We start from the raw sequence: 72,089 nt of genomic DNA on the forward strand, positions 1-72,089 counted from the left end.
ACAAAAGATTCAAAATAGCCAAAGCAATCTTGAGAAAGAAGAACAAAGCTGGAGGTATCATGCTCCCTGATTTCAAACCATATTCCAAGGCTGTAGTAATTAAAACAGTAATGACATTGTCATAAAAACAAACACATAAATCGATGAAACAAAATCGAGAGATAAGAAGTAAACCCATGCATATATGGGCAATTAATTTATGACAAACGAGCCAAGAATACACTATAGAGAAGGACAGTCTCTTCAATAAATAGTGTTGGAAAAACTGAACAGCCACATATAAAATAATATGACAACTATTTTACACCATACACAAAAATTAACTGAAAATGGATTAAAGACTTGAATGTAAGACCTGAAACCATAAAACTCCTAGAAGAAAACATAGACATAAGTCTCCTTGACACAGGTCTTGGAGATGATTATTTTAATCAGACATGAAAAGCAAAAGCAAGAAAAAAAAATAAACAAGTGAAGGGCACCTGGGTGGCTCAATCGGTTAATCTTCTGACTCTTGGTTTCGGCTCAGGTCATCATTTCATAGTTTGTGAGTTCAAGCCCTGCATCTGGCTCTGTGTTGACAGTGCAGAGAGTGCTTAGGATTCTCTCTCTCTCTCACTCTCTCTCTCTCTAAAAATAAATAAACTTAAAAAAATAATAATGGGGCACATGGGTGGTTCAGTCAGTTAAGCGTCCAACTTCAGCTCAGGATCTCACGGTTTATGGGTCCCAGCCCTGCGTCGGTTCTGTGCTGACAGCTCAGAGCCTGGAACCTGCTTCAGATTCTGCATCTCCCTCTCTTTCTGCCCCTCCTCCACTCGCACTCTGTCTCTCTCAAAAATAAACAAACATTTAAAAAATAATAATAATAAAGGCGCCTGGGTGGCTTAGTCGGTTAAGCGTCCGACTTTCACTTAGGTCATGATCTTGCGGTTCGTGGGTTCGAGCCCCGCATCGGGCTCTGTGCTGACTGCCAGCTCAGAGCCTGGAGGCTATTTTGGAGTCTGTGTCTCCCTCTCTCTCTGACCCTCCCCTGCTCACGCTGTCTCTCTCTCTCCCCTAGAAATAAATAAAAATATTTAAAAATAATAATAATAATAATAATAATAAATAAGTAGGACTATAACAAACTAAAGAACTTCTGCACAGCAAAAGAAGCATCAAGAAAATGAAAAACCAACTTACTGAGTGGGAGAACAATTCATATAACCAATAGAGAGCTAATAATCAAAATTTACAAAGGATTCCTAGAACTCAATAGAAAAAAAAAAACAAAAAAAAACAAAAAAACCACAAGCAATCCAATTTTTAAAAATGGGCAGAAGATATTTTTTCCAAAGAAGACATACAGATAGCCAACAGGTACATGAAAAGGTGTTCAGTATCATTAATCATCAAGGAAATGCAATTTAAAACCATAATTAGATATCACCTCATACTTATCAGAATGGCTATTATCAAAAAGACAAGAAATAATAAACACTGGCAAGGATGTGAAGAAAAGGGAACTCTTGTGCACTGCTGGTGGGAATGTAAATTAGTATAGCCACTATGGAAAACAGTATGGAGGTTCCTTAAAAAATTTGCAACAACATGGATGGACCTTGAGGGCATTATGCTAACTGAAATAAATCAGACAATGACAGTATGATCTCACTTATATGTGGAATCTTAAAAAAACAAAAAAACAAAACCAAAAACACCAAGCTCATAGATGCAGGGAAAAGGTTGGTGGTTGCCAGAAGCAAGGGGAATGTATGAACCAGGTCAAAAGGTACAAACTTCCAGTTTTAAAATAAGGCATGGGGATGATATGTATAGTATGGTGACTATAGTTAATAATACTGTGTTGTACAATTGGAAGTTGTTGAGAGAGTAAATTTACTTACCATCACACACAAAAAATTTGTAACTACGTATGATGATGGATATTAACTAGACTTACTATAGTGATCATTCTGCAGAACATACATATAGTCAAATCATTGTGCTTTGCTTCTGAAACTGACAGTATGTGTCAATTATACTTCAATAAAAATAAATTTTAAAAAATAGAGCAAAGCTAGCACCAAGGGTGTGATTGGTCCAGGCAACAGGTAAATAAAAGAGCAAAAAGGCTGGGCCAACAGAGCAACTGTCTGAAGTGCAAATACAAGCAAAGCAAATGCTTCCACGTGTTTATGCCAGGTGGTATCTTGTTTGCCATTACTCACTACCGTCTTCCTTCTAACAGGATGACATGCTCCTGTTATGTGACTTGACATTCCTCCTGCAGGAAGAGTGTACCTCCTCACCTCACTGGCTTTGGGCTTGGCCACTTAACATGTTTTGGTCATTGGAATGTAAGTACAAATAACATATGCCACAGCTGAGCAGAAGCTTTATGAAGAAGCTTCTTCCAAGGCTTTAGATCTTTCCCTTTGTCACAAGAATGGGAATGTCCCATATAGGTACTTCCCTTTAACCTGGGTCCCAGAATGTGAGGACACTTAGAAGGAAGCCACAGCTGACCACAGGCTACATGTCCTGTGACTGAGAAATACATATTTCGTTGTTGCAAGCCCATAAGATTCTGTTACAATGGCAAATTAGCTAATACAGAAAGCCAGACCTAGAAGTAGGCTGCTACTCTAGTCCTATCTTCAGCACCAGAGAGTGGGTGGCATGGAAACTAAACTGTTATTTGCAGCCAGAAAAAGGTGACCCATGTTACATAGGGGTCAAATACTTGGGAAAATTGTCACCTACAATTACTTGAACATCAGGTAATAAACATAATGAACTTATGACTTTGGGTAAACAGAAACAAATGGTTCTGCAAATAAAATACACTGAAAGTGAGAGGTCTGCCCCCCCCAATTTTATAAATAGTGCCCCTTTCTGCACTCCTTCCTCTGCCTTCTTAGTGCCTGTCATCAGCTCTTGTGCCCTTATGCAACACCCCACCCCTTACAGTGGTGCCCCAGTCACACCTGCCTCTACTACCATATTATTCTGTGCTTAAAATGAGTCTCCACTTTGTGGAGAACGAGGAATTCAAACTGAAGAACTGCCCAAAACTGTGATTTCAAACTCACAAGCTGATGGTAATGATCATTGAGTGAGAAAATATAGAGAAGGAAATTTAATTCTAAATTTTCCCCATGTTAATATTTTAGTAGAATATGACAATGAAGGAAAATAAGCAAATAACTCTCAAAATCATGCTGTATTATACACAACATCATGTGGGACACAAGGGCTCAATTTAAAAAATTACTCTTCTTGAAAACTAAATGGTATGTTGTTTTCCACAAGAATCACTGACTAGAGGTTTTCATCTGGCAAGCACTTTACTCGCTAGTATAAAAAATTTAAGAACAAAGCAACTAACAATATTCCCTGCTTTCTGAAGAGTTCCGTCTATTCCATCTGAAATACAAATAATTGCCAAGTTACTTTTTTCTTAAAGTTACTTAAAACAAAGTTATAGCTATAAATATAATACAGTTATAATAAAAAGCAAACACATAACCAAACATAGCTTAAGGGAAACTGAAGCTAATGTCTGCTACATTTACATTTAAATAATAGAGAAATAAGTATGTGGAAATTATCTCCATCATCAATAGCAGTTGCCAGGCTTATAAAATATTTTGTGCACACAGAGACGACTGAAGCACAATTGATTTCAGTTCTCTTCCCTCTCCTCCTCATGCTGGCTTTATCTGTATCCCTAGTGAGCAGACAAAAGTCAGTTCTGACTCTGAAGGCCGTTTGATCAGTAGATTACCCGCAATCAAAAATTTCAACTTTTATTTTTAAATGTTAAACTTACTACAGTCTGATCAAAAAAGATCAAATATGACTTCTCTAAACATGCAATATCTGAAACTGGAAAATGTTGGCTTATAACTAATATTTTTAAGGTACAAGAGCACTTCACAAAGATGCTGCCTGTTTCAAATATTGAATAAGATCTTCTCTCTCACTCTTCTTTTTAAGACCAACAAAGACCATTTTAGTTCCAGGAATATATTTCTTTGGGTTCTCCAAATATTCCATCAGAGTTTCCTCTCCCCAGATAATACCTACAAAGGCAAAAGTAAGTTTTAAGTTTGTGCAGTTACATTTGTAAGGCTTACTTTCCGATGTGACCCACATATCTGAACAGAAGATTATTCTTGGATTCAATAGGAAGACTATTACAATTGAGAATACAGTTTCTGATCTATAAGAAAATTCCAAAGTTAGTCTTTGGTGCTCTACTCTTCAGGTTCCCTATAGAAATCTAATACTTACATGCTGTTTAGCATGGCCCAAGGCACACAAATAAACTTTCAACCCCAGATATGTTGGACTAAGCAGTACCCTATCCTCCTAGAATCAGAGTTCCTTCTAGAAGAGATCTTAGAATTTAACCCAACCCTTTGTTTTGCCAATGAGTAAATTACCCAAAGACAGGAGAATAACTTGTCCTAAGATACAGACTCTTTAGAGTCAAGAATCTGACTGCTAACTCATATTTTCCTGTTTTTTCTTTCAATCATACCAATTTGCCTCTGTCTGGATATCTATCAAAAATCTATGATTTCAGGGGCGCCTGGGTTGCTTAGTCGATTGGGCATCTGGCTTAGGCTCAGATCATGATCTCATGGTCTGTGGGTTCAAGCCCTACATTGGGCGCTGTGCCGACAGCTCAGAGCTTGGAGATTGCTTCCGATTCTGTGTCTCCCTCTCTCTCTGCTCCTCCCCCACACACTCTCTCTCAAAGTAAAATAAAAACATAAATTTTTTTTTTAAAACCTATGATTTCAGGAATCCAGTTTTATCATGAGAAAGGCTGTCTCTTCTTTTTTTCCTTTCTAAAACTAGTCTAAAACAATATGAACAAAGAGGAACAGAAATACTAACTCCACTTTTGATAAAATTTATTAAACTTGATATAATTAGAAGACTACCAAAAATATAAAACCTGGATGGAGTAGGAGGACACCTGTCACTAATGTTCTCAAAAGAAGAGTTCTCCAAAGTAGGTGGCAAATCCTAAGGGGTAAGTCATAGTCCTCTGACTATGAAGCTGGCTGTGAAAATCTCCCTAAATTCAATCTGACACCATGAAGGCTCAGGGAAGCTAGGATTAAAGAAGAAAACAGACATACCCTGGGAAACTCTCTCCTTCTGTTCTGAAAGATAATCTTACTGGGTAAAATATTCTTGGTTGTAGTTTTTTTCTGCCCAGCATTTTGAATACATCATGCCAGTCCTTTCTGGCCTAAAAAGTTTCTGCTGAAAAAAATCAGCTGATGGCCTTATGGGGTTTCCCTTATATGTAACTGTTTTCTTTTCTTTTGCTGCTTTTAAAATTCTCTCTTTATCAAAACTTCCCATTTTAATTATTTTTTGTTAAGGACTCTCTGTGCTTCTTGAATCTGGATGCCTGTTTCCTTTCACAGGTTAGGAAAGTTTTCAGCTATTATTTCTTCAAATAGTTTTCTGCCCCTTTCTCGCTCCTCCTTCTGCAGTCTCTATATTGTGAATGTGATTATGCTTGATGATGTTGCAAATGTCTTTTAACCCATTCTCATCTTTTATTATTCTTTTACCTTTTTGCTGTTTAGCTTAGTGGCTTTCCTTACCCTGTCTTCCACATGGCTGATAGTTCCTTTGCCTCCTCTAATCTGCTCTTGATTCCCTCTGGTGTATTTTTTTATTTCAATTGTTGAATTCTTCAGCTCTGATTATTTTATATTTTAAATATTTTTGTGGAAGATGAAGCTCCTGGAGTTAACCCCCACTGATTTTCAAAGCCAGATATTATGGGGATGTGTCTTCCAGTTCAAGTCCCCTGTGCCAGGGGTGCATGGTGTGGAGTCTGGTCCTCTCACTTCTCTGTGTTTGTGATATCCTTCCCATTGTGTGCTGGGGGGTTAGTTCTCAATTGTGTTTCCACTCCTCTCATCCTTTTGATGTGGCCTTCTCTCTATGATTAGCTGTGTAAGGTCTGTTCTGCCAATCTTCACATTGTTTTCAGAGTTATCTGCATAGATGTAGCTGTTATCTCTGTTTATCCTTGGGATGAGGTGAGCTCAGGATCCTCCCACTCTGCCAGCTTCCTAAAAACTTCCTAAAACTCCTAAAACTTAAAATCTTTTTAAGATTCCACATATAATTGATATTACACAGTATTTTTTCCTCAAACTTATTTCAATCAGCATAATGCTGTCAAGGTTCATCTAAGCTTTTGCAAATGGCAGGATTTTTTTCTTTCTCATGGCTGAATATTCTAATGTACATATTTTCCACAATCTTCTTTTTCCATTCATCTGTTGATAAACACCTAGGTTGTTTCCATAGCTTGGCTATTGTGAATAATGCTGCAATGAACATGGGGTGCAGATATCTCTGCCAGATCCTGCTTTCATTTCCTTGGATACATACCAAGAGATGAGATTGCCAGATCTCATATATGTCTTCTTTGGGAAAATGTGTATTCAGTTCCTCCACCCATTTTTTATTTGGGTTGCTTGTTTTTTCACTATTGATTTGCATCAGTTCTTTATAGATTTTGAATATCAATCCTTTATCAGACATACAATTTACAAATACTTTCTTCCATTACATAGGCTGTTCATTTTGTTGACTGTTTCTTTCACCTTGTAGAAGCTTTTTAGTTTGATGTAGTCCCACTTAATGACTGTTCTTCTTGTTGTTTGTACTTTTGGTGTCGTATCCAGAAGATCATTACAAAGACCAATGTCAAGAAGATTTTTCCCTATGTTCCCTTCTAGGAGTTTTACAATTTTAAGACTTATATTAAGTTTTTTATCCATTTGAAGTTAATTTTTATTAGTGGTGTAATATAGGAAACCAATTTCATTCTGCTACTTATTATTCTTACGTAAACAGTAGAACAAATAGCAATACTATATCTGCAAATAAGTCACAATTATTAGTTAACTGATCTGATTTGGGGAAATTTTATTTCTAATTCCTAAATAATGTTAAAGCCAAACCTTCTACATAGCTTTTCATCCTTGACAACAATCTATAGTAAGAGATATATTTGTAATAGGTTTTAATTTTATTTCTAATCAATGCTAACAAGTAATAAAACCCTCAAAATATTGGCAGCTAAAGAAATAAATATTAGGTTATTTATAACTAGTTTACAAGTTAGGACTCAAATGTTGAGTGCTCTTATAATGTGGGTGATAATAAAATAATAAAATGAAGTCACTATAGAAAAATGTGACTTTAAAAATGAAAGAACCACATAATTCAAATAATAAACCCAAGTTTCAGACTGATTTATCCAATAGTCTATCAATGAGAAATTCTATTGCAATAAATGCAATTCAACTCTGACACTAATTACCTGGAATTAAAACTGACTCTAGAGTCCACAGAAATTCTGCCCTCACTTCAGACACCAGCTGCAAGTTTGGGGTCCCAGGCTACCCCAAATTCTAACCAACTGGCTATCAACTAGAGGGTTCTCAGGATCCTCTCAAGTTTGATTAACTTGCTAGAACAATTTTCCAGAACTCAGAAAAACACTATACGTTTAATTACAGTTTTAATATAAAGAATACAAATCAGGACCAGCAAGATAAAGAGATCCATATGATGAAGTCTGGGAATGTCTCAAACACAGGACTTCTGGGTCCTGTCCCAGGGGAATCAAGACTCATCATTCTTCTAGTATTGTTGTGCTCACCAACCAAGAAGCTCAACCAGAGCTTCCAATTAAAGTATCCAGAGCTTTTATTGGGATTTTATTACATAGGAATACTTATTGAGGGGTCCTTGGGTGGCTCAGTCAGTTGAGTGTCTAACTCTTGATTTCATGATCTCATGGTTTGTGGGATCAACCTCCAGATCAAGCTCCACTCTGACAGTGCAGGGCCTAATTGGGATATTTCCTCTCTCTCTCCCTCTCCCTCTCCCTCTCCCTCTCTTTCTCCGTCTCCCGTGCTCACTCTCCTTCCCTCTCTGTCTCTCTCTTAAAATAAATAAACATTAAAAAACAAAAAAAGAGTACCTATTGAATGATTAGCCATGTGACAGAACTCAATCTGCAGCAGCTATCCCCTACCCCTGGAGGTTGGACTGATATCACCTAGCCCAAAGCTCCAACTCTCTAATTGAATAGCTGGTCTTTCAAGCTTGGCCACCCCCATCCAGTAACTATCTAAGAGACTACCATAAGTCATCTCATTAGCATAAACTCAGGTGGTGGTCCTAGGGCCCAAACTTGAATAAAAGAAACACTCCTATCACTTCGGAAATTGTAAGGTTTTATAGATTCCCATCTAGGTACCTGGGACAAAGACCAGACAAATTCTTTACTATAGAATACCTATTAACCAGCATTTTTGCACATACAAACACAATAATATTGTGTTAATAACAATTACATTGATGTTTAAAAAGATACTAACGCGCCCTTGACCAAAGATTAACTTTTATTCCATTTTGTTTTAATATAAGTGTTTTATCAATTATCTAGGTATTTATTTTATATGTCTATATGGTCCTTTCTTATGGATATTCCCTGAGTAAAGATATTTTGAGGTCCTAACCCCTACTACCTCAGAATATGGATTTGTTTGGGAATAGGATCACTGCAGTTGTGATTAGTTAAGCTGAAATGAGGTCATACTGCAGTAGGATGGGCTCCCAATCTAATATGATTGGTACCCTTATAAGACAGCCATGTGAAGACACACATGTGTAGACACACAGGGATCATGAAATGACAGATACTGGAGTTATGCAGCTGTAGGTCCAAAACACCAAATAACTGACAAATTCCAGAAACTAGGAAGAAGCAAGGAAGTATTATTCTACAGGTTTCAGAGAGAGTATGGCCCTGCCAACACCTTGATTTTGTACTTCTAGCCTCCAGACCCGTGAGACCATAAATTTCTGCTATTTTAAGCCACTCAATTTATGTACTTTGTTACAGCACCCCTAAGAAACTAATACAGTCCTCAAATGTTTACCATACACCCCCCCATCCCACTTGACCCTGGTTTGCTTGGAAACCCAAGAGAAGTCTGGAGACCAAAGGTTTTGCTAGCTTTTCATCCTACTAAACTATATTGCTCTCAGCATTTCAGAAAGACAAAAAAAAAATTTTATTTTCACCAAAAATAGCTGTGAAAACCCTGCATGTGCTAATTTTGTTTTAACCAAACCATTTTTGACTATCCATAGGTCCTTTTTCCCAATATTCTAGATAACAAAAACTTCACTGTATCTCACATATCTGTAATGTAAGAACTGACAACTGGCTTTTTTGACTATGATATAAATGCCTGACATTAAACTTTTGTTTGCCATGGCATCCACTGCAAAGACATCCAGTTTGAATATACACATTGCCAGCTACAAGAACTACATAAAGAGCCAGGGTTCCCCACCCATGAAGTTAACCCCCTTTTTAAAAAAGCTCTGGTAGACTTAGATAACTGCTTTTGAGGACTGCTTATTTTTCCCTTCCCATGCTTTAATTCCCACCCTTAATGTTTTAAATTCACCAATAAAGAATGAACCTGCAAAAGCCTAGGTACCCCACCCTTAACTCCAATAAAAGCAGAACACCAGACCTGCTCACTAGATGCTCTGGCTCTGTCTCTCTTGCTCTCTCTCCTCTCAACCTCACTGTGTGGTCCCAGGCATGCCATGTAACCTCCAGGACTTGTGAGTACTAACTCTTCTCTTTTCAAAGTTCCCGGATGGTTGTTGCTGAGGTGTGTCTTGCCATCATAATAAGAACTACAAGGCCTGGTCCAGCCACATCACCAACTCTGGTTGGGGAGATGTCTACAGGGGCTCACTGCAAGTAGCATGGGCCCAGGTGAGTGTCACCAGGCATTCCTAGTCAATAACATCACTATGGATAGGCCAAGACCAACCTCAAACACTACCTTACTAGAAATATTAACACAGGCTAAAATAAACAGAATCCCTCTTTTGACAAAATGCAAGCTATTACATGTGAACTCAAAAAAAAAAAAAAAAATAGTGCACATGGGGTGCCTGGGTGGGTCAGTCGGCTAAGCATCCAACTTCAGCTCAGGTCATGATCTCACAGCTTGTGAGTTCGAGCCCCGCATCAGGCTCTTTGCTGACAGCTCAGAGCCTGGAGCCTGCTTCAGATTCTGGGTCCTCTTTCCCTGCCCCTCTCCCACTCATGTTCTGTCTCTCTCTCAAAAATAAATAAACGTTAAAAAATAAAAATAAAAAAAAAATAGTGCACAAAATGCCAACTCCTCTTTTTAAACCCTTCTCTTATAATATAGCCACAAAGCTCAATCAAATAAGCACTATACAAGTACTATAAAACCCATTAAGAAATTTTAAAATACCAAATTCAAATCATGTATGAAGAGTTGCAATAATCTGCATTTTAAACTTCTCCAAACACCAAAGCCAGACAAAGACACCACAAGAAACTAGAAACCAGTAACTCTTATCACTATAAATGCAAAAATCCTCAACAAAATACTAGCAAACTAAATCTAACTCACAGTAAAAGAATTCTATACTATGACCAGATGGGATATATTCCAGAAATGCAAGGATGATTCAATATAAGAAAATAAATTACCTTAACATAACAGATTAATAGAGCAAAAGGAAAAAGAATACATGATTATTTCAATACATGTAGAAAAAATTTTTGACAAATTCTAATATTCTTTTATGACATAAAACACTCCATAAACTAAGAATAAAATGTAACTTGCTTAACATGAAAACAGGGATTTCTGGAATCCCCCAGCTAATATCATATCCAAGGTGAAAAACTGAAAACATTCTCTCTAAGGTCAGGAACATTTTCATCAGTTCTACTAGAAGTCCTAGCCAGAGCAATTAGGGAAAAATAAGAAATAATAGCCATCCAAATTGGAAAGGAAGAAGTAAAACCACTTCTATTCACAAATGATAAGATTCTGTACATTAAAAAAATCCCAAAGGAGCCACAAAAAATCTACTAGACTAACAAATTCAGTAAAGCAGGTGCAAGGTCAACACACAAAGATCAGTTGTGTTCTATATACAAGCAATGAACAATTCAAAAAGGAAATTAAGAAAACAATTTTATTTATAATAGTTTCTAAAATAATAAAATACTTAGGAAAAATGTAACCCAGGAAGTTAAAGACTCGTACACTGAAAATTACAAAACATTGCTGAAAGAAATTAAAGGAGATCTAAATAAATGGAAAGTCATTCCATGTTCATAGATTGGAACATCAGTGTGGCTAAAGTGGCAATACTCTCCAAAACAATCTACTGATACAATGCAATCCCTATCAAAATTCCAAAGGTGTTTTTGCAGAAATGAGGAAGGTGATCCTCAAATTTGCAGAATTACAAGGGGCCCTGAATAGTTAAAATAATATTGAAAAAGAAAAACACAGCTGGAGGGCTCACACTTCCTAATTTCCAAACTTACTATGAAACTACAGTAATAAAAATAAAATTGAATATGCAGAAGTAAACCCCAATATATATGGCCAATCTGTTTTTCACTAAAGGTATCAAGACCATTCAACTGGGGAAATAACTATCTTTTCAAGAGTGGAGTTGGGGGGGCGCCTGGGTGGCTTAGTCAGTTAAGCGTCCAACTTTCGCTTAGGTCATGATCTCGCGGTTTGTGGGTTCGAGCCCTGTGTCGGGCTCTGTGCTGACTGCCAGCTCGGAGCCTAGAGCCTGTTTCAGAGTCTGTGACTCCCTCTCTCTATGACCCTCCCCTGCTCACTCTGTCTCTCTCTCTCTCCTAGAAATAAATAAAACATTAAAAAAATTAAAAAAAAAAAGAAGTGGAGTTAGGATAACTAGATAACCACATGAAAAGAGAATGAAGTTGAACTATCTCCTCACTATCAAAAATCAAATGATTATGGGCCAACAACCTAAATTTAAGAGCCAAAACTATAAAGGTATTTGAAGAATACATAGGGGTAAATCTTTAGGACCTTAGATTTGGTGACAGATTCTTAGATTTGGTACCAAGAAAAAAATCAACAAAAAAATAGATAAATGAACTTTATACAAATTAAAAACTTCTGTGCCTCAAAGGAAATTATCAAGCAAATGAAGACAAACTACAGAATAAGAGAAAATATTTGAAAATCACATATTTGATGAAGGTTTTAGTGTCCAGAATACATAAAGAACTCTTAACAAAAAAGACAAAGAAATTCAAATAAAAAATAGGCAGAGGACATGAATAGACATTTTCCCAAACATACAAATGGTCAATAAGTTGTTAAATAAAAAAACTTTAGCTGAATGAATTAAAGGATCAAATTGGGTTTATTCAATGATTCATGACAGGCAGCATGTACAAAGGAGTTCCAAAGGGCAATAAAAAGGGAAAAGGAAGTCATAACAACAACAAGGAAGAATTATTTCAGGCAAGGTCACCTCCTTTTGGGGAACAAATGGGTCTCACTAGATGGATTACCTTACCAGTGCTCACCGGGAAATTCCAGACTAACTGGTTAAGATTACATTCCTGGGAAAGGTTGAAACTACAATTAGGTTAGGTATTAAACTACAGTTTGGTGTCCTGTGCCTAGCACACGTGACTCCATTTTGGGTCTTTGGTTTTCTTTTTTTTTTTAACAAAGCACATTAAAACATGTTCAACATCATCGCTCATTAACAAAATGCAAAGAAAAATTTTGAGATACCACTTCACACCCACTAGGATGGCAATATTAAAAAGAAAAGAAAAGAACAAGGATTGGAGAGGATGTAGAGAAACAGGAATCCTACGTTACTGATGGGAATGTAAAATGGCAAAGCTACTGTGGAAAACAATTTGATTTTTCCTCAAAAAGTTAAATATGCATGTAACAAATGACCCAGGAGATATATATATCTCCAAAGGAACTGAAAACAGGGACTCAAACAAATGCTTATTCACAAATATTCATAGCAGCACTATTCACAACAGGCAAAAAGTGGGAACAATCCAAATATTCATCAACTGATATATGGATAAACAAATCGAGATATGTACATTCAACGGAATATGATTAGCCATAAAAAGAAATGAAGTACTGATACATGCTATGACTTCAATGAACCTTGAAAACATTATGCCAAGTGAAAGAAGCCAGACACAAAAGGTCGTATTTTATGATTCTTTTTTAAGAATATGAAGAATAGTAAACATCTATCACACAGTTAAAAAAAAAAAAAAAAGACTATGCAGAATAGGCAAATCCATACAAACAGGAGGCAGATTAGAGGTTCAAGGGACTAAGGGTGGGCAGAAATGGGGAATAATTATTTGATGGGTACAGTAGTTCTTGTGGGATAATGAAAAAGTTTTGAAACTACAAAGAGATGTTGATAATACAATATTGTGAATACCCTAAATGTTACTGTCTTGTACACTTTAAAATGGCTAATGTTGGGGCTCCTGGTGGCTCAGTGGGTTAAATGTCCTATTTCAGCCCAGGTTATGATCTCAAGGTTTGTAAGTCTGAGCCCTGCATCTGGCTCACTGCTGTCAGCACAGAGCCCACCTTGGATCCTCTGTCTCTCTCCCTCTCTGCCCCTCCGCACTCATGCTCTCTCTCCCTCTCTCTCAAAAATAAGCAAACATAAGTAAATTAGTTAGTTAATTAATTAAATGGCTAATGTTGGGCACCTGGCTAATGTTGGGTACCTGGGTGGCTCAGCTGGTCGAGCATTTGACTCCTGATGTTGGCTAAGGTCGTGATCCCAGCGTCATGGGCTCTAGCCTGGTGTCAGGCTCTGTGCTGAGCGTGGAGCCTGCTTAAGATTCTCTGTCTCGCCCTCTGCCTCTCTCCCTGGCTTGTGCACGCTCTATCTAAAGTAAAAATAAATTTATTAATTAAAATGGCTAATGTTATGTTAGTGTAGTGTACGTGTATGTGTATGTTACAGTAGTGTTGTAGTGATCTAAAATTTGGGCCAGTAAGAAATGCAAGGCCTCCAAGAACAGTTCAAAATAGACCTACAGTCTATTTAGAGTTATACCCTATTGTTGAGGTGAATGCTAATGATATGTATGTATGTATACATATATCTGGAAGTAATAAATTTCTTTGCAAAGATATTTTAGTCTTTTCCAACCGTTTTTAATTTAAACTCAAAAATGCTTTCTCATTTTAACTGCCATCCACCCACTTTCCACCGACAAAGAAATCAACGAATATACTTTTTCAAACTATTTTATAATATCCCCCCACTCTGCCAAGAATCACTACTACAAACAGAAAACTACCATTATTCCATTAAAATATGATTTGATCTTTTTAATTTAGTTTATGATTTTCAACATGGATGTACTGCATAAAACGAAATATCTTGTATAGGTAAAAACCTGGGCCACAGAGAATTGTTAATTCCTATAATCAAAAAGAAACCAGTTAAGTAAACATAGATCTAATGATATAAACCAATATTTCAGTAATATAAACATGAGGATTTCATTTTTAATGCTGCAAACTACAGAATTATTCTAATATCAAATCATGTGCTTTTTTCTTTGCTATAAAGTTTCTAGTTCTCTCCCACAATTGCCTAGTTTTTACCTTTGTTTTTGTTAGCATCGGAAAAAGAAAATCCTGGTGCTTGTCCTGTTTTTCCATCCAAAAAAGGCCTCAGAGGTTTGGACCAGTCTTGTGTTTTCCACCTTTTTCCACTATGTGGCACTGAGCACATTTGTGAATAAAGATCTTCTTGCCTGTTTCAGCATCTCCCATTCTGTTCTGCAATGAAACATTAAACCACACACCAAAATATATGTATCAGATTTGTAAAAATGGAAAAAAAAAATCCCACCACTTTGAAATGAATACTAATGACATTAAAAAGGTAATTTAAAGTATGCATTCTTTAAAGTCTGAGTGCTCAAAAACACAAATATATTATAGCACCCAATTTTATAAAGACATCATCTCATGTATCAGGTTTATTTTAAATTTCTAGCTATAGCTACTTCAGAAATTATCCTATGGTATAAGCTTGGGTTTTACTTCAGCCTTCAAACAAGTATAGTGATTTATTTAGGTCAATTATATTCCATTTTTTCTTTTCACTTTCCAAAAGTTCATGTGCAAAAAAATGATGCAAAGTATATATTTCTAATTTGGTATCCCCTTGTTTAAAAATAAGGACAGAACAAAATGGAAAGTTGCTTAAATGTAATGTTATTAGCACTTATATACCTGTAATAATAGATAAACCTGTAAAATTAAAAATCATACAGAAAAGAATGAGGCCACAGCAGGCTATATGTAACACATAACTTCTCATTTACTTTACTCTCAGCTATAAACATATCTACCATGTTAGACCGAAAATTATCTCAAAGCAATCAAGTAATATTGAGTTCAGTCAGCATTTGTATGTGTTTAACACTAATACAGTGGAAAATATACAGTGTTAAGTAGGGAAGATTTTATTTTATTATACAGTGATAGATACATACAATAAAATTTTGTAGGAAGGTATACTGGTTAAAAGTATCCAAAATTTTGTTGCATAACTAAATAAATGCGTCTTTCAAGTAAAATTATGTGAAAATTAAAATAATTTCAATTTATTGAAAAAAATATAGTGTGAAATGCTAATGAATGCAGCACCCAGGTTTTGTTTACCTGCTCTTAGTGTTCTTTGAAGAATGGGTGCAGGGGAGGTTGGGGATGGAGTTCAAAATGAGTGCTACTATTATAGAAATCATGAAAAAAATCTAACTCTCTGACAGTACAGTTTTAATCACATGTTCACCTTTATAACTCTACTGAGAAATAGAAAATGTCTGTGTCATTATGATGCTGAAAAATACAGTATTGTTTATGTAAAGTTAGCTATTAATCAGAGGGAGGCTTGTACTTCCCATACAGCAGAGTTGGTCTCTCCCTAATTTTTTTAAATCTATGTGGAAACCCAAAGTAGTGTCAATAATACACCATAAGGGAAGACAGAAATTTTCTTTGGGTCAACTAACAAGTAAGCTATTAATCAACATTTTTGGTCTGATAAAAAGCAGAGTAAGAAAACCCACTTATCCAGGAGAAGCTTACTTTTAAATTCTAAACTTCACTCAAAACACTGCATTCAATTTTTACTTATATGTGTTCTATCAAGTCTTTGTAGGTACAGAATTCAGGGAGCCTTTGAACAGGGTCCATAGAGAAGAAAACTTTAGTCACAAATACAAACCTTACAGCCTTTTAACAAAATGCATTCACAATAATCATAAAGATCATAACATTTAAATACAAAATGTCATCTAAGCACTAGCAAAGAATCATTTCCATTGTTTAAATTTTTTTAATGTTTATTTTATCTTTTAGAGAGAGAGAGACAGAGAGACAGAGAGACAGAGTGTAAGTGAGGGAGGGTCAGAGAGAGAGACACAGAATCCAAAGCAGGATCCAGGCTCTGAGCTGTAAGCACAGAGCCTGACGCCGAGCTCGGTCTCGAACCTCCAAACCATTAGATCATGACCTGAGCTGAGGGCCACTGCTTAACCGACTGAGCCACCCAGGTGCCCCTCCAATTTTTATATAAAATAGAAAAATCAGATTGATTCTTATACTTATTAAATGTTATTGATAATTCATGAATTCAGACATTTTTCTTAAAAAGGAAAAAAACATTCTTTCCTCAAATAGATTTCACATGCAAGTCACTTATAAGAAAAATTCCGTTGTCACCGTTCAAACTGCCAATATTTACCACAGTTAAGACATTCACTGCTGCCATCTTTAATCACTGGTGTGCGAGTACCTTCAAAGTGCCTTAAAACCAATAGATTCCACAACAGTAGTAGGGGAGGGGCGGGAAGACTAGAAAGGATATTAAGGGAATCTATTTTGCCTATAATCATTTGGCACTCTAGTTAAGAAATATAATGCCCTACACCTGAAACTTTTATAATGTTACATGCTAATTTTACTGAAATTGGCAGAGATGTGACACCCGGTATGAAAATGATTACTCTTCCAGGAATAAAGTAATTATAATGATAAATAGGAATAGAGTAACAAACTCTTATATATATTTCTGGGGGCCAGACATAGCTAAATGCTTTATATATTATTAATACTTTTATTCCTCACACCAGCCATGTGAGATAGATACTGTTAAATCTATTTCCACAGGTGAGGAAAATGAGGCAGACAGAAGTTAAGTGGCTTATTTGAAGTCACAAGTTGGTGAGAAGGAGAGATGGTGGAAGGTAAGAGGAAGAGCAATTTTAAATCTCTTTTAACAATTTCCTCTGGGGCAACTGGGTGGCTCAGTCGGTTAAGCATCTGACTTCGGCTCAGGTCATGATCTCCCGGTTTGTGGGTTTGAGCCTCCCCGTCAGGCTCTGTGCTGACAGCCAGCTCAGAGCCTGGAGCCTGTTTCGGATTCTGTGTCTCCCTCTCTCTGACCCTCCCCTGTTCACCCTGTCGCTGTCTCTCTCTCTCTTTTCTCTCTCAGAAATAAACAAAACATTGAAAAAAATTTTTTTTGAAAACAATTCCCTTTAAAGAATGATCTAAGCAACACTGTGTTGTACAAAATGTGTGACACATTGCAGATGCTTAAAGAGTAAGTAAAATACTTTAAAATCTGGTATTTGCCATTTCCAATTTTGCCCGTAAAAAGAGGGATGTGATAAGAACAATCAAGTCACCCATAAAGCTTTCAAGATTTACAAAACCCACATAAGTGAAGAAATAAAGTGGGAGGTGGAACTCATTAGAATATTTTGAGGATAAATACTACGCAGACTAAAAGATAAACTGGGATTCTCCTGCTGTAGCAGGAAAAGTACCGCAGTAAAATGTATCAAAATGAAATGATCCTGGGTAAATCACTACGTGTCTATGAATCCTTCCTCCCACCCCTACTCCCAGATGTCTCCGGCCTTTCCCACTTTGAACCTGCCATGCCTGAATCCCTAAACTGAAGTAAGAATGCAGCTTTACAAACTGCCAGTCTGGGCTCTTCCATGCCACCACGCTCATTTGGAGGCTGACTTCTGCCAAACGTGGGTGGAAGGCTCTGCTCAGAATCTGTTCCGCACAGAAATCATAGAAGCTGCAGAGAGGCCCCTCACTAGAAATAGTCTTACGTTGTTGCACTTAGAGGCCCTAGACGCCACCAAGCTAGGACTAAGAAGATCCTCTTACTAGCAGGTCGGTGGGATACTCTTCTTTGGGTGAACCCTGGCCCAAACCGCATCGGCCCATAACTAGGGAGCGTTCAGATCACTAGGCTGAGTGCTGGGCCCACTCCTCCTCAGCCAGTCCCATACCTACCACAGGGTCGGTGACTCCTCCTACCGTCTCCCTGGCGAACGCTTGGCAGTCACTCAGCACGTTGCTGAGCCAGAACCCGCGCTGCACGTTTGAAACTGACTGTCCCCCAGTAGCGCCTCAAACACCAGAGCAGAAGGCCCGGCGGGCATGTGCTTCCGGTGGACGCCAGCCAATCGCAGGCTAGGCTCCGTCCCACTGCTGATTGGCTCTGATATTCCGCAAGGCAGCAACTCTCGCGGGAGCCTCAACACTGGTACCTACTGTGCCGTCACTGGCTGAATCTAAATGAGACAGTGAAGTCCTCTGAGCACAGCAACGCCAAGCCCATCTTTTGTTTAACTTTTGCTTAATCGAAGAGCTAAATTATCTACGTATATTGACAGTATGTCCCCGTTCTTGCTTGAAATAGGAACTCAATGTTTTATGAATGGTCCATTAGCATTTGATTGCAGGAATCATATCGCATCAACAAAAGAATAAAACAAGTGCTTACTATGGGCAAGGCACTGTGCCAAGCACTTTGGGCGAAAACTGAACTGCAGCTCCAATTTTCTGAGTTACAATTCAGCTGGGACAAGACAAATACATTAAAAGTTAAATCATTATAGGGGCACCTGGGTGGCTCAGTTGGTTAAGACTCCAGTTTCTGCTCAGGTCATGATCTCCTGGTTGGTGTATTTGAGCCCTTCATTGAGCTCTGCGCTTACAGCTCAGAGCCTGGAGCCTGCTTCTGCTTGGGATTTTGAGTCTTCCCCCACCCCCCACCCCCACCCGCTCTCTCTCTTTCTCTCTCTCTCAAAAATAAACATTAAAAATATTTTTAAGTTAAATAAATGAGCTACATTCTAAAAATAAAATAATATAAGAACTGATAACAAGGTTGCAAGTGGTTTGCTAATTGCCAAAAAAGCAGAACAAAGTATGAATAGAAATAAGAGAATGAGAACCGAAGGAGCCAGGAAGGGAAATACAGAAGGAAGGACTGAAAAAGCTACACGATGATGAAGGTGTTGAAAACAGAAAGGTGTGAAAGTCAACATTGTATTTAGGAAAACGTGAGAAGGGAAAGTAGCTTACCTGTGGTTACACAATTACTTCAGTGAGACATGAGTGGTAAGGAGACAGAGAAATAGGAATATTAAAATAATTTTTAAATCCTTCAACAATCAAAGTACTTGTAATAATGAAAATTTTGTGTATTAGATAAGTGGGAGGTTCACCCACAGTCTTATTCTTCAGAGCCCTGTCCAATACACCTTTTTTTTTTTTTGCCATGATTAAAATGTTCTGCATGGGCACTGTCCACTAGCCACAAGTAGCTTTGAGTACTTCCAAGTGTGGTTAATGCAACTGAGTAACTACATTTTTTTATTATTTTATTTATAGTTAATTTTAATTAACTTAATGGATTTTTATTTTAATTTAAATAGCCACAATTACCACATGGTTGAATGAAACTATTCTAAGTGGTACCTATGAATTTGTTCTATGATCAACATATTTAAAAGATGTATGTCATCGAGTTGAATGAAAATGACCAAGTCTACTGGGTGTTACATATCATTCTCAAACTCAAGCAAGGACACGCAAACTAAAAACAGAAGAAGGAGAATATGGTTTCTTGAGTGCCTACCACATGCCTTGCTAGGTGCATGAATACACTATCAGTAGCTGGTAGACTTATAGCTGGGAAAAATGGAGACTCTGGACCTTTATTACCAATAAATATCAGTGGTAAAACCTATTTAAAAATTTCAAATAAGGCAAAACATTTTTTACTTAAATGTAATGTATGGAGACACATATCAATAATCAGTAAATATTGTAATTATATCACAGTTTGAAAAAGTTTGGAAAACAATGACAAGAATTTACTATTTTCTCCTTGCATTTCAAAAGTAAGTTACAATATCATCTCTTGGGGTTTTTTTTTTAAATATATTTATAAGAATTTGGGAAGAAAAACACTAGGGAAAATGGATTTCATATGAAATAAACCTAAGTGTTTATTATTCTAATAATTGTGCATTAAAGGCTACATGTTTTAAAGCCTTGAAAATTTTGAATTTTTTTATGTTTATTTATTTTTCGAGAAGAGAGCGACAAAGTGTGAGCGGGGCAGGGGCAAAGAGAGCAGGAGACACAGAATCTGAAGCAGTCTCCTGATGGAGGACTCGAACCCACAAATCATGAGATCACAACCTGAGCTGAAGTCAGATGCTTAACTGCGCCACCCAGGCACCCCTAAAGACTTGAAAAATTTAATCCGCAAATGCACAGCACATCTTTTCTCTAATATTATACCAATTAATAATCGTTCTTTCAAACCTCAGAACTTCGGCTGTTTTATCTACATGTGATTCATGTTTAAATATGATTTTATATGATTTGAAATATGGCAAAACTGTCATTGTTAAGTGATAAAAATATTCTACAGTTGATTGTGGTGATGGTTGCACAATGCTGTGACCATACTAAAACCCATTTAATTGAACATTTTAAGTGGGTGAATTGCATGATGCATGAATATCTCAAGGAAGCTGTTTAAAATAAAATGTAAGTCATAAAGAAAGTAAATTTCAGGGCACCTGGCTGGCTTGGTCAGAAGCCTATATGACTCTTGATTTAGGGGTTATGGGATCGAGCTCCATTCTGGGTATAGAGATTACTTTAAAAAAAACAACCTAAATTTAAAAAAATAAGGTAAATTTCTTATTTTCCTTGCATATGTGGTTATTTTACGTGATTGAGTAATAAAGAAATTTTGCTTTCTTAGCATTTGCCAATATTTCTGTTCCTGGTTTTGTTTTATGCAATTGTTTATCTCTTCTTTAAGGAAAAAGTAACTGCTTTAATTATCAGTCTCAAAATTTTCAGGATACTAATCAGTAATTTTGTATTACAAAGAATAAAAATTGCGCAGTCAATGCAGTTAAGAAAATTATACACTTTTCCACTAGATGGCAGTGGTGTGCAAATAGTGTTGCTAGAATCTGCAGATTCTCTCATCAATTAGTAACATTACTACAATTGTTTTCATTCACTTTGGTCTGGGTAAGATAAAGAGAAGTGGAAAGTTAAAACAAGATATTTCCTTTACTTACTAAACTTCTGGGTAAACAAAGTCCTCATTTTAAAGATACAAGATTTAATACAAGGAGAAATTGTCATAATCTTGTCTAAAGCAGAGTAAGAACCCACAACCCCTGACTCTTAATTGCTATCATACAAGTATACAATATCGAGTGGGGAAGTGGAAACCCTAGTCAAAGGGAACAAAAAATTTAATCTCTATTGTGCCATTGTACACATATTATTTCATTTTATCCCTAACTATAAAATCCTTACTATACAAGCCCAAACTGTAAACTTCATAAACGAAGAATAATCATTTTATTTAATACTATATCACTTGAGTATAGCACAGTATCCAACACATAGTAGACAATGAAAAATATTTGGTGCTTAGGGGCGCCTGGGTGGCTTAGTCGGTTAAGCGTCCGACTTTCGCTTAGGTCATGATCTCGCGGTTCGTGGGTTCGAGCCCCGCGTCGGGCTCTGTGCTGACTGCCAGCTCAGAGCCTGGAGCCTGTTTCAGTCTGTGACTCCCTCTCTCTCTGACCCTCCCCTGCTCACGCTGTTTCTCTCTCTCTCCTAGAAATAAAAAAATATTAAAAAAAAAAATATTTGGTGCTTAAATAAAAGGATAAATTAATTGAGTTGAACAACAACACCATGTAATAGGTAATATTATTTCTACTTGCAATTGAGGAAACTGAAGTTGGAAATATGAAGTAACTTTATATTCACAATTCAGTGGCAAAACCATTTAAAACAAGCTGACATTATTTTGCATTCTTGAACATTCAAAGAGCTCTGCTCCTGGACCATCTTCTGGTTCATTCTTTTTACTTCATTCCAAGTAAGAATGAAGAAATCCTGTTCTTGTTTCTAGATTTCTTCTAGTTTTCCGCTGACGTCTTGTCAAGTCCCTTTAACAAGAAGTCTTAGAAATCAGTAGCATTCCCACTTTGTTTGCCATCCAGATTTCTCTTCGTCCTATAGTTGAGCAGTGCGCCTTTTCAGCCCTCAAATCCCCAAGGCTTATGGGAGCCGAGCACATTAGCAGATTGGTTCTGGTTTGGGCTCTCTTATTTGTATTTCTACAGTCTTTGGTAGTCCAAGGGCTTCCATGTTTTCATCTCGATTTTCTCAACAAATGAGGCTGGGATTGGATGATCTCAAAGGTTCTTTTTAGCTCTAAGACTATATATAGGTTTCTCACGTTATCCTATAGTGGTCGTCTCTTGAGTTTATGACCTAAATAGCCAGTTTTAGAGGAAGAATGCTTGGCCTCTAGCGTTGGGAGGCCTGTGCACCAGACGGGCCTGTTCTGGCCACAGAGAATGAGGATTGCACACCTGACGCTTGAGCCTCGTTTCTCGGAACCGGACTCCTAGAGTGACTGGGTGGGCCTCCCCCACCCCGAGACGCTAGGGGGCGCTGGAGGCCGTTCCCCGGAAGCTGGCACGCTGCGCGGCCGGACAGCGCCGGGCGCCAGACCCCGGCGTCTTCCGGAAGCGGGGCACCCGACCTGCAACGGCTGGGTGTGCGACCACTGTGGTGGCGGGCGCGGCGGAAGAGAGGAGAACTGAAGCGGACCCGGGCCTGGCTCCCGCGCCAGGTGGAGCACCATGGACGAGGCAGGCAGCTGTGCGAGCGGCGGAGGCTTCCGCCCGGGCGTGGATAGCCTGGACGAGCCCCCCAACAGCCGCATCTTCCTGGTGATCAGCAAGTACACGCCCGAGTCGGTACTTAGGGAGCGCTTCTCGCCCTTCGGCGAGATCCAGGACATCTGGGTGGTGCGGGATAAGCACACCAAGGAGTCCAAGGGCATCGCCTTCGTCAAGTTTGCCCGCAGCTCGCAGGCCTGCAGGGCTATGGAGGAGATGCACGGCCAGTGCCTCAGCCCCAACGACACCAAGCCCATCAAGGTGCAGGTGCCCGGGTTGGGATGCCCGCGGGAGTGGGAGGGAATGGGCCTTCCTGCCCCCAGAGCTGTGTCAGGTGGGGTCGAGGTAGTACATCCGCTCCCTGGAGCGGAGTGGGCGGCACCTGGCATTCCGGGAGCGGGAGGAGGGGCGGATGGTGTGCGGCACGGGGTTTCTCGAGCCGCTCGGCCCGCCAGGCAGCACCCGGGTGCGGGCGGAACATCAGCCCAGACTTGGGCTGCAGAGCTGCGGTGACCGGGCCTCCCCGCACTCCCGCCGTCTCTAATCCAGAGCTCTGGCTTCCAAGGCCCACCTCTCAGAAACCTGTTTACCATGTATGAAAACAGATTTGTTTCCTTTTCCTCAGGTTGGTACGGAGTTTAGCAACTTGGTAACCGTGCGTTAAACTGGCGTCTTTGGTATGGGGCGTTTTCCCAGTGCCAGACCAAAGTATGCATCTTTCTAATATTTGAGTGAAGGTGACTAAAGCTGCTGCTGTTGTATATTTGTCACATCGTTGTGATTTTAAAAATCATTTTAGGGGCGCCTGGGTGGCTTAGTCGGTTAAGCGACCGACTTTCGCTTAGGTCATGATCTCGCGGTTCGTGGGTTCGGGCCCCGCGTCGGGCTCTGTGCTGGCTGCCGTCTCAGAGCCTGGAGCCTGTTTCAGTCTGTGACTCCCTCTCTCTCTCTCTCTGACCCTCCCCTGTTCACGCTGTCTCTCTCTCTCTCTCTCCTAGAAATAAATAAAACATTTAAAAAAAATCATTTTAACCAAGCCCTCTTTGCCAAAGTATTGATGGCATACGCTTTGTAACTGCCACTTTTCTTTGAAAGCAACCCAAAATAAACTGCCTTAAGAAGAGCCAGATCATTGTGATGGCAGTGTAGTGGTACGATTATTAAATGTTTCTTTGCATGCTCATAGTTCACCCTGGAGGTCTTTATATTGAGTTCCCAAACTTGTGTAAAATTAACAAAACTGACAGGTGGCAGGAAGGATGATTTTGGTTATTTATTTTAATCTACGTTTTTAGCACAATGCTCTGCAGAGGGTAGACCCCTCCCCCCAATATATCCTGGTGGTCATTAGTAGACAAAATGTCCTTCCTTACTGGCTGTGGACTCAGTTCAGGACCCAGTCCTGAGGCTCTGACAGTCGCTTAAACTGTACCCTCCCCTGCCCTGTAGAAGTAGTTGCTATTATATGTAATTATGTTGGAGCCTTCCATAAATTTTTTTTTTCCATGTACTATAGAGAACTGATGAGAATACTATTAATAGTGACTTTAATGAATGGAAGACAGAGAGAGAGTCAGCCTCTGGAGGTCTTCCCTATGCCTCCATCCACAAAAGAGAAGGAGCATAGGAATATACCAGCAATACAGTCGACCATAAACATTCCCTTTACTTCCACCTCCCCAGCCCTCTGAAATGGAGCAAAACAGATAAATGAATTGTAAGGCCACAGCACATACTAGATCAACTATTGGCAAACTTTTTCTGTGAAAGGACGGATAGTAAATATTTTAGGCTTTGTGACCACATGCAGTCTCTGTCACATATTCTTTGTTTTTAATAGCCCTTTAAAATTGTAAAAACAATTCTTAGATCATGGGCTATTGAAAAACAATAATCTGTGGTTTGTTGACTCCCCAGATTGATTTAATTTTTATCTCCTTCCAATTAAATTAACAGAGAGTTTTTATACTTTCTGTAGATAACCACAGAGATCTGTGGGTAACCCAAAAAGATGCCCCAAATCTGAAACCTACAGAATCCTCTTTCCTTGATTAAATTCCTACCAGAGAAGTAAAAGTCCCAACACCAAAATATTTCCTCGTTTTTAGCCACAGAGAAGTTATTCCCCAAGATAATTAAAGTTTAAGTTCTCTGTTTTTCACTTTTTGGTCCACTCCATTCCCGACTGAGAGTCGTTGCACTACAGGGCCTAGCTAGACTAAGTTCATTCTTTAGCTTGGTCTGTCGCCCCCCTGGAATGTAGTTTTTTGTTTGTTGTTAACATGTGGTTGTTGTTTTCTGTATTTCCAGTTAAATTAACACAGCTTCCACTTTTCTCATGTAGTTTGCTTTTGCAAAGTTCCAAAGAATCTTTAAGACAAGTAATTATAGGCCTAGGCCTGCACCAGAATAGATGGCTGAGTAAGAGTTATTTTGTGACCAACTGGATTATCTGGAGGAAAGGGGTAAACCTAAAAAGTAGAAAAGTCTTGGTTTTTAGCTTTGCAAGAATGTCTCTTTAGAGCCTGTAGTCTGAACATAAAATCTTGGAAGAAATCATCCATTAAGTGGTTAATTATTTTACATGTGTTCTGCTCAGACACTGCTTGCCTTAACGGAAATTTGAAACACTCCAGTCTTCTAAAATTTAGGAATTTGTGATTTGATGAAACCTTCAGTCTCAAATCTTACTTGAGATTCTCCCCTCCCCGCCCCCCGTGTCTTCCCATATTCTTAAAGGTTTCTGATTTTATTTTTCTATTAATCATTCATTACTGATACATCCACTAGACTTCCTAGTGGGTCATTTCTGTATTAATATTCTGTTACTAATACCTCATATACTGCTTGACACATAGTGTAAATTTATTGAAGGAGTAACAGTAGACTATATCTAGGAATATGTCTCTAGCTATATTTTGTAAACAAGGCCCTATACCTCTGTGAGAGCTGTTTTCCAAGCAGAGTACTTTATGCTTTAGTGCTTCTAAAATCTTCTGGCTTTTAGGTTTTCTATCCTTTTGGTTGCTGCCTCCTGCTCTAAAATTCCATAAGCTCATGTTTTCTCATATTCAATTCATATACAGCTCCCCCTTTAAAGTAGAAGAAAAAAGAAGCCCTAAGGGCTTGTGGTGATCTATATTAATTTTATTAACATGTCTTCAAGTTATAAAAAACAAAACTAGTCATTAAAGTTTTTATCCTTCTAGCTCTATAAACAAATCCACAATCCTAGTTAGAGATTTTAAAATTCCTCTAGGATAATATAAAACCAAAACAGTTTTATAAAATAATAATCTAATGTCATAATCCAAGTACTAATAATAATCCAAGTAGTCCAATGTCACAGGTGATGTTATGTTTCAGTAAAACTAAATTGCTAATAGTAGAAGATGGAGCCTGTGCATTTTCTTACTCACATAAATCATTTGTATGGTCACTGAGGCAATCCAGAATATGGTTATATTACCTTTTCTTAAAGGTAAATATTAGAAAGAAAACAATTAAAAATAAGACATCTTAGATTTAAGCTCAACTATGCCAGTAATTACATTAAATACTAGTAGACTAGACATGCCAGTTAAAAGGCAGAGATTATCAGGAATTGTAAAAAAAAAAAAAAAAGAAAAAAAGAAAAAAAGACCAAGATAAATACTATGTACAAGGGATACAAAGCAATTGAAAGTAAAAGGATAGAAGGTTAAAAAAAAAAGTAAAAGGTGTGATGTTGTACAAAATGGTCATCAACACAAGGAATATTAACAGATAGGATAATTTCATAGGAATAAAAATATCCATCAAAAGTACCTAACAATCTCAAATGTTTATGCAGCCAGTAATACAGCTTCAAAATACATGAAGCATGATTGGTGGAACCAGAAGGAGAAAGATAAATTCACAATCAGATATTTAAACTCCTCTGGTAGTATATGATAGAACAATAAACAAAATCAGCAAAGATACATAATATTTCAATAACACTGTTAATCAGCTATGTAACTGAGATCTATTGAAAATTGTACACAGCAGCTGCAGAGTACTTATTCTTTTTTATTGCACTGGCTCGCCCTTGGTAAACAAAAATGCAAAAGTAAAAATACCCTTGGAAAAAACAGTGCAGACATTGGTACTATCTCATATACGAAGTCACTGTGGTAAAAATTGATTTAAAAAAACTTCTTGAGGGTGGAAATGGTGGGGGAAAGGGAGAGAGGCAAACCATGAGAGACTCTTAATGCTGACAAAAACTGAGGACTGATGGATGTGGGGGGGAGGGGGGGATGGGCATGGAGGAGGACACTTGTGGGGATGAGCACTGAGTGTTATGTGGAAACTAATTTGACAATAAACTATTTGTAAAAAAAAAAAAAAACAAACTTCTTGACAAGACCCTATTACATTGTGTTTAACCTAGCATGAATCTCATACTAATAATGAAGTAATTATTTCAGGAATAGGAAAACAGTTAACTGATATTTTTTACATTATTTTTTGGATTCTGTTTGTTGCTTAGGTTTTCATTGCTCAGTCCAGATCATCTGGAAGTCACCGAGATGTTGAAGATGAAGAACTTACAAGAATATTTGTCATGATACCAAAGTCCTACACAGAAGAAGATTTGCGGGAAAAATTTAAGGTACTTTTTTAATCAGCTGGCATCTATGATAACTTAACCTTCCTAGATTACTTGTATGGTTACTAAATCTTAAGTATTACGTTGGTGATGGAGAATTAAATAACTGTTTCTAAGTCATTTGTGTAATCTAGTTTTAAAATAGTAAACCTATAATAAACTAACTTTTTAAAAAACATGAAAACTGGAAAATATTAATGATGTTTCCCCTGATATAATGAGCACACAGATTCAGGAAAATGAACTATAAAGCCCAGAATTTTAAGTTAGGTCACATAACGTAGTAGGTGGTGAACAAAGATTTAAACCCAGGCTGTCTGAATCCAGAGTCTGCTCTTCGTCTTTACAATTTCAAAGCACCCTCTTACTACTCTGCTGCTGTTGTGTAGGGGTAAATCAAGCAAGCCTGAGTGTGTGAACTCTATTATCTATCTATATATAAAGCCTATGGCATGTTAATCTTGTACTTATTCACAGAAAGGCTCATCTTTTACAGAATTTTTGTCCTAAAGTTACGCCTTTGAAGGAGTTATATTTAAAGAAAAAAATATACAGCTCTGAACAATATAGCAAGAGCTATAGTAATGACTAGATAGTAAGTGAAATTTGAAGATAATTTAAAAAAGCTTTTTTTAATGTTTTATTTATTTCTGAGAAAGAGAGAGAGGCAGCATGAGCAGGGGAGGGTCAGAGAGAGAGGGAGACACAGAATCTGAAGTAGGCTCCAGGCTCTGAGCTAGCTGTCAGCACAGAGCCCAATGCGGGGCCGGAACCCACAAACCGTGAGGTCACGACCTGAGCTGAAGTCGGACGCTTAACTGACTGAGCCACCCAGGCGCCCCCCCCCTTTTTTTTTTTTTAACTTTTTAAATGTTTTATTTATTTCTGAGAGAGAGAGAGAGAGAGACAGCATGAGTAGGGGAGGGTCAGAGAGAGAGAGGGAGTGAAGATAATTTTAAATCTCTTTTTAGCCATTGACTTTTATATGTGATGATATACTTTCACTAAAAATTACTAAAAAGCAATTCTCAAATTGTTATGAGTTGTAATTTTTTATCAATTTTCTACTGATTTTCCCAGTACTATGAATTAGGTGAGCAACAAGTAAGAAAGAAAAGAAATTAGTAAAAAGTAAATTTTTATCTTTTTCTGAGCAAATAAACATGACATTTTTATACAAATGAATAATGATTAAGTTGCTAATTGGGTGCATGAGAATTTTATGAAAATATAATAAACACTAACAGAGCACCTGAGCAGCTCAGTTGCTTAAGCATCCTGCTCTTGATTTAGGCTCAGGTCATAATCTCGTGGTTGGTGGTATCCAAGCCCTGTCTGGAACTCTGTGCTAATGGTGCAGAGCCTGCTTGGGATTGAAATAGTCTCTGCCCCTCCCCTGCTCACATATTTTCTCTCTCTCCCAAAAATAAATAAATATTTTTAAAAAATAAACACTAAGAATTTATATCCCATATTTCTCCCAACATTAAAAGTAAACTTTTACCCATATTTTTTACATAGAGAATTGATTGAGTAAACCTGTGTATTTTAGTGATATACTTTTGAGATGCTTCTCTTCATAAGAACACACAATCAGTTATGTTAGAAGGCAGACAACTATAACTAATGTTTAGTTGTCCCAGACTCTGTATAAGTACTTTAGGTCTGTTAGTTCATTGAACTCTTAAAATAACCCTCTGAGGTAGATACAGCTATTAGCCCCATTTAAGAGATAAGGGATGGGCTCAGAGAGGATAACTAAACTGCCCAGTTAATAAGGGACTAAGCCAGAGTTTGAATATGGAAGGTTCAATTCTAGCTTATAATCACCACTGAGAAAGACTTTGGAACTTTCCAAACCATGTATACATTCTGACTCTCCCTCCATAACTTAGGTAAGTTATTTGATTTCTCTGAGACCCAGTTTCCTTTTCTGTGAAATAGATTATATATTATATACACACAAACATAAACACACACACACATATACATACCCTTAAAGGATTATTGTAACAATAAGGTAATATATGTAAAGCAAATGCTCAGAAAATGAAAATCATCATAATTTTGATTATGTTATGATTTGTTTGTATTATTATTATGGTTCTTTTTCTAATGCCTCATTAGTTGTAACAGTTTGATTCCATTATTAAAAATGGCTATAAATTCTAATTCTGATTTCTAGTTTTGCTAAATAAAGGGTGCAAATAAACAAATTTTAAGTTCTGAAATAATCTGTTAAGTTATTGGTTTTGACTCCTCTAAGATCATTTCTTTTAACTCTCATAGGTATATGGAGATATCGAATATTGCAGCATTATTAAGAATAAAGTAACTGGAGAAAGTAAAGGCTTGGGGTATGTTCGATACTTAAAACCATCACAAGCTGCCCAAGCAATAGAAAACTGTGATCGAAGTAAGGATGTGTTCATTTAACATGTTGAAGACTTTCTTAAAACAATTATTCTAAATAACTGAATCTAATACTGCTTTTGCTAATAACCATGTCTGCTTATTTAATCCTAGCAATGGGGGTTTAAATGTGTATACCTGAGATGAAAATTATTTGGGGGCTATGATTAAGCTTTCATTGAGGCACTGTCTTGAAGAAGGATATGGGCAACTACATTAATTTAATAAGTGAAAATACTGTTACCATATTTTGGTTATTGTTTCTATAGGTTGGGGGTTTATTTTAATATTTAAAAATTTTAAATATTAAATAAATGACTTACCCTTTCAGGCTTTTTTTAAAAAATTGTTTTTCTTTATATTGAAAAAACTCAAGTTTTCTATAATATTTGTTCATATTTAACCTAAACGCTAATTAAAATTAAGTTTGCTAGTAAACACATAGGTTAAGGATAGGATTTAGTGTAATATATGCCCATATAGGTAAATAAATATATACTAGGTTAATTTCAAGCTAGAAAGAAATTAACTGGCTCTTTTGCTGTTGCTGGTGTACGTAATGAAGAATAAGAATTTTAAAGAAGCCAAGAAAAAGAGGCTTTATTGTCATACTTCTAGTTATATTGACCTTTAGAAATGATCAGTACTTTGTAGGCTTGAGGATATTATAAGGATGTATATGTACTGAAGAATTACTGCTAATCAATAGAATTCTTAGATAAACCTAAGGTACATACCAAAATTTTCTCTCAGATCCTTCTAAATTTCTCAGTCAGCGGGCATTAACTGAGTACCTATGATATACCTGGCAATATGTTAAGAGATACAAAGGGAATACATAAAGCTTTTAAGGAGTTTAATTATATTGGGTAGCCAACATCTAATAGGCAAAAAATGGTTAAAGAATATTAGGAGAATTTTTTTTAATGTTTTTTGAAAGCAAGGAATATGTTTTATGTTCCTTTTTCTATCATTCCTAGTACATAGTACAGTTGTAGGCCCACAGTAAAGATTTATTGAGATTTCTGTAAAAGATACTGCCATTTATAATAGACTCAATAAAAATTTGCTAAATGAGGAAATGTTTAAACTGTGTGCTGTGGTCCATCGGTGGTGAAAAACAAGTGCACTGAGAGCACGAGAATACATCTAGAGGTAAGATTTACATCTGGTGTAAATGAGGCAGGACAGAAGGTGAGAACAGTGTTTGCAGAGGTCTAGAGCTAGAAACAAACATATCTTTGCTTAATGCTGTGAAGGCAACAGTCTGAATAAAGCGTAATATTGTTGAGAAATTGGGAGACAAGGTTAACTAAGTGCATTGGCACCATACACGAGAGATCATGAAGAGTTTGAACTTGGTCCAGGTTAGGATTCCCTCATAGATTGTTTTAAAAGGAGAAAAATAACTATTTTTGGACAGTTGATCTAAGTACAGTATCAAGGATGGATTTCCAGAGAAAGAATTCAAAGTGGCTAGTTTTATCTTTTTTGGAGCCAGTGAATAATATGATTGAAGCTACAAACCTTCTCCCTTGAAATATGCCCATGTGCACATATTTAAACATTTTGTTTAAAGTTTCAGAGGGCTCATGGAACCTTCCCACCTTTTGAAGCTCATCCTTGAACCCATACTTAAAACCAGAGGCAGAGAGACCAGTCAAAGAGTTGTTGTAATTAATTGAGGAAATCTAACTTAGAAATAAAAGGAAATTGGAGTAAAATATAACATCTTCTAAGTATATTTCAAAGGAAGAATCTTGCTGACAGGTTGGATGTGAAAAGCCCTGTAGGAATTTGATGTTGACCGAGGGAGAGTCAACAATGATGTTACTTTGTAGCAGGGGGAGATCGAGAAGGATGGAATAGACTTGCTGATCTCGCATGTCTGCGTTGATCCATAATTTGGGATGCTTGCTCTTTTTATTTAATCTTTGTCATCTTCGAAAAAGAGAAGAAGTAGGTCTGGTGCAGATGGCCTTCATATTGATTTTGTTTTATGCAATTGGAGTCACAAAGCTAAGTAAAGCACTAGCAATAATGTATATTTGCAGGCCTGTTAAATTTGCTATCAAGTTTGAAAGTCATGGATTCTTTTTTCAGGTTTTAGGGCAATCTTGGCTGAACCTAAAAATAAAGCATCTGAATCTTCCGAACAAGACTATTATAGTAACATGAGGCAGGAGACATTGGGGCATGAACCTAGAGTAAATATGTTTCCATTTGGTGAGTAAGCTATTCTTTATTTTAATAGTATAAGTAGTATATACAGCCTGATTTGGATTGTATAAAATATTCTTTTATCAGTAGTCTGTAAATCTCAGTGAGTTAAAATTAATGTAGTAGGGTTTTTTTGAGAAGTTTGTCATGACTCCTTATGTCCTTAAGGTATAACATTTGTTTAACTGATTTCCAGTTGTAGTTTTCTGTGCTTATGTATTTGGATACTAAACTATGTCACTGCCACTTTTTTGAGTGAGCTTCTGCCTCTGTGTAGCCGACCAAAAAGTATGAAAGACATCTACTTCTATCCCCTGAGAATGAGTCCTAAGATTTTTATCTCTAAGATACTGCTGCGTTAAAATTAGGGCTAGAGAAAGGAGAGGAATGACAAAAGTAGAAGCCAGATGAAGGGGAAAATAAGTGACAAAAAATAAGGCCCGTAAATGCTATTTGGCATAACTCTCTATTAGGTGAAACGCTTGCCATAATTTGTAGTTTTGCACACTAAACGTATTCCTGTGAAGTTAGACTACACATTTCTACTTAAATTTCTGTGTCAAAGGTACGGGAGTGGGAAGAGTTGTCTGTTTCCTCACCATCGGCCCCTTCTGATAGTGCTAATGACCAAGAGCATACTACAAAACGCAGGTCCTTGGTGCAATGCAGTGGACTTAATGACAGTTCAGCTTCCTGTCTAGTACCTAAATGTTAAATGAATTCTCGATTGTATAGAAATTTAAAGATATACTTTTTTTATATTGTTGGAGAACAACAACCTGAATTTTCAAGTTTTGACAAGAATGACAACAGAGGCCAAGAAGCTATCTCCAAACGCCTGTCAGTTGTATCAAGAGTTCCTTTCACTGAAGAGCAGCTTTTCAGTATTTTTGATATAGTACCAGGATTGGAATACTGTGAAGTTCAACGAGATCCTTATTCTAATTATGGTAAAATAATGTCTATTATTTTTTAATATACTGTATTTTGATAAAATGTCTTTTCTCCAGTGGTCCTTTTTATGTCAGATACTCTTTGTTTGAGGACTTTATGTTTCCTTTTCCCACTTTAAATTTTCAAATGCAGTGATACCTTAATAAATAACCCCCTGGGAATATAGCTCCTTTAAGCAAAGGCATTTATTTATTTATTTATTTATTTATTTATATTTTAATTCTCATAAAATAGAGCATTCTCTGTTCCCATTTATATAGCCACAATACCTGAGGATGGAGACTCTAGTGCTGACTAATGCTGGGCAAAGTTATAAAACCCTTAAAGTTTCCTCCTCATCCCTAAGTCTCTCTCTCTCTCTTTTTTTTTTTTTAACCTTATACCTATAAAATAAAAAAAAAAACTCCTTCCCTTCATTTTAAGTATTTAATCGCTCTATTTCTCTCTCTGTTTTTTCCTAGTCTTAATTGAAGGAAGGCTCTATCTACTATCAGCCATTTGAACTTCTTACCTAGTTAATTGGTTAAACCTAATATCTGGTGTTGACTTAACCATCTTTGTAATTTTTAAGGTTTTTTTTTCTTTTTTAAGACATGGAGTCATTGTGGCACAATGGAAAATGGTTGGCATTCCATTAAGAGGAGTATTAATAACCATCTGTACCAGGGTTAGATAAGAATTAGAAATAAATGCTATATGTAGAATACCTAATGCAAGTCCTGGCACATGTATGCACTCAGTAAGTCTGGGCTTGTCAGTTTCTTTTAAAGAATTTGAGGTAAGGAGATACAGAGAAGTCATACTTGCATCTGTACCAGTCCGATAGATACACTTGATTTAGTGCTTTTAGAGTGCCATGGTGTGAGGGTAAGTAGGAATGTGAGTCAGGTCCTGTGGGCTGACGGGCTTGGAGTGGAGTAGTACCCACACTTCACACATCCTCACTAGTACTCTACCCGGCACTGGTCTGTTAGCAAGACTGCATCTGAACCTACTTTGGACCATCTCCAACCTTAACCAGCCTTAGACTATCATTCTTTATTCTGACTATTTTGTGTGCACACAATTTGTATTTTCTGGCAGATTCATTGATATGTGTAATTTTATTTGTTCTCTATGTCTTTCCCTTTTATCTGTTATGTTGAAATGTATTTGTTCCTTTACCTTCTGTATTGTTTCTCTGGTTGAATGTGTCTGATAAATAAATATATGTGTTATTGGAACACTTTTTTTGCTGATAGAGGAATCATCATATAAAGTTCTGTCTGAGTTGGTTTTATATGTTCATTTGCTTTCTGAGTTTTAATTTCATTAAAATGTTAGGATGTTTGGGTTTAGACAGGAACATTAAATGTCCCCACAGTGGGTATTATAAATAAATTATGAAAATTTTTGTTTGTGTTAAAAGCTTCTGGGCTTTCTGTATAAGGACTCTGGTATAAAATTATACCCCACTTCGGCATCATCCTCCTGAATTGAAATATGTTTTCTTAGCTGAAAGCTCTCCAAAGGAATGTGAAATCTATGACTTCTGATCTAAGATCCTCTGTTCCCTACCTTTTGTTTTGCATACATATCACTTTTCCTTTCTCTACCACTGTAGCTAGCCAGATGATTGTAGATGCTTATCAGACTGTATGTTCCCGTCATTTCATTTCCTGCTCAGTATGACAGGGAAAATTTTAGAATTTCAAAGAAATAAAATTTAAGAAAAACTGGTTGGTTTTAGATGTGTCTGTCATATAAGAAGCACCAATATCCTAAAATTAAATTCATTGGACAGAACTTATGCTAGTCATTTCATTTTCCTTAAAATATCATGTTTATATTTTTAACAAAATCCAGTTTGGACTTTATAGGAACACAGCTGTTGCACATACATATAAAAAGAACTTTGTTTTCTGACCCATTTGATTCTGTATTTACTGGTTGTGTGATAGTAGGATATTTCTGAATTGTTTCATTTTTGTGGCAACACAGGCTTTAGGTACCCTCCCTGTTTACTTTTTAATTCCTGATTCTCTACTTTGTTTTAGGTCATGGAGTGGTTCAGTATTTTAATGTAGCATCAGCTATTTATGCAAAATACAAGTTACATGGATTTCAGTACCCTCCTGGGAATCGGATAGGTGTTTCCTTCATTGATGATGGGAGTAACGCAACAGAGTAAGTACCATTCCAGGAGGGTCTGAAGCAGGGCTTTGGGCGGACATAATATGACTTAAAGAATAAAAATAGAAAGCAGTTGACCTCTTGGGTGAGGAAGTCACACAAAACAAGTTATGGGTAAGAGACTGAATATTTCTAGTTCTCTGTAAATTATCAGTTCTTATCTCCAGTCTTCTTAGAAAAATGGCAACGCAGATGGTAGCGGCACAGCTTGCATCCATGGTGTGGAATAACCCAAGTCAGCAGCAATTTCTGGTAAGTAGGTAAGAATTTAACGTCCGTAGTACATCAATAGGGTATGTAATAAATGTGGCCTTTGTTTATTACCTATGTAAGAAAATTTTCAGAGCTGTAGTAAAAGATCACATAGGAGCCATGATATGTATATCGCTTTAGCTCTTGGCTTTAAAATCCTTAAAGTGCAGTTTTTCTTTTTCTTGTTTTGTACCTAACTCTTCAACAGCAATTTGGAGGAAATTCTGGATCACAGTTGCCTCAAATCCAAACAGATGTTGTACTTCCATCATGCAAAAAAAAAGCCCCTCCTGAAACTCCTGTGAAAGAAAGACTTTTTATCGTGTTTAATCCTCATCCTTTACCTCTAGATGTATTAGAGGATATATTCTGGTAAGATTTCAATTCCACAGAGTTACGTTTTATAATATAATTTATTTAAACCAGTAATTTAAGCCCTCTCACAGTCTTGAAGCTTCCTATATCCAATACTTAATGAGGTAGAAATCATTTGCTCTGGAGTTTAAAAATTCCTTATTTATATCACCTTTTACAATATATGATGATTTCCTTCTTTTCTGTTTACACATCCTAAGTCTCCACACAGAATTTCTGATTTTCTTTTAAAGACATAAAATATAACAGTATTGTTTTGAAAAGTTGCATGCATAAAATGGACAAATCATTTGTCTCTTGGTAGGAAATACATCTGTATAGACCTGTGCTCTAAAATTCTTTTTACATATCTTTCCCTTTGTAGTAGTATTTCACCTGAACAGTTTACTAAGCATTTTCTATTTTGTCAGCACTCTGTTGGATCCTTAAGTATATTGAGTAGGGGTGCCTGGGTGGCTCAGTCGGTTAAGTGTCCACCATCAGCTCAAGTCATGATCTCACAGCTTGTGGGTTCGAGCCCCGCATTGGGCTATGCTGACAGCTCAGAGCCTGGAGCCTCCTTTCAATTCTGTGTTTCCCTCTCTCTCTGCTCTTCTCCCACTCGTGATGTCTCTCTCTCTCTCTCAAAAATAAAAAAAAAAAAAAAGAATTATATTAAGTAAACAATTACCTGATTGTAAGGAAGAGTATATAATAAATATAGAAAAAGGGAAGGTGCTTGTTTACTTTTGTTTTTTTAATAGAACTCCTTTAATCTTAACTCTTTTCTTTTTGGTCTTTTTCCTCTTTGCCTTACAACAGTGTTAGCGAATTAAAAAAAAAAATAGAAAGCTCATTGAACAATGCATAAAAATATCAGTAGTTCATTTAACTGACTCATGTAGTTTATTTCTTGAGCATCTCCTTTGTGCCAGGCAGTCACCATGCTATGTGCAAGAGACATTGTGTAAACAAAATATATTATGTAAATAAGATATGGTAGTCCTTATCCTGTGAGAGCTAATCTCATGTAGGAGACAGACAAGTGAGTAGGATATTACAGCCTAGTGAATATGGTATTGTTACAGCCTAGTGAGGTTAGTGTTAAAAGGAATGTACAAGCAATGAAATACATGAGAAGCGCTTCTACCTTTAAGACTGAGAAGACGTCTTAAAGAAGCAAGGTATAATGGAGGCCCAATAGATAACAACTTAGCTAGAGAAGAAAGGAGGGCATTCAGATAGTTATTTCTGCAGGAGAGAATGTGAAAGGAGATCATTAGAATATGGAATTTGAGAGACTGTGAGGGAGGGTGAAGCGGGAGAGAACAAGGCCCATGTCAAGAAAGGCTCACAAACTCTGTTAGGGAGTTTGTCCTTACCCTGGAAGGGAATTTTAAGGAGGAAATAATCGTATCTGTGTTTTAGAGAGATCACTAGGAAGACAGGTTAGGGAATAGAGTGCAGAGAAACAAGGGAGGAATGTATTCGAGTGTTCCAAGGAAAAGATCATGACCGGCTGAATGAGGAAGGAGACCTGAGTGAGAAATGAGAACTTGACTATAGAGAACATGCTTGAGAAGGAAGATTGGTTTGAAGTTTGGATGTGGGGAGAGGAATGGAAAAGGAGTCCAGAATGGACCCCAATTTTTAGACCTAAGCAGTTGTATTTTTATCAATTTCAGTTGATTTTTTTACTTTGTTTCAGTCGTTTTGGTAACCTGATCGAAGTGTACCTTGTGTCAGGAAAAAATGTGGGGTATGCCAAGTATGCAGATAGAATAAGCGCCAATGATGCCATTACTACTTTACATGGAAAGATCCTGAATGGAGTCAGACTTAAAGTTATGTTGGCAGATTCCCCTAGAGAAGAATCTAACAAACGACAAAGAACTTACTGATTCTTGAGGTAAGCCCTTTTTAGTTTGAATTTTAAAAACATATTGGTAAAATATTATAGCCAGAGGAATATGTGTAGAGTTTCTTTTTAGGGATTTGGAAGCTATCAGTTAAAAGCTTTGGGACTTAGAAAAGCTTGGCTGTAAAACCACAGCTCAGGTTAATTTCACAGTATATTTTTTATACTTGAATTTTGTAAATTTAAAACGAATGTTTTTGATGTCTACTGGGAGAATATTTTTGCCCTTCTAAAAAATAGAATCTGATTTCAATATAGAAAATTAAATAGTAGCTTTTTTTGTTTTTGAATGTCTTTGATGTTAAGAATTGGACTTTTAACTATATGCTTATGTAACTTTAAAATTGAAATAGTTCTAAAGATTTTTTTAACTTGAGGGATTAATGTCTTCAGTTATAAATTAATGTATAATGGCTTTTATTAACAGCGTTTTAACATATCGCTGGTGAAATGCCTAAAAAACAATGTCAAATATATGTGTTTTTGGACCTTTTGAACTTAAATATTGTTTTTTTTGTGGACTTAAATTTGTAAGTTCGTGCATTAAAACTACACATTCAAAAAGTATTCTCATATGCATATTTGCATTAAAAAAAGAACCTGGACAATTTACCAAAAACTCTTGTCTATTATAATGATACATACAGCCATATGAATTTCTTTAATTTTCAGAAATCAAACATAGATTTCGTTTTCTGTGATATTCAACTCTCATCTGCATGGTTTAGAGAGAAATTCTGTAAAGTAGAAATGTTCATCTCTTTCACTTTATTATTCTGGAAATGAATTCTGAGTTTTAGGGGAAGCTGACCGTTTTCCCTATTCCCACACATACCGGCTTCCCAAGTCCACTGCTGGTCAAATGATAGCAATGGGCAAGCACTTTAGGTTCACTTTGAAGTTACTGACTTGAAAGCAAACTTCTTTCTACATTAGTTTTCTTACTGAGCAATTATGGCAACTAGCAAGTATCAGAATGGATTGTCTCAAGCCTTAGTGCTGATGACCTCCTAATAGAGCAAGTCAGGTGATGAATTCCTCCTACCTAGAAGGCATTTGGCAATATTTGGACCCATTATGAGTAATCCTAATTTAGAAATGTCTTCTAGTATTTTATCTAATTTTAATATCCGTTCCCATTTCACAATACAATGCACAAATGTTAAAGTGCCAGTGAAAATGACTTAGCAAGTCCTTCAAACAAAACTGTTTTTTTATGTTTACAAATAAAATGTTAAGACCTTAATTCTGGTTAGACTGCTGTCTTCTAAAATAGCACACAAACAAAAATAGCACAAACACAAAAATGTGTTTGAGCCTTTGAATATTTTAATATATAGGTAAAAATTATTTTATTAAAAGAATCTTTGTCCTTAAAAAGTACAATAATATTAAATTCTTATGGGGAAAATATATGAATTATTCTTGTGGTTGAGCCTTTCCTGGTGATTATTTACACAATATAAAAATATTAGACTCAAAAATCATAAGATCTGGCTTGGAATTCTAGCTCTGATACTTGACTGCTAGGGCAAATCTCTTCACCTTCCTGGTCTGATTTTCTTAATAGAGAAATGAATCAGCAAAGTCTTTTAAATAATGTTTTGCAAGTGTGAGCTAAAACTTTTGCATTGGTGATTTCAGTGAAATCTTTGAGATGTCATCTCATCCAAATGGTCAGAAACTAAAAGTTTAATATTACAAACTTGGACAGCTGGTACTGTGGGAATGAAGCTTTATCATACCACATTTTTCCCTGTAAAAGTGGCACACCTTCATCCCATTCCCCCCATTATATAGGAAGTGCATATACTTCAGCATGATTCTTCATAAAATATAAATCTGTCCATTTCCCCTTTATTGACCTGTTGTACCTATTCAGACCAAAGATAAAGTAGGGTCAGATTAGCTGGAAATAGTGGGAAATAATCAGTTATATTGGCTTTAAATGTTTTTAAATTTATTTTTGCTGTAGATTTCCTATTTACTGTGGACTCCAATGAGATTATCCTCCTTTGTTGGTATATCAAATATATTATTTTAAGGTTCAATAAAATAATATGGAAGAGTTTCCCAAGTTTTACATGAAAATTGAAATCCTTTGGAGGGGGAGCATTTTTTTAATTTGTTTCCTTAATTTCAAGAGGACACAAGCATCACTCAAAGGTTGGTTCCTTTATCTCTGAGGAATAGGCCTAGGATTAGGTGAGCTACACCTATGAAATAGGAAAAGAAACCGAGTACAACTTTGAAAGTAATTGAGTTCTATTTTGAGCTACGTTTGATGTACAAAATATGTTTCTCTTTCTATTTGAGGAAAATAAATATTTTAGTATTTCAGAGCATCCTGATTTTATATTAATTCACAGCATTTTCCCTCCAGAAATTCAGTACCTGCTTACATCATCCTTCTGAGTAAGTTTGGTTTTGCTTATTTGGGGGCATCATTGATTAAGTAAGCAAATAACATTGGTTATTTTGAAATACAGGAAATTCCTAACGTTTTAGGAATACTATATACAACAGCTGTTTCCTTTCAGGTGATGATTTTCATACTTGTGTTGTGTTCTTTCTACAGAACAAAGACTAAATAATGACATAAGCCTCAGCTGACTGACTGAAAATGTGACTGGACGCACTCCCTGTGGACAGTTGACAGCTTTTTTTGTCATATACCTGGTAGTCTGTGCACACCATTGTTTTGTCTGGGGAGCACGAAGTGTTGACGTGAATTTTTGAATCCACACATCAGTGCTAAAACTAATATAATAGTTGTTTCTTAGAGCAATATGTTGTTATGTGTAGCAGAAATAAAGTTTTCTTTGCTTGACTAAATCATGCCTTATTTATGTGAAAGAAGTGTTTAGAATTTAAATGACATATTTCATTGATTTTGAGATGCACATTTTTTCACACCTTTACACTTCCGAAATTGGAAACATCTTGACACTGATTATGTGTCATACTGAATTGATAGCCTGTTTTTATTTCTCAGTGGAACACAAAATAAAGGTGCTTCCTTCAGTCAGTTGCATCTTAGACTCAATAAAATATGGTAATTGCTCAACCTACACAAGCAGATTGGCTACTTACACTTTAAGGCAAGAGCCAAAAGACATATCATTAGAAATATTTTATACTGTATTTTATAGTTATATGAAAATTTATTGGTAATTTTGTAAAGATCTTTTAAGATCATAGAGCAATGGTGATTAAAAAAAAGTTTTAAGTTGTTGATAAGTTTACATAAATTATCAGTGGCCTTGCGGGAGGGTGGATATTTTCCCTTTATAAATGCAAGATATAATGGCCACTGCAAAAATATGACATGTAAGTAGTTTCAGAACAGATTATGATAGAAAGAAGAGTCATTTCAAAAAAAAAAAAAAGATTAAAAATTAGGACCCTACTGTGCTTGTATTTTGAAAATCCAAGGAAAATCTTTAGCTGCTGTTAAGGTGAATGATATATATCAAAAAGATATATCTAAATCAAAAATTCAGCATGTTATAGATATTATAAGTGGTATGTAGTTATTAAAACCCCTGCATTACCTCCTCCTACCTTTCACATTCTGAGTTAAACTGAAAATAATAAAAGATTAAATTCACTGGGCATAATAAAGTATTGCATAATTTGACATCTCCATTTAAAAGTTAAAAATCTTTTTTTTGAATCGGTAATTTTAGTAAATTGAGATAAAACTTCCAATCTCATCTTCCAAGGCAGGACTTACTGAAAGAGAATGGAATCTATGTGAACCAAAGAGCATATTTTATCTTTATTTTTTATTTATTTATTTTGAGAGAGAAAGTGTGCGCGAGCATATGTGGGAAAGACCAAGGGAGAGAGGATCTTAAGCAGGTTCCATGCCCAGCACGGAGCCCAATATGGTGCTGGATCTCAGGACTGCGAGATCATGACCTGAGCTGAAATCAAGAGTTAGTCACTTAACCAACTGAGCCACCCAGGCACCCAAAAGGGCACGTTTTTTAAAGAAAGCAAATGTTCTCATTCAAAATGAAAAACCTAAGTGAGGAGAGTTGATTAATTACCGACAGGTAGACTTATTCATCCTAAGCTCACTTACTGCACACAGAGTTCCATTTTCACAGGTTGGAGCCAAACGGTGCCCTCCAGGTTATCAGTCTCTACCAATCAAGTAATGCGTGAATACTCCTAGTAATGTTCCTGCCAGCTGGTTAATCGAAACAGTGTAAAAGTACAGAGGGAGTTCTCTTAACTCGTACCTGAGTCCATTGCATCTTTGGTTAATCCTCATAATTGACAAAATACAATTCCCTACAATTATCACCTTATTAATAGGTTTTTCACTGGACCAAATAGAAGAAGCTGAATCTTTCAAGTGATAGCTATCACACCCTCCTGCCCTCCAGATTTTCTGTTTGCAATAAGTAATTCCAGTTTTTCCATGCTGCATTTAATGTCAGATAGCCAGTTTCAGCAAACAGATTTATTTCCTTGATTCCTTCATTTAAATTCTAAAGAGACTTGGAGAATAGTTCTCTGCCTACGAAACACTGCTTTTACAGTGCAGCCGCCTGTTGTGTTTTCCAGCTGCATGTCTCAGTTCTCTTGCAGGTGAGCCCTAAAACTTTATTTTGAAAAGCCAGAATGTCACATTTTTCTTAAAATGAAGTTCTAGAACCTAAGATACAGCATTTAATAATCTAGTACTTATGTATTTACTTAAATGTTTACTTCTCAAATGCACTTTGGGTATAAAAACAAAATACTGTATTTAGATACTTAAATGCTTTGCATATTTCAGTTCCTAAAATTGCCAACATAATGGAGTTTTTATTAGGTGTGTATTTCTTTAATTTAAAAAGGAAAAAGATGTTAAGCAATTCAGATCAGTAAACTTTTCTTTCAAATATGTGGTTCAAATATAAATAGCATTTAAAGCAAAGCCTGACCAAAACTTTTTTATAAATTTATTGTCAGGTCTTTTACGGTGGGTTACAGATGCTGAAAGCATGTATCAGATCTGCTGTTTCTAGAGCATCATGTCCCATGCTATGTTCCTTGCAATACTAATGTCTTGAAAGAAGTCAGTTACTGTTCTTTAGGGAAGACATTTTCATGATCAAATATAGTTAGAAAATGGTTGTTATTGCACAGACAGTTTTGACCGTGAAACTTCTCTGAGGCTTTAATGTGCTTATGTATACTGTCCCTGTATCTCCAGAAGAGGAGCATAATCTGCACTGTGAAATGTGTTTTTAAAGGCACACTACTAACAGGGCAATGATATAACAACAAATGCATTTTAGGAAAGTTTCTTCTAGCATGTATACTGCTTTTATTCAATGGTAGTGGTGCAGTTTTATTTTTTTTATGCTTTTTTTATCCCATGCTTTTTATGCTCTATGAAAAGCTAATGCAAAATACGAAGGAAATTATTACTCTAAAATTTTCTCATTCTCTGAATTTTAATTATCTTTTAATTGGTACCTACATGGTATCAATGGACAAGAGGTACAGTAAGAGATTTTACCACTAGGTGGTGATAAACATTGCCACTCAGAAAGGGTGAACTGCTGCATTCCGATGTTATTTATTTAAGGCCCTGAGCTTGAAATGACAGGATTTGTCATGTGTAAGTGGTTCTTAAATTTCAGCGTCTACAAGGATCACCTCAAGTATTTGTTTAAAATACGGGTACACTGAGTCTGCAGGTTTGGGGATGAGTTTCTCAGCAAGCTTCCTAAGTGATTTAAGAGGGTAGTCAATGGCATTGGCTTTGCAGTATACTAGCCTAAAGAGATTCCGTATGTTGGACTTTAAACTGGACTATTGTAAAAGTAAGACACTGAGAAGTTTCTAAGTCTTTTTACCTTAAGCATGTTTTAGAATTGAGCATCTGTTTTAATATCAGTTAAATATGTGTTACAATAAAAAATTGAAAAACAAACAAATAACAAGATACCAGGCTGGCTTTTTCATGTTAGCAAATATTTCTTGATGTTTGTATGGGATGGTAATTATTTTATTTTTGCCACCCAAAGCTTCTACCTAATTTTATTTCTTATCTACTTTTATTTTGAAGTGAATTATTTTCATAAATTACCATCAAAGATTTTAGCTCAAAAGAAATATGTACATATATGTCATTCTTTTTTTTAAATTTTTTTTAAATGTTTTATTTATTTCTAGGAGAGAGAGAGAGACAGCGTGAGCAGGGGAGGGTCAGAGAGAGAGGGAGTCACAGACTCTGAAACAGGCTCCAGGCTCTGAGCTGGCAGTCAGCACAGAGCCTGACACGGGGCTCGAACCCACGAACTGCGAGATTATGACCTAAGCAAAAGTCGGCCGCTTAACCGACTAAGCCACCCAGGCGCCCCATTCTTTTTAAATGACAAAGGGTCATGAAGGGGTTGTACTTTCTGATCATCAGCGTGTATAAAACTGAAAAAGAATGATCACAAGAGTACAGAAATGTATGTGTATGTATCTGCGTATTTTTACAGTCCTACAGTGAATCTTCTTATGAATTCGCTTTTGGGGCACCCAAAAACTGTTGATTTATCAGTGCAGTTGAATTTTCAGAAAACTAAAACTCAGTGAGGTCAAGAATGAATGAAATATTTATATAGCCTTTTCATGCAGCGGTATAGCCACATGCAAGTTTTCTTCTTTCTTTTTCTGTATGTGGATGGTAAGCTCTATTAAAATCATAGCAACTGTTTTCACATATGATTTCAGTAAAGAGAGAAAACATAAAGGTCATCTTTATTAGATAAGTTTTATTTTAATATTCGAATTCTAATAAATGGATGCATTATTTCCTTTTCTAGAAACAGTAACTCAAGAACATATGGATCCTGGGAACTGAAGGTATGGTATAACCAGGGGATCAGATAGAAATATTCAGTTAACATATGAACATGCAGCTCACTCATGATAATTACCATGTTTTCACTATATTTAAAGTAGAAAAGACTTGTCCTCCGTAGAATATGGGTGACCCATTATACTTTGAAAAAATTACCAGACCCTATGAAAATCCATTCGAGTGGTGGTCTCTCATAGGAGAAGGGAATCCTGTGACTGTGGTGTCTGGATTGCAGCCAGTATCAGATGTCAGGGCCCATGGGAGCTGGTGAACTTGCCAGCTGACAGGCTGCAGCCGCTGCAGGGTCCCAGAGGTGCCTTGCTGACTATACAGCTGCAGGAGTATTGGAAGGAAGGCACCAGAAGACTCTTTTAGCATATCATTTGTATTTGATCTACAAAAATCGGGGACTGTGTGAAAACACGAGTGCTGTTTTCTATAGAAATTAGGAAAATATTGAGCACGAAAGGATAACCAAAGTGCTTACTCACAGACACTCCTATGAATCTACACTCTTAATTTTCCTGCCTCTACTCCATTTCCAATTTTGTAGGTGAATACTGTTGCTGCTAACTGATTTTTCTTGCTCCCATACTATCATTTTTCAGCATTAGTAATACACAGGTCATAATATTCATTAGCACAGAGTTCTTAAAGGGTTTTTGTGTCCTGTTATTTTTTGTTTGTTAAATGCCAAAAGGAGAATTAAAGTAACCTAAAGTCATCGAATGAAGATCATCCTTATTTACTGGAAGATCTGATATTCTATAAAAATACATCATTTAACTTTTCTCCTTTCATCCTTGGTAAAGTCTATCTTTTATATTGGGTTTTGGCACTAGAAAATAGTTTTTACATTCTTAAATTACTGGTCCTTTGGCACAAGAGACTTCCTTCCTCCTCCACATTAGTACATTAGTAACTCAAGAATGTGGTATTTGGGGGACAGTGGAGAAGGAGATTGCAATTTGTTACTTGTAGAACTGACTTTAGGAAGAATCTGCAGCAGTTGCTGAAAACGAACTGGCTAGCCTGCGTTGGTAATGTCAGAAATGGGCCAACAATGACAAGAAAAGAACATACTGGAGATACAGTACCCATCTTTGTTTTACTGTCACAGACTACTAAGGCCCATCTACCATTAAGTACTGTTTTGGCTTAATCCTTCCCCCAGAAACTCCTAACAGAGTTCATTTCCTTTCACTTTTATCCCGAATCTTGGAATCCTAGGCACTGTAATGTAGTCTCATCTTTCACCTAGCCCAGTCTTATTTCACTACTGTTAACCCAAAGAAAGTATGGGGAGGGGAGAAAGAATGAAAGTAGATTTCCTTTATGTAATCCTGAAAGATTAGCAATGTACTTCTGCTTAATATTTTTCAGTTACTTATAATATAGGAATGTACCGCATCTTCTGGATATTATTTTTTAAGTCTGTTTATTTTGTGAGAGACCATGAGTGTGAGCAGAGGAGAGGCAGAGAGAGAGGGAGAACAAGAATCCCAAGCAGGCTCTGTGCTGTCAGCATAGAGAGCCTGACACAGGGCTCAGTCCCACGAACATGAGATCATGACCTGAGCTGCAATCAAGAGTCAGATACTGAGCCACTGGGCACCCCGATCTTATTGATATCATTAACCTTCAGTTCCCCCAAGAGCAAGTTTAACACATTATACCAACGTTGCCTTTCTGGACCTGTTTTCTCATCTACAAAATAAAAGAAATACTAAAGGCAGTATAAACACCTACAACACTCCTATCCCAGTTGTCTGCAAAAATAACCCATGAGACATTCAAATAAAAAAAGTTAATGTTAATCATAGAAACTTAGGTAAGAATAGTCGAAACCAGAAGGAATTTTTACCAAGGAAAGTTATAAGGGGTGGATTTTTTAAAAATGAGTGACTCAGTCCACATCTAAATAACCTGTTGGTAAAGCATGATGACACCGGTAGCTTCTCATCATCTAACATTGCTTATTACCCTATGTATAAGAAGGCTGTACTAATCATTCAAGACAACTACTGAAAGTCCCATTTGGATTCTTAATTAGCGGCACTGAAGCTGTATTATCCTGGAGCTTTTCCTTAACCAAAAGAACCACAGCTGTCATTCACCGTGGGTTGGGGGAGGTGGTAGTCATAAATGGGAAGAGAAATGACAAGGGCAACAAAAGCAATCAAAAAGATCTCTTAGCCTCTACTCATTTGCAGATGTAGAATACTTAGAGCAAGATTCTTTTAAGAAAGGTATTCTTTCCAGCCTAAGAACTTTCCTAAGAACTTTGGTTGTATTTCAAGGAAATTCCTTATCTTCCTCTACACTAATCCTAAAATTCAATGGACTTCCTTGGGTTTCCCTGAGGAATTAAATGAGTTTAACATTTCTGACCACCAGCTGGATCAGCATCAGCACTTGAGTGAGCCGAAAAAGACCTGAAGCCAATCCTTGGAATCTGCCAATTCCGCAGTTAGCATAACTGAATCTGTTCTTGTTGAGAAATGAGTAAAAGGAAAGAGATTTGAGCCAGCAGTTCACAAAGAAGTCCAAAAAGGAATCAAAGTGTGTGTGTGTGTGTGTGTGTGTGTGTGTGTGTGTGTGTTTTGTTTTGGGGTTTTTTTTTTNTTTTGTTTTTGGGTTTTTTTTTTTTTTTTGGCAGAGGAAGGAAGAATTGGGTAAATTTCTTATCTTTTATAAAGATAACAAAATATTATTTCTTACTTTGACAGGTAATGTAAGTTTAAGAATAATTTTTGAATCTTTTAAACGTCCAGCCATATTAGTCATCAAGGAAATGCACATTAAAACTCTAAAAGATACCCTTACACTGTTTAGAATAGCAAAAATTAAATATTGACAATAGCAGGTGTTGGTGAGAATTTGGAACAACAGGAATTCTCATAAACTGCCACTGTTACTGTAAATCGGCTCAACCACTCTGGAAATGTTTGACAAATACCTACTAACGTTGAAACGTACAGCTACCCTCAACTCAGTAATTCTACTTCTAAACATGTATCCAACAGAAATAACATATGCATATAAATATATATAGAAGAATATTCTTAACATTATTCATAACTTCAAAGTGGAAACAATGCCAGTGTCAAAATGCATCCATGAAATGCTACTCTGTAACAAGGACATGAGCTAACTTGCTACATGTAATAATTTGGATGTTTTTTAAAAAATTATTTTAACACATTCATTTTTGAGAGAGCACAAGTGAGGGAGGGGCAGAGAGAGAGAGGGAGACACAAGATCTGAAGCAGGCTCCAGGCTCTGAGCTGTCAGCACAGAGCTCAGTGCGGGGCTTGCACCCACAAACCATGAGATCATGACCTGAGCCGAAGTCAGATGCTTAACCGACTGAGCCACCCAGGTTCCCCAATAATTTGGATGAATTTTATAAATATGATAATATAAAAAACAAGCCAACAAAAATGTGCTATGATTCCCACTATAAAACAGTTCAAAAACAAGCAAAATGTACTTTTAGGCAGAATGGAGTGGGGAGGGGTCAGAGAGGAAATTTATGGTGTGCTGGTAAGGTCTTTCTTTACCAGCATAGTGATAACTTTGTGATAACTTTTTGAGCTGCACTCTTAATGGCTTACGCATTTTCAAAATTTATCTTCTGCTTCAGTTAGTTTTTGTTTCTTAAATGAATTAAAGCAAGATCAGCATGAGGCTAATGGGGCAGACACTTCTGCAGTATGAGAGAAGAGCAATATCCTGACGCATTTAGAAGGAAAGGATTTCTTTGTTTTTCCAGTGTATGTATACCAAGAAATACTAGAAAATATTTGCTTCAGCACCCACCCGGGTGCAACAGAGCATTATGATGATGAGGGTAGAAGATTAAGAGAGGGTAAAGAAAGGGGGAAGCTATAAAAATTTATGTCAGAAGCAGTAAATAAGGGGTTCCTGGGGATTCAATTGGTTGAGTGTCCAACTCTTGATTTCAGCTAGGGCCATCCGTTCATGAGTTCGAGCCCCACCTCAGGCTCTGCACTGATTGCACAGAGCCTACTTGGAATTCTCTCTCTCTCAAAATAAACATAAAAAAAAAACAAAACAGTAAATAGTCAGTGCTAAAGAAAATCTAACCTTAAATGAAGAACAGTGAATATCACACTGGTTTTCAGAACCCTGTGGGTTCCCATGAGCCAACAAAGGAAAGATGGAGGGGGGTTCCCCATCACTTTATCAGCCAGATCAGAGCTGCCTTCAATGTTCTTTATTGTGCTTAATAAGCTTTCCTTTAAGGGATTCTGCAGCTTAAAGGTGTGATGGTAAAACTAAAGCACCAGGATAGAAGATAAAAAGCACCTTCAGATGAGTTTAGTGAGGAAAAAAAGTACAGATTTAAAAGGCTGATTACAAAGATTTATCATTTGAATAAGTTGTTCCCAAAGAAAACAACAAAACAAATTAAACCATAGTTTTAATAGGAGAAATCTTGATCTTAAAAAAAAAAAAAAGGCTCAAGTCTAAATGAAGATCCTGTTTATACATTAAATGCCAGCTGGAATGGAACAGAGTTTTGTAGTTACAGGATTTCTCCAGCCATCCTCAAGTGGAGGTAACCAAAAGTCATTCTGTGATCTGCAATGCCCTACTTATTTGCCCTTTATAGAATTACTTGAATATAATCACTACCAAGATGAACCAAAATTAAGAATAAAAGAATGAGAGAAGAAAGTTGGTTAGTATTAGAATCAGTAAAACTACTAGGATAATGCAGATAATTATATTTAAAATATATTATTTATTAAATGATTATTCTCAAAAAATTTAAATGGGGCTTATTAACCCCAGATTAAGTTAATAAAGAAACAAGAAGAGATCAGTTTTTTAGGAGATGAAATGAATAAAATCCAAACTTTTGTGAAAAACAACTTTTGTTTTGAAAATTAAATGTAAGTTTAAGAGTTCCAAAAATCTGTTAAGGTGATTAATAATAAAATTATTAACAGAATGTCTCCTGTCCAAATTCTTGGGGGAAAAAATGGAATTGCTTATTTGACAAAAGTCGAAGATACAGAATAGCACTTAAGACCAAAAATGTTTACATTCTAAAAACAGAATGAAATTCTTTGCTTCTTCCAGAGCACTTTAAGTCAAATTCTGCCACATACACATAACATGAAGTGTTTCAGAGAACAAGTAGAAGTAGCATATTCACTCCTAAAATTACAATTAGTAGTGAAGACAACAAACCATGGAGTTTATATGCAGGATAATACAGGATTAAAATGCAGAAATACAGAAGCCTTTAAAAACAGTGTAGAAATTGTGGGGAGCACCTTAACACATGTTCTGTGAACTGTCATAAATCAAATAGAAGGGAGATAGAAGTGGAAAAAAATAATCAAGCAAAACTATATAGAAAAAGAGGATATAATTATTTCTCAAATGGAATAGTTTACAAATCTATCAGCAATACTGAATAACAGGCAGCATAAGTGACCCAGAAACATCCCTTAACTTCTGCATGTCAGCTAATTTATAATATTTAGAGCAGGATTCATAACAAAACGAAAACCATCAAACTTGTTCTAAATGTGTTTAGCCTCTTTATTCTAAAGACAAATTGCAAAGAAATCACATACCTTCTATTCTAAACCCGGACCCTCTGGGCCTCCTTCATTCCTGGAGGAATAAAATGGCTCAGCATTTGGTGCCCATCTGCTGGACATTACGTCAGCATCTGAGCGGTCTGTGAAAGCTGAAAGCAATCCTTGCAGCCTGATAATTCCCTTGAAGTTTATTTTATAGGGCAGAAATTGTACAGGCTGTGTTCTTTGATCACAAGGCAATAAAACCAGAGAATAAAAAGCACAATCACCTGGAAAATAATTTGAAGGGCCTCTTCTAAATAGTTATTTTGTCAAGAAAAAATGCAATAAAATAGAGCAAAACAATGGCAAAAAAGGATGGTTTTTTTTCCCTTTTTTTTTTCTTTCATAGTGTATTGTCAAGTTGGTTTCCATGTAACACCAATGCTCATCCCAACAAGTGCCCTCCTCCATGCCCATCACCCTCCTTCCCATCTCCATCAGCCCTCAGTTTGTTCTCCACATTCAAAAGTCTCTCATAGTTTGCCCCCCTCCTTCCCCCCCATGGTCCTCTCTTAAGTTTCCTGTTCCACGTGTAAGTAGAAACATATGGTATCTGTCCTTCTCTGCCTGACTTATTTCCCTCAGCATAACACCCTCAAGGTGCATCCATGTTGCTACAAATGGCCAGATTTCAGTCTTTCTCATTGCCATGTAGTATTCCATTGGATAGATGAACCACATCTTCTTGAGCCATTCATCAGTTGGTGGAGATTTAGGCTCTTTCCATGTTTGGACTATTGTTGAGAGTGCTGCTATGAACATTGGGGTTCATGTGCCCCTATGCATCAGCACTCCTATATCCCTTGGGTAAATTCCTAGCAGTGCTATTGCTGGGTCCTAGGGGAGTTCTATTGTTAGTTTCCTGAGGAACCTCCACACTGTTTTCCAGAGGGGCTGCACCAGTTTACATTCCCGCCAACAGTGGAGGAGGGTGCCCGTTTCCCCACATCCTCGCCAGCATCTAGAGTCCTCTGATTTGTTCATTTTAGCCACTCTGACTGGCGTGAGATGGTATCTCAGTGTGGTTTTGATTTGTATTTCCCTGATAATGATGAGGGACGCTGAGCATCGTTTCATGTGTCTGTTAGCCATCTGGATGTCCCCTTTGGAGAAGTGTCTGTTCATGTCTTCTGACCATTCCTTCATTAGATGATTTGTTTTTTGGGTATGGAGTTTGGTGACTTCCTTATAGATTTCGGATACTAGCCCTTTATCTGATATGTCATTTGCAACTATCCCATTCCATTGGTTGCCTATTTTATGGATTGTTTCCTTTGCCGTGCAGAAGCTTTTTATCTTGATGAGGTCCCAATAGTTCATTTTTGCTCTTGATTCCCCTGCCTTTAGGGATGTGTCAAGTAAGAAATTGCTGTGGTTGAGGTCAAGGAGGTTGTTTCCTGCTTTCTCCTCTAGGGTTTTGATGGTTTCCTGTCTCACATTCAGGTCCTTCATCCACTTTGAGTTTATTTTTGTGTATGGTGTAAGAAAGTGGTCTAGTTTCACTCTTTTGCACGTTGCTGTCCAATTCTCCCAGCACCATCTGTTAAAGAGGCTGTCTTTTTTCCATTGGATACTCTTTCCTGCTTTGTCAAAAATTAATTGGCCATACATTTGTGGGTCCAGTTCTGAGTTCTCCATTCTATTCCATTGGTCTACGTGTCTGTTTTTGTGTCAAGGGATGATATGTTTAAAGCTGTGCTAAAGGGCATATTGATAGCCATGGTTGCAGAGAGAGGTGAAATGGATGAATAAAACATACAACACTAGAAAAAGTAACAATAAAGTAAAGACTAATTAGAAATGAATTAGAAAAAGGGCGCCTGGGTGGCTCTCTCGATTGAGTGTCTGACTTCAGCTCAGGTCGTGATTTTGTGGTTCATAGGTTCAAGCCCCGCATTGGGTTCGCTGCTGTCAGCACTGATCATCTGTGCCCCTACCCCTGCCCAACTTGCAGTCTCAAAATTAAATAAGAATTAAAAAAAGAAAGAAAAAAGTAGAAAAGTAAAAAGGGAACCTGGCAAAAGCATTTTTAAAATATTCAAAATCAGAAATAAGATAATGAAAAAAAACAGGAAACTTAAAAATAAGTGCCACCCTCAATTATGTATTTTAATTTAAGCATTTGTTATGAAATGTTAAGTACGTATCCAATCAAGAATGAGAAAACCTGACCAGGTCAATAACTAAAGAAAAAATTCAGGTAGTTATCAGTGCATTTTAGATCCTTAAATGAGCCCTCATCACTTTATCAATTCTTCCAGACTTCAGAAGCACTTTATTCCTTTGGTTTTTAAGTTTTTCCATGCAGCCAGAAGGTGAGTATACATACTGATTTTGCATAAATAACATTACCCTAACAGCAAAACTTAAAAGGCAATGAAGATAAAATCCATATATTTTTAATTTACCAATGAATATGGATGTAAATAAATCTAAATAAAATATTAGAAAGTGCAGATAATATGTTTGAAGAACCATTCACCATTGCCTAGTAGAGTTTGTCCTTTGATGAAAGAGCAGTTTACATGAAGAAGAATTATTACTGTAACACTTCTTTTTTTTCTATTTTTAATGTTTTTTTGTATTTATTTCTGAGAGAGAGAGAAAAAAAGAGAGAGAGAGAGAGCGTGAGCAGGGGAGGGTCAGAGAGAGGGAGATACAGAATCTAAAGTAGGCTCCAGGCTCTGAGCTAGCTGTCAGCACAAAGCCCAACGCAGTGCTTGAACCCACGAACCGTGAGATCATGACCTGAGCCAAAGTCAAATGCTTAACCAACTGAGCCACCCAGATGCCCTGTAACACTTATTTTCATAGGACCATAATGAGATCTGCAAGTTGATTACTTACCCATTCTTGTGATTGTGCAAATGCTGTGGACAGTTCTGATTATATTTGGTTTACTTGAAACAATCACTAGCTGGAGGAGTGGGATTAGCCTGATGTATGTAAGTGAATCCGTGTCTAACCCTCCCCTCTAACTACATGATTGCTATATAATGGAGAAAGTATGGATGGATATTGTTGAGGGAAGCAAAATGTCTAAAACTGCTTCTTAGATAAAGAGGTAAATTTATTGAGCCCTTAGTATTTGCCAGGCGTTAGGTGAATTACTTTGCATTCCTCTCAAAACGTATGAAGTAAGTACAGTTGTTCTTGTTTTATCGAAAGGAATCTAAGGTGCTTTGAGAGAGATGAAGTAACTTGCCCAAGATCACAGAGCCAGCAAAGCGGAAAGCTGGCCTTTGGATACAGTCTTCATTGAAACCCATGTTCTTAACCTGTACACTAACTGTCAACAGCTGTGACAAAGAATGCAGAAACTACCACACACCAATTGGATATTATGCAACAACAACAAATCCTTCCAAAACCATGAGATAGCATGGGAATAATGCTAACTATTTAGCGAAGGCAAAATTGTATATAGTGTGGTTTGTAAAATTTTAAGCTAGACTGAGTTTGTAAAGAAGACTGAGTTTGTGTGTGTGTGTGTGTGTTTGCTTTTCACTTTTGTCCATTTTTCCTTGGTGAACGTGTACAATTTTTAAAAATCTAAAAAGTATACTATATCCCGTACAAAATTGAAAACTTTTTGTCAGCAAAACCTGTTTATTTTTGTAACTTTCAATCCAGCTATGAACTTTATACATAATAGTCACAAAATGTTTATTTGGATTACAACATAAAGGGTCCTATGTATGTCCCTTACTACAAAGATTCCATAAACAAATCTATATTTTCTATAAAGATCCTAGTAATTATTTAGATGCCATCTTTTCAAATGGAGACCTTACTTACTAGGCTGACTTTTAAAGATTTAATTTCAATTTTATGTTCCTGTTTTTTTTTTAATAAATGTATTAGTGGCTAAATCACAGTCCACATACAAATCTTGGTGGTATTTTAAAATAATAGTAATATTCATTGAACTCTTGCTAAGTCACCACTGCCCTAGGCACTCTAAGACATTTTCCCATTTAGCAGTCCTAACAATTCTGTGGAAGTGAGGTTAAATGACTCTGCCAGGACACACAGCAAGTAAATAATGGAGCTGATATTCACACTCAGGAAGTATGACTCCATGCCTTCACTTAAGTTCACACACTGTGTAATTCAAGCGCTGTTCTCTGTTTAAGAATGAAGTATAAAGTCTTTGTCATAAAAATAGAGCATGTAATGGGGAGATAATTTTATTCCATTGCATGGCCTCTTGAAAGCGTGGGGTGGAGAGAAAAGTATAACTGAGATGAGAGGAAGTGCAGAAAGCAAGAGAGAAAGGAATAAGATGGCAAGGTAAAGAAACGATGACTCAGTGGCTTTGTGCTCAAAGCATTGGTTCCTTTTTACCTTGGTTGTACAAGTTTAACAACTCCATTGAGCACCTGTGTACTGAGTGCCAAGAGATGGTGAGAAGAAAAAAGATAGCTTCCATGCCCTTATGTAAATTAGTCTAATTCAGATTTAGTTTAAAACTATGAGGTCAGCTATCACTTGGGCAAAGCAGGCTGGCTCCTATACCTATCTCTTTCAAAGGATTCACCAAAACAAAAGAATTCCCCTATTACTGTCCCCCTTAATTTGTCCACGCCTAATTCTTTGTGTTTTATGGGGGGTTTTGTTGTTCTGTTTTATTTTTGAGGTAATTATAATGCAGTGTGTAAATAATAGGTATTAAGATTCAATAAATTTTGACAAATGCATTTATACTCTTGCAGCTCACTGTTTGAGACCGTTTCTGTGTGTCTTGCAAGCAGAGGCACTCTATTTTCAGGAATGTTTTTATCATGAACAGTCTTGGAAGATAGTGTCTCCTTCCAGAGCAAAAGGCAAGTTTGTTTACTGTCCAGTATAATAAAGGTACTGTCTTCTTCCAGAGTGAAGAGCAGGCACAATTACTGCCCTTTATAAAAGATTTAGGTTCCTGAAGCTTGAAGACCTTCAGTTGTGACACAAGTTTACTGTATACACAGCATCTATCTGCGCCCCTCTGTGTTAACTGTTAAGGCTTAGGGAACAAGAGGAACCAATGCAAATCTGCACAAACTGCTTATTGTGCTGTGGATAATAAAGTTCTTTGTCTCTGACCCAGGAGTTTTGTGTCTTCTGCCAGCCTCCACGAGACTGGTAGGCTAACTTGCTATCTTGCAAGTACAGTAAAACGTCAAACCCTTATGGTCCTTGACAGCCACCATCCTTCAAGATACAGATTTTTCCATTGGAGCAGCAAGTTCCCTCATGTCTTTCTCCCAACAGTCTCACAAGAGACAATCCTCTTTCTGATTGTTTTCACAATAGATAGCTTTGCCTTTTCTAGGACATCACATACAGGGAATCATACAACATACACTCCTGTTTCCCTGCCTCAATCAGTAGGTCTGTGAGAAACATCCATGCTGTTGTGTATCAGTGGTTTGTTCCTTTTCATGTCTGAGTAGTATTCCGTTGTGAGAATGGTCCTCAATTTATCCATTTCCCTAGTGGTGGACATTGGGTTGTTTCCAGCTTGCAGAACAAAGCTGCTGTGAACATCCACATGTTTCTGTGTGGTAATGTTTTATTGTATACAGGAAACTGGGGAAAATCATTGTGGTGTCTGCTTTTGAAGATTGTTCATTTTTGTTTTAGAAGGCACTTAATCTATCTAGACCCACATTTCCAGCTCCGCCTCTTTTGCAGTGGGCAGCAGCTGAAATCTCTGTCACAGTTTTCAGCCTCCCATCTGTCGTTTCTCACCTGCCCCCTCGGAGTCTCTCCTGCAGGAGCACAGCTAAAGGAGTCAGATGAAAATTGGGGTGAGGTTTATTACAGACTTAACACTATATGTTGTGACTCTTTCTTTTTTTTGATTATCCTCCTCCCTAACTTCAAAGTTGCTTGGGCCTCTCTAAACCCAGCCCATTGACTCCTCAGGCCAGTAAGACTGCACTTTTCAGCTTGAGTTCTAGCATTTTTGCACTCAAGAGGATGTGAGAGTGTCCTCAGGCAAAAAGCTTTATAAACACAAATCTCACCCAGTGTGATTCCCAAAAATGTTAATTCCCCTCAGTTTCTGGCCCCTCTTGGTCATTCTCCTGTGCCTTCAAATAGCTATTTTTCAATATGTTGCCCAGAGTTTATAATTGATATACAAGACTTAGTCAATAAAAGCTTCTCTACCATTTCCAGGAGCAGAAATCTGCCTACTATATTTTATCCCTTTATTTTAAATCTTCTGTGTCATCTTACTCTGGACATATCTCTTATAAGCAACATGGAACTGGTTGTATATTTTAGAGTATCTGATTCTGTTTGCCATTCAATATGTTGGTTTAATCCTAATTTACATTTATGTGATTAACGGCCTCTGGATTTAGTACCATTTTTATGTGTTCTATTTACCATTATTTACATTTGCTTCTTTGGTTCTGGTCTTTTGCTAGATTGAAAGGATTTTCTATATCCCCCCCCACCATGTTTTCCTCATTTGGAAATTATTAATTGTGTATCTTTTCATTATGTATACATATATGTAATATATACACATATATACATGTATACACATCATGCATGTGCATATATACATGTATATACATACATGTATGTGTATATGTGTCTATAGATTTTACATATATATCTAAATATAGTTCTATAAAATTTTTACCCAAATCTTCAATAGTGCTATCTTCCTTACAAACAGGAAAAGTACATTACTTCATTTTATTTACCCTTTTATTATTGTCTATAAACTTAGCATCAACTTTTTTTTTTGTTTTTGGTGCAATTGTAAATGGGATTGTCTTCTAATATCTTTAATTACTTCATTATTGTGTAGAAATGCAACAGATTTCTATATATTAATTTGGTATCCTGTGACTTTACTGAATTCATTTATCATTTCTAGTAATTTTTTGGCAGAGTCTTTAGGGTTTTCTGTATATGGTATCAATCATCTGCAAATAGTGGAAGTTTTACTTCTAACTTACTACTTTGTATGCTTGTTTTTTATCTGATTGCTGTGGCTAGAACTTCCAGCATTATGTTGAAAATAGTTCTGAGAGTGGACATCCTTGTCTTTCTTGATATTAAAGGAAAAGCTCTCAGTTTTTCACCACTGAGTGTGATCTTAGATGTGGATTTTGCATATATGACCTTTATTATATTGAGATGTGTTCCCTCTAACCCTACTTTGTTGAGAGTTTTTATCATGAATAGATTTTGTACTTTGTCAAAGGATTTTTCTGCGTTTTTATTGAGATAATCATATGGTTTTTATCTTTTCTCTTGTTAATGTAATGTATCTCACTAATTGATTTTAAATATTGAACCACTCTTGGATCCCTGGAATTAATCCTACTTGGTCATGGTGAATGATTTTTTTTGTGTGTGAGAGAGAGAGAGAGGAAGAGAGAGAGAGTGCACACACAAGTAGGGGAGGGGCGGGGGGGAGAGAGGGAGAGAATCTTTTTTTTTTNGAGGGAAGGCAAAGAGAGGGAAAGGCAGAGAATCCCAAGCAGGCTCTGTGCTGTCAGTGCAGAGCCTGACATGGAGCTAGAACTCACAAACCATGAGATCATGACCTGAGCCAAAATCAAGAGTTGGACACTGAGCCATTCAGGCACCCCAATTTTTTAAATGTATTGTTGAATTCAGTTTGCTAATATTTTGTTGAGGGTTTTTGCAACTATGTTCATAAGATATATTGGCCTATTGGGCTTTCTGTTTTGTTTTGTTTTGTAGTGTCTTTATCTGGTTTTGCTACCAGGGTAAGTACTGGTGGCCTAATAGAATGAATTTGGAAGCTTTCCTTTGTCTTCTATTTTTGTTGGAACAGTTTGAGAAGGATAGGTATTAACTCTCTAAATGTTTGGTAAGTGATTGTTTCAGCAGCACATATACCAAAATTGGAATGATACAAAGATTAGCACGGCCCCTAGACAAGGATGACAGGTAAATGTTTGGTGGAATTCACCAGTGAAGCCATCTGGTCCTGAACTATTATTTGTTGGAAGTGTTTTGGTTACTGGTTCCCTTTCATTGCTAGTAATCAGTCTGTTCAAATTTTTTATTTCATCTTGATTCAGTTTCAGAAGGTTACATGTCTCTAGGAATTTATCCATTTCTTGTATGTTGTCCAATTTGTTGGCATATAATTTTTTGTAATATTCTCTTATAATCTTTTGTGTTTATGTAACATCAGTTGTTATTTCTCCGCCTTCATTTCTGATTTTATTTACCTGAGTCCTCTCTTTTTTTCTTCATGAGTCTGCCTAAACGTTTATCCATTGTGTTCATCTTTTCAAAGGATCAGCTTCTGTTTTCATTAATCTGTTCTATTATTTTTTTCATCTCAATTTCACTTACTTCTGCTCTGATCTTTATTATTTCCTTCCTTCTACTGACTTTCTGCTTTGCTTTTCTTTTTCTAGCTCCTTTAGGTATAAGGTTAGATTCGAATTAACTTTTTTATAGATTTTTTTTCAAAAATCAATATTCAAATATACCAACATATTTAGACTCACTATTGTTTCCTTTTGTTAAAATAACAACCTAGTGATATATAATTTATATACCATGAAGTCACCATTGTGTTTTGCATTTAACTTCTTTCTCTTAGGTTCACATTTCTTCTTGCAATCTTTAGTGGTTATTCCAGTGAGATGTGTTTAGGAGATTTGTTTGCTTTTTTCCGTAAATGCCTTTATTTTGCTTTCACTCTTTTGATGATAACTTTTGCCTGAGTATAGAATTCTACATTCAGAATTCTTTTCCCCTCAGCAATTTCAAACTGTTATTCCGTTGTGTCCTATCATTTACATTTCCCAATTAGAAATCTGATATTAATTTAATTCTTTATCATTCCTTTATAGTTGATTATTTTTTTCCTCTTCAGATTTTTCTCTATATTTTTTCTTACTTTTGTTAAAAAATACTTGACATATATCACTGTATTAGATGTAGAGTGTGATGGTTTGATTTACTTTATGTTTGCTATCCTGTAGTTTACCATGATGTGTCTAGATATGAATTTATGTTTATCCTTCTCAGTACAGAGTGCCCTTTTAATCTTAGGGATCATTCTTCAACATTGGGAAATTACTTACCACTGTCTCTTCAAATATTACTTCTTTGTAATTTCTCTATTTCCTTCTTTTGGAAGTTCCATTAGATAGTTAGAGTCTCTCAGTTTGCCTTATTTTCTCATTTTTAGTTCTTAAAATCTCTTTCTGTTATGGGGCGTTTGGGAGGCTCAGTTGGTTAAGTATCAACTCTTGATTTCTGATTATCTCACAGTTGTGAGATTGAACCCCACTTCAGTCTCTGCATTGTACATGGAGCCTGCTTAAGATTCTCTCTCTCCCTCTCCCTCTTCCCCTACCCTGCTTGTGCTTTCTCTCTCTCTCAAAAAAAAAAGTGTTTGTTTCATTCTCAATTAATTACTCAGTAATAGTTTCTAATATAGGATATCTCTCTCAGACTATGTGCAGATTAGAATGTCCATTGGGTTTTCTATTTCAGTAGATAAATTTTTCTAATTTTTAACTCTCCCTGTCTATTATTATGACTGATATTGCTTCATAACAGCTTACTCTTTTTAAAATATGTATGTATTGCTTTATGTCTTTGAGGATATGGAACAGTCTTTCTTTCTTTAGATTGTCCTTTTAATTTAATCTGAAGCAAATTATTGTTCTGATTGTTGATTTTATGGCAGTGTTTTTTAATGGTAAATGTCTTCATGTGCTTTGGAACTTTGATTTTCATTTTCATTTTGAATGGGAAAGATTGTTTTGTTATCTACACCTTTCTATCTAAGGATTTTGCACTTGGCCAGCAAGTTCCCAGGGTCTTGAGTTTCAAACCAGGTCTTACATTGACAATTTGAGATCATCCCCTGTTCAACTGTGTTGATTAATTATTGACAATACAGTCTTAAAATCTCAGTGGCACACAGCAATAAGCATTTATTTTGCTCACAAGTCTATGGGACAAGTCTTAATTCAGACTGTGGGTCTGTAGTCGCCTGGGGAAGTTCCATGTGTGCTCATTATTGAGCCCAAGCTGAAGGAAAAGCAGCTATCCAGGTTAAGTTCATCTCATGATAAAGGCAGGAGCACAATAGGGAAAAGCATTTTGCAAATCATTGTGCAAGCGTTTCAAGCCCTTGCTTATATAACATCTACAAACATCGATTGGCCAAAGCAAATCCAATAGGTAATCCCCAAATCAAGGAGCAGTTTAAATATATTCTTCAAAGTTACAAGGCAAAGGGTGAACACAAAGAAAGGTGAAGGATCAAAGCCAGGAATCAATTCAGTCAACAACAGTCTACCTCTTGGCCACAATTATTTATATGTGTCCCACAGAAAAACAGACTCACCCTTAGCCCAAGACCTACAACAGCCTCATCCAATCATGGCATCATGATCAATATCCAGTAACTTATGATGTACATCAAATTTGAGTGTGGCTCCCATTGATCTGGAAGCCTATGAACTAAGATAGTGGAGGGGGGTGTAATCTTCCCCCACCATTATACAACATGGAATGATAGAACTGGGATAGGATAACTACAATTAACTCCTAGTCCAAGGGGGGAGATTAAAAGGCATTAGCATTCTTGTTCTGAAATACCATGGGAAAAATGTACCCCTATTCCAAGAAGAAGGAATTTTCCTTGATTAGACGCTGATTCTCCCTGGCAGTGTGTCTCCAGCCCATTGTTCTCTAGTACTCTTGGTTTCACCCTCCTAGAAGGTGAATTCTTTAGATTTCTGTCATCCCCATTTGGTCACTTCTGAAATGGGCATTGGAAAATATGCCCCTTCTGATATTAAGAAGCTTTCTCAGCTACTTCCTGCCTATGAAAAGGTTTTGGCCCAGAGGTCTTTTTATATCTTCGTCTCGTTCCCTTTTAGTCTTAGCTGGTAGATTATCAGTATAACTCTCTCAAAAACATGGATTATCTATGCATTTGTTTTCAGTGAGTTCTGTTTATCAGAACCATCCCATGATTGTTTGGGGACATGCCTCTCATTCCAGACTTCATTATGAAGAACTTCCACCCATCATGCTTCTGAGGGACCCTGGCCTGAGGCTTTCTAGAAGCCTATTGGTCCAACTGAGAGGTTCTACCAGGCATCTCCTTAATTCTTTCAGATGTCTTAACAGAGGAAATTACAGAAATGTCCTTAGTTTAATATTTCCCCCCAGGCTGAATCTGAGACTCTCTTCCTGGCTTTTATTCACCAAATACACAAGTTCTGGGGTCTAAATTCTTCTTGCAAGTTGGAAGGTTTTCCCCCACGCTGAACTTACCTCTTTGTTATAATACCTTATAAAATAGAACTAAAAGTAACTGGCTCATACTTTGAACACATGCCTAGAAATCATCCTGCTCTCTTTTATATTATCACTGGCAACAAGTTGCTATTTTTCAGCTTCTGTAATAGTTTCCTCACCATCCATCACCTGTCCTCTAAACTAATAGCACATATTTTAAGCTTTGATTACATAGCATGAGATACATGTTAGTATTAGGCTTTCTGCCTCAGCTAACTATTGCTGCCTAATGAACAACCACAAAATGTTAGTGACATAACATTAAGCTTTTAATTCTCTACTGGGTCTGCATGTCAGTTACAGCAGCTTTGGGTGTCAATGGCTGGAGAAGCTCCGCCTAGCATCATAGGGCTATGGGCAGGTGGGGCAGCTCCGGGCTACAAATACTCATGCCAGGGCCCAGGTTAGAGAGTGGCAGCTACCCTGGAGAAAACCCTTTTCACTGAGGTGACAGAAGTAAGCGCATCCCACTGGCCAAAACAAGTTCCAGGGCAGAGCCCCATGTCAAAGGGTGGAAAAGTATACTGCCTTCTGTGGAAAGACCTTCAAACTTAGCATGGTAGAGGATACGGGTACAGAGAGGGGAGAAGCATTTGGGCCAGTAATTTATGTCATCCTCCATGGTAATATGTGGGTTGCCAGTCAGCACTTCTGCTTCCGGAAGCATGCAGCTTCCCATGAAGCTATAGTGCCAAGCAGTAGCCAGCAGCAGCATTTTCAAGTATCCCTGGAAGGGAGTGGAGGAGAGTGAGGATCACTCAGCCCAGCACCTAGTTTTAGGCAGTGAACCTGCTCTTGATCTCCATTCCATCTAGGGCACTTTTATTCTCTACTCCCCAAAAGCATGTCAACTCTCAGTTGCTTCTGCCTACTTCACAACCAGGTCCTGCAAGCCCATGGATGGTTCCAGCCCACATTTCTGTGTTGCATTTCTTTTCTGTTACTACCTCACAGAGATGTTTATCTTATTGAACAAAGCCGGGTCTCTTTTTTTTAAGTTGTGTATGTTTTCTTTCATATGTATCACAGCCATGGACTTGGAACAGGGGGAACCTTGAACCTTGAACTTTTAACAGCATTGCCACGCAAAGTTGTAGAATAGAATATGAAGGTTCTCTTTTATTTCTCTGATGGTTTTTAAGAATAAAATCTGTTTTAACGTCTTCTCTTGGCACTTAAATATGCCTAAATTTAGTACAGTATAAAATTTAACCACTTTCTTAAAGGATAGACATAAATATTGGAATTCAGTACCTTTGGAAAAATGATCAGGCTAATTGTATAAAAGCAGAATAGGAAATAGTCCTCTATATGTGTATATTAAATATTAGTCTCTATTATGAACAATAAATCTGATCATTAAGATAAACTGCTTTTAAATGGGTATATTAAATATTAGTATATTTTCTCACAGCCTGGTTATCCCATTCTCTGTTCTAAGCCTCATCCAAATTTTTTATCTCTTCTTTGTTTTTTTTTACTGTATATAATGTGTTACAGAACATTTCAAATATATAATAAATACAGACTAGTTTAATGACCTCTATGTACCCATTCTTGAGCTTAATAATTATTAATTATAATTTCATTAATACCAGGGTTGGGGAAACTATGACCCACAGGTCAAATCCAGCCTACCGCCTGTTTCTGTAAATAAAGTTTATTGGAACACAACCATACAGTTTGTTTATGTGTTCTCTCTGCCTGCATTCATGCTACATTAGCAGAGTTTAGTAGTTGCAACAGAGATTTGTATGGCCTGCAAAGCCTAAAACATTTATTATCTAGGATTTACAAAAAAAAAAATTTCTGACCCCTAAAGTATACTCTGACCCACTCTCCTCAGCAAAAGTATCTCTTTCATATTTCATTTAAAAATATTTCAATATATTCTAAAAGATGAGGACTCTAAAAAGCAATACCATTCTTATACTAAACAAATAGCAGTAATTCATAGTTTTGTTTCTTCTACAAGTGTCTCACTGAAGAACAAGTGACAATTCTATAATATATCTTTTTCTTCGTAATGTGTTATTCTGGTCCACCATAGTCCACTCATAGTCTAACAAACCATTTTCTTACCTTTGAAAAAACTGCAGACTTTTTATTGTCATTAGTAGTTCATTCTCAGTAATTTCAACAGCTTCACACCTTATCTGTAAATGACCTCAAAGAATAAAATATTCTGAATTTAGCAGAGCATGTGAAAAAGTTAATAAGCAATAATAGCACAATCACCAGAGAGATTTAAGCAAAACTGCCATTTGAGATATGTCAAAGGTCTATGAAAAAATATGGCATATAAAGGCAATCTCACATTTTAAAAAGCCTAATGTTAGTATTAGAGGTTTTTGGCACACTGGTTTTTCTTCTCTTGAGAAAACCAAGGAATTACTTTCAGAGAGAGATTTTAACATGTAAGCAATTGTTAGCATTTCTAAATAAAATTTTATATTAAAATAGCTTTTTTTTTAGTTTACATGGCAGTTTTACAGGAGCGATCTCATTTAATGTTTACAGCAACCTAGTGAGGTTAAAGCTTGTTTTCATATAAAATGATTCCATTGAGACACAAACCCATGTCATCTGGTTAAAGTCCACCCCCCATGCTGCTGAACTAGCCGTCACAAATCTTACCACAGAGCCGTGTTAAACAGGTTTTATCACCCTTTACAGGCCTTAGTTCTAGAAATGTTCTATGTTATGCAAAGTATTATTTAACTATGTTACCTCCTAGCTATTCTAAAGACATATCTATACAGGGGAGATATTGCAGTAAACTCTTAGGAAATCTGTACCTTTGGAGCTTAGGATTTCAAGCACAGAGTGTTGTATCTTTCAAATTCAAGCAGCAAGAAACAATCCATTATATAGCTTTTTAAAACTCCTCTTCAGCATTTGTTTTACATCCTTGTGATGACTCCACAGCACTAGTGGAGAGCTGGTCTTAGAGGATTGGAGAAATGGCTTATTCTGGGGTTTGGGCAGAGAAAGTACAAACATAACCTGGAACATCTTCTGTTAGAAGTTAAGGAAATGCTTCCCAAAATGATGGAGGGGGTCATGTCAAACGGACACAGACATCAGCTGGAAGTGAATACCACTAGATAAATCTGGGATGATTTGGGCATTAAAATAAATAAAAATAGTAATAAATTATAACCATTGCATAAAATATGAATCCACAAGTCCATACTGATATAAATAAGTTGTAAGTTTAATGAGAAGGTGATCTTTACATTACCTCAAAGTATCTCCCTACAAAATACTTATGGATTAAAAAGGAAATGAGATACTTTATAATAGTAGAGCCTAGAAGACATCATTTTATTTATTTGTTTGTTTATTAATGTATGTTTATTCTTTAGAGAAGACAGAGACAGTGTGAGTGAGTGAAAGGTAGAGAGAGAGGAAGACACAGAATGCAAAGCAGGCTCCAGGCTCCAAACTGTTACCACAGAGCCCCACGTAGGGCTCAAACTTACAAACTGTGACATCATGACTTGAGCCAAAGTCAGACGCTTAACCCACTGAGCCATCCAGGTGCCCCTAGGTGACATCACTTTAATCATATGATCCAAGTGAACACACCCCAGTAACGAGCTAAACTGAAAATTTGGAACCTACCCCCACCCAATAGGATGTAAGGAGAATACTTCATCACTTCTGTGAGATGTCTGCCAAGGGAGCCTAACTTTATTGTAAGGTAACATTAGAGCTAAACTGGGGAAAATTTTGAAAATTACTGACCTGGGTGGCTCAATTAGTTAAGCATCCAACTCTTGATTTCTGCTCAGGTCACAATCTCATGGTCATGTGATCGAGCCCCATGCTGGGCTCTTGTCTGACCGAATGGAGCCTGCTTGAGATTTTCTCTCTCTCTCTCTCTCTCTCTCTCTCTCCATCTCCCCCCCCCCACCCCCTTCTGGACACAGGCTCTCTATCTCAAAATAAATAAATAAACATTAAAATAAAATGACTGACCTATAATCTTCAAAAGTGATAAGGTCCTGAAAGTCACGAGAAGATTGAGGGACTATTTGAGACTGAATGAAGACTTCTAAGGAGACCTGAAACTAAATGCAACACTTAATTCCGGACTAGATCCTTTTGCCATAAATGGCAATGGAACATTTGGCAAAACTTGAATAGGGTGTAAGGATTCAATGGTAGTAGTGTGTCACTGTTAGTTTCCTGATCTTCCAATCAAGATTGGTTGTATCATGATTAGATAGGAGAATATCCTTGTATATAGGAAATACACACTAAAATATTAAGGGATAATGGAGCATCTGGTCAGAAACTTATTCTCAAATTGTTCAAATAACAAAGTTCTCTGTACTATTTTTGTAAGTTTCCTGTATGTTTGACATGGTTTCAAAGTGGAAATGGTTTTTACAAAAATGCAAAACTAAACGCACATAAAGTTAGGGCAGACTCTCACAGATGTCTGTTACATAATGCCATTTTCCTTGGCCACAGGTACCGTTCTGTTAAAAGATTTTTTGCCAGTCGTTCTACTTGACAAAAACTTACATCAAAGGCAGTTGTTTATCTGTAAAAGCTTTAATAATATCACATTTGTTTTTCTGTTGGGAAGGGGTGAGCAATTTGAAAGACAAAACAAAAAAATGCATCTTTTCAACAAATGTTTGTTGAATAACACATCAAGCTCTGTGGTAGGAACTAATTTTCCCTCTGTGGTGGACACTGTGATGCACTAGCCAAATTCTTTCATAACCGAAGGTCTTACTATTCCCCTAGCTTTTAGAAATGTTGCAGACAACTGAGCCTTCACCTGTCAGCCCCCTTCAGGGATTGCTTCAGGTAAGAGAGTGTCCTTGCCTTCCCAAGGTGTTCTGCATCCAATCACTGGTCAATGTGAAGACATAAATGCCTGACCCCCTTGCCCCACTCAATTCAAGTTATCTTAAAAGGGTCAAACCATCTAAAGAACATTCCAGAGTTTAAAGGCTTTTGTTGAGAATCTATTACAGCTGAATTTCTCCCTCTGCCAGTTTTTTTCCCTTCTCTTTGCCTTCCCTTACCCTTGCGTAGGCAATAGTCCCTAGGATACTCTTCATGAATCTCCTGACTGCTAATCTATGACTCAGAGTCTACTTCTTAGAGAAGCCAACCTCTGTCGTCTTCTCTCAATGATTTCTCTCTGGAGCCAAAAAGGATCATTACTTTTCAATGTTAACTATGAAACAAAGCTATAATTATAAGATTAAAATTTTATGCCTTTCCTTCTTTTTCCCCATATTGAAAAGATTCATGCATGACCTTCCCTCTTGACCCCTTCACTTTCTGTTTCTTGATCAGCTAGCACGAAATGGGGAGATACAGAGACTAAGCAAACGGGAACAGAAAGAGCATAGGTGGAAGCCAGAGTCTGTCTTGGGAAGGCAAGATTCAGACATAGGACAAGTTTGTCTTAGCCTCCACCCCTCTTGTCTTTGCTATTCACTCCCTCTTTCAACTCCTTCATCCCAGAGATACCTTGTCTGGGGAATTTATATTGCATGACTCCTCCTTTCTCAAGAGATAGCGTTATTAACAATAGCCAAACTATGGAGAGAACCCAGATGTCCATTGACTGATGAATGGATAAAGAAGGTGTGGCATATATACACAATGGGATATTATCCAGCCACCAAAAACAATTAAATCTTGCCATTTGCAACAACTTGATGGAGCTAGAATGGATTATGCTAAATGAAATAAGTCAATCAGAGAAAGACAAATACCATATGATTTCATTCATATGTGGAATTTAAGAAACAAAATAAATGAACATTTGGGAAGTGGGGGCGGGGTGGAAGAGGAGAGAGGGAAACAAACCACAAGAGACTCTTAATAATGCAGAACAAACAGAGTTGATGGAAGGAGGTGGGTGGGAGATGAGCTTTATGGGTGATGGGTATTAGGGCACTTGTGATGAGCCCTGGGTGTTGTATATAAGTGATGAATCACTGAATTCTATTCCTGAAACCATATTGCACTGTATGTTAACTAACTAGAATTTAAATTTTTAAAAAATGAATAACTCACTCTCACTGAGGTATTAGGACGGAATGTGTCATTCTCTTTAAAGAGTTTACAGTAGAAAGAGACTTGTTTTTTGAGGCTTACTAAAACTCAAGAGCACTTCCACAGAATGGTGAAAGGAGAGCAGCAAATCTATTGACATTAGTAAAATGGATGTTTTTAGCACCCTACTGAATCATCCACATAGGCAATCCTCTCCTCCATTTACACATCAACTGAAGTTCTATTATGCTAAGTCCTTGGGAAAATATTTTGGGAAAAGCTAGTATTTGGAACCACTCCTATTTGAAAAACTGCTATAAATCCTTTACCCTAAGCATTTGTAGATTAAGTCATTTTTTGCAGATAGAATGAGGTTTATAAGTTCTTAGTAACATAAATTAGCTCTATTTTGTTTGTTAACATCTATTTTTAGCAGACCATGGGCCATACAAAGACATGTTTAGGTTAAGAAAATGACACTTTATCTTTAGGGCTGGTGAGTTTTAAAATTCTCCCTAAAAAGTAGGTAGTTTTAGATATCACTATTTTTTAAAGTGTTCAAGTTATATAAATGTGATGTGCTGTCTGTTTTATTACAAAGCACATATCCTTCTTTTTTTTCTTTACTGATATAAAATATCATTTGAATGCTATAACCTAATACTTCAAGGTCCTGTTTAAACAAAGACATTAAGTCTTTGTGTTTGCCTAATGTCTTTTCTGTTTTCAAAATTGGCCCTTTATTGGTCATTTTTCAGTCTTTACATATGTGCCCCCCCTTTTTAAAAATAATCTCTGCACCCAGTGTGGGGCTTGAACTCACAACCCCAAGATCAAGAGTCACATGCTCTGCTGACTGAGCCAGCCACGTGCCCCAATGCCCTTATTTTCTAACTAGACATAAAAGTGCTAGTAATGGTTCCTCTATGATACCTGATGTCCTGTGTGTTTTTGATAATCAGGACATGAGTTTCGTCAAATCATAGACCTCAGAAATCAGTGATCTAAAACTTTGTTATAGTTTGAAATATAAATTAGTTTCAGCTCTTTCATTTTAAAGGTTATACCCCTAGCTCTATTTAAGAATTGGGGTTATTTGAATCTCATTCCATGAGATTTTATATCTATTCATGTAATCTCTGGTAACACATTGATTTTTATATTCTAGGACAGTTCCAAAGGAGCCAACTAAAGATTGACATATTTTTCCCCTCCGTTAACAAGTTATTCATGTAGTGTTCCCATTAGTTTAAAGAGAAGTGTCAAAGACCTTTCCCCAAAGAGTTTCTATCTGCTTTTGTAAGTAGAATCACATGTACAGCACAGAATTAATCTGTAGTACTAATTTTCATTGTCCAAATGAGTCACTTTTAAAAAGTGGATTTTTGGAGGGTTATAGGATAGAAAAATGTTGTCACTGGGCACATAATGTATACACTAAAAGCATTCATAGAGAAAGGATTGGAATTAAAATGAGGATTAAGAATGGAGTTAGAACAAAATGTGAATATGGAAATAAGATGGAAATTATGGAAACAGGGCAATTATTGAAATGGAATGGAAAATAAAATAATTTACCTTCAGATAACTTTATAATCTTTTCACTAGTTTCACTGTTTCTATTCACTAGAAGCACAAAAGTCACATTTAAATCTTAACTTCCATTAGCAGAAATGACGGTAAAGTTACTTTGTTTTACCAGATAATAAGAAGACTTCATTTTCTTTTAGTTCTTTCATATGTTTTGTGTCTTTTAGGGAGAACACCAGAGAAAAAGAATTTTGGGGCATTTTCATTTTTGAACATATTGTAAAAATTAGCAAATTAAATTTTATGATTTTAGATCTTTTTTTTCCCTTTAATCCTACACCATTCTTCTGGGCTTGGCTGATTTGGAGGATCCATAAGCATGCCACTTACTACACTTTGCCAAAAAGCGTCTATAATCCATTAGAAAAAAACACAGTTAACATTTTAATGCATGCCTTTCTAGTCTTTTTTTCAAGTTTTATATAGTATTTGTAATATACAATATATAGATAGATAATATTTTTCCTGCAAGTGACATACTTGTCATGTAATTTTTTAAACCTGTTTTAAATTTTTATTTAAATTCTAGTTAGTTAACATACAGTGCAATATTGACTTCAGGAATAGAATCCAGTGATTCATCACTTATGTACAATACCCAGGGCACATCACAACAACTGTCCTCCTTAATACCCATCACCCATCTAGCCCGTCCCCACCTCCTCCCTCCAACAACCCTGTTTGTTTGCTATAAAGCCTCTTATGTTTTTCCCCCTCTCTCTTCTTCCCCCCCATATGTTCATCTGTTTTGTTTCTTAAATTCCACATACAAGTGAAATCATATGGTATTTGTCTTTCTCTGACTTCTTTTGTCCTGTTGGAACTTTAGTGTGTTTTCAAATTTTGACTATTAAGAACCACATGAAGACCAACAATGAAAAAGCTTGTAGCTAAACATTCAGGCTATAGGTCTATTTCCTTAAGATAAATTCTCACATGCAGAATTGGTGGATCAAAGAACACACACATATTTCAAGCTTTTGATATATGTGACCAAACTGCCTTTCAGAAAGGTTGTGCCAAATGATACTCCCATACCTGTGTCTGTACCTTCACCAACATTGAATTTCATAATTTTTCACAATCTTTGGTAAATGGCAAAATGAAAGGGGAAGAAAACAGTATTTCATTTTTCCTAATTAAAAATTACTCATCAGATTTCCTAATTACAGAAAAATAGTTTGTTAAAGATGAAAAAAGTAGTCCTAATGCCAAGAGCATCATTATAATAAGCATCATTAACACATTCTTTGTATATATAGACGTTTTCTGTTATGGTTTTTACTTTTGACATCATGCTTACATTAGATGGATTTTTGCCTATGTTTTCTTCTAATGATATTAAGAATTTAGTTAAGTAACTTCTAATTGTAGTAAAATACACTAACATAAAATTTACACCTTAATCATTTTGTAAGTGTACATTTTAGTATTGTACAGTTTAGTATTGTTAAGTACATTCACTTGGGGTGCAACGTTATCTCCAGAATTTTTTCATCTTGAGACACTGTAACTATTGCCATTAAACAACTTCCCAGTTTCTTCTCCCAGCCATTTGCAACCACCATTGTGCTTTGTGTTTCTATAAATATGACTAGTCTAAGAACCTTATATAAGTGGCATCGTATCTTATTTGTCCTCTTGAGACTGGCTTATCTCACTGCACATAATATCTTCAAGTTCTTCCATGTTGTACTGTCGGAATTTCCATCCATTTTAATGATAATAAATGGAATAATACTCCATTGTATGTATATACTGCATTTTGTTTATCCATCGTCAGTGGACACTAGGGTTGCTTCTACCTTTTAGCTATTTTGAATAATGCTGCTATGAACATGGGTATACAAATATCTGTACATGGCCCTACTCTCACTTCCTTTCGGTATATGCCCAGGAGTGGGATTGCTGGATCATACAGTGTTTCCATATTTAATTTTTTGTGAGGAACTGGCATATTGTTTTCCATACTGGCTGCACTATTTTACGTTCCCACCAGCAGCGCACAGGAATTCCAGTGTCTCAGGGCACCTGGGTGGCTCAACCAGTTGAGCATCTGCCTTCCGCTCAGGTCATGATCTCATGGTTCATGAATTCGGGCCCCATATTGGGCTCGCTACTGTCTGTGCAGAGCCTGCTTCAGATCCTCTGTCTACCTCTCTCTTTGCACCCCCCCCCCAAATAAACATTTAAAAATAAAAAGTGTTCCAATTTCTCCACATTTTCACCAACACTTTTTTTAGGCAGCTATCTTGATGGATGTGAGGTGATGATTTAAATTTCTTTTATCTCTCTCTCTCTCTCTCTCTCTTCCTCTCTTCCACTCCAAATCTCCGATCTGCTTATGTCTGACTGTTAGCTTTATAATTTGGGGCCTGATATCCACATAAGATTAGAAACACAACCTCTAGTGAACCCACACTCATCATGCTCATAGCTTAGCAACCAAACAGCAATAGAGGTGCTTCTTCTTGGCCTCAACCTGGAAAAAATCAGGGAAGGATACTTACTGGCAAAAACTAAATCATACACTCATGTGTTGGACCAATCACAATGGCCAAAGGGTTGTACTCTTTTTTATTTATATGTATATATTTTTTGAGAAATGGGGGTTGCTCTGTAATGGGATAAAACCTCCATTCAGAGCATAAAAAGGATGAACAATTCCCTCAAATGAAGAATGAGATGAGCAGGACAAACATGCCGTTTGGAGAGTCATT

General features: G+C 36.7%; 1 protein-coding gene, 1 non-coding gene and 1 pseudogene across 7 annotated transcripts; 2 read left to right on the forward strand and 1 right to left on the reverse strand.

Moving 5' to 3' along the window:
• Positions 1–3,788: 3,788 nt before the first annotated feature.
• LOC144241691 (cytochrome c, testis-specific-like) lies at positions 3,789–18,477 on the reverse strand (annotated as a pseudogene). Its single transcript, XR_013338159.1, has 3 exons — positions 18,297–18,477; positions 14,571–14,747; positions 3,789–4,070 (listed from the first exon to the last, which is right to left on the reverse strand). The product of XR_013338159.1 is annotated as a cytochrome c, testis-specific-like (transcript).
• A 4,343-nt stretch (positions 18,478–22,820) lies between these two features.
• Positions 22,821–40,779, forward strand: RBM45 (RNA binding motif protein 45). Of its 5 annotated transcripts, none has more exons than XR_013338163.1 (11): positions 22,821–23,296; positions 27,543–27,665; positions 29,952–30,078; positions 32,178–32,300; positions 33,065–33,244; positions 35,285–35,414; positions 35,588–35,672; positions 35,881–36,044; positions 37,735–37,935; positions 40,314–40,359; positions 40,523–40,779. XR_013338163.1 is itself a non-coding variant. In XM_077776282.1 (11 exons), the coding sequence occupies exons 1-9, from the start codon at positions 22,991–22,993 to the stop codon at positions 37,925–37,927; spliced, it is 1,431 nt and encodes a 476-aa protein (XP_077632408.1). In that variant the 5' UTR covers positions 22,821–22,990; the 3' UTR covers positions 37,928–37,935; positions 40,328–40,359; positions 40,523–40,779. The 5 variants fall into 5 exon arrangements, 4 of the variants coding, with proteins under 4 accessions (XP_077632408.1, XP_077632407.1, XP_077632409.1 ...); XM_077776282.1 differs by having other exon boundaries at positions 40,328–40,359; XM_077776281.1 differs by lacking the exon at positions 40,314–40,359.
• Positions 40,780–58,277: 17,498 nt separating this feature from the next.
• On the forward strand, positions 58,278–58,382 carry LOC144241768 (U6 spliceosomal RNA). The gene has a single exon (XR_013338191.1). It is a non-coding gene; the product is annotated as a U6 spliceosomal RNA (small nuclear RNA).
• Positions 58,383–72,089: the final 13,707 nt, after the last annotated feature.

Source organism: Crocuta crocuta, unplaced genomic scaffold, assembly GCF_008692635.1.
Source record: "Crocuta crocuta isolate KB4526 unplaced genomic scaffold, BGI_CrCroc_1.0 scaffold17, whole genome shotgun sequence".
Classification (NCBI taxonomy): Eukaryota; Metazoa; Chordata; class Mammalia; order Carnivora; family Hyaenidae; genus Crocuta; species Crocuta crocuta.

Bases quoted from the DNA above. Each gene is read 5' to 3' on its own strand.
- RBM45 (XM_077776282.1), top strand. From the start codon at position 22,991: ATGGACGAGGCAGGCAGCTGTGCGAGCGGCGGAGGCTTCCGCCCGGGC. The intron at 27,666-29,951 runs GTACTTTTTTAA...TAACTCTCATAG, and splicing joins ATTTGCGGGAAAAATTTAAG to GTATATGGAGATATCGAATA. The intron at 33,245-35,284 runs GTAAAATAATGT...ACTTTGTTTTAG, and splicing joins AGATCCTTATTCTAATTATG to GTCATGGAGTGGTTCAGTAT.